This window comes from Labeo rohita, chromosome 10 (genome assembly GCF_022985175.1).
Source record: "Labeo rohita strain BAU-BD-2019 chromosome 10, IGBB_LRoh.1.0, whole genome shotgun sequence".
NCBI classification, from domain to species: domain Eukaryota; kingdom Metazoa; phylum Chordata; class Actinopteri; order Cypriniformes; family Cyprinidae; genus Labeo; species Labeo rohita.
In genome coordinates this window covers 21,439,668-21,511,756 of record NC_066878.1, presented here as the reverse complement: position 1 = coordinate 21,511,756, position 72,089 = coordinate 21,439,668, and positions in this window count along the sequence as shown.

Genomic DNA, 72,089 nt, shown 5'->3' with positions numbered 1-72,089 from the left:
CACTGACTGATGGCAGAACAACCACTGACGATATGAAAACATACATGTGCTGGAGTTTAGCGAACTCTCCACAGCGATTTCTGCTTACATGAAAGTGTCATACAGCCAATGTTTGTTTTTTCACAAGCCATTTATGTTGCTTGTGTAACCAAATATGCCATAATCAAACTTTCTTCGAGTTTCAATAATAGACCTATTGTGTTTGAGGAGTAAATATTATTATCAGTGTGTATTAACGATCTTTGAGCAAATTTACTGCACTTAGAAAATCTAGAGAATACAGATTACAAAACACTAACCAAAAACCGTGAGTTTTGTATTATCATAGTTGGTTAAATGAAGTTAGTGTATATGTACTCAGTGGAGGCTGGTTAAAGGACAAATGGCATGCTATTGCATTTACCCTTTTGAATAATCGTTATTAATAATCATGATTATAATTTGCATCAAAATAATTGTGATTATCAGTTTAACCCTTATCGTGCAGCCCTATGCTAACAAGCAACAAATTAATAGTGAGAACTGTTCTTTATACTAAAGTGTTATCGTTCTGTTCTAACTAAAGGTTCAAATAAGAGCATTGTATCAAATTCCAATGTTAGTACATCACAAATACACTCAATCAAAGCTCATGTCTTCAAATTTAAGTCAAGGACACTGAATGAACTATGACACCTCACTAAAGAATGTGGCAACTAAACTTTCAGATGAAACTGTCATTTTGACAGCAGTCACTTTCATAGTATGCGCTGTCTGTCAAAGCTCATGTCTATGTCAAGGTGAACGCTTTGAACTTTTCCCTAAAAGGCTTGTGTAATCGCGCAGGGCACATCACACCACATTTCGGTTCACGTTGTCGGCTTGTTATGACAAGAGCATCATTCAGCAAACACTCTTGGCCGTTATCCACAACTTTGATAGAGTGCACCTTAATACGCTCAAACCCTCGCTGGCGTTTCAGCAGTGTTGCATCATCAAAAATCTTCACCACCAGAAAAAACAATAGCTTTTTTGCATGTACTTCAGGAACTTTGCAGAATGGCATGTTAAATACAATATCCACGGAGAGTTCGTCTGGTTTGTCTGGTTCACGGATCTCAAAGTCTAACCCGAGGGCTACTAGTCGTGTGGTGCACTTCATCAATTATGTCAAATGGATTTTGCAGTCATAAATTTTGACTATAAACAGTTATTGATGCATGACAGGCCTTTTAAGAGTTGCAGAACGACTCATACCCAGCATACCGCTCTGCATGTTTAGTGAACTACTGATGCCTGAGATTGTGTTCCTCGAGAACTGCAGGGTAGAGGATAGTGCAGAGCAGCTCATTTGCACAAGTCAACAAGACAAAGCAGATCACAAAAATGTATCTGACCCAACTCTACACAGAATATTCTACTTAAAGTGCTATGGAAGAGGTCAAACATCTCAAACAGTTAGATAGCCTTGGCATTATAAAACAACACTGACGTAGAAAAGACAAGACTGCACAGTGCACTGATATTTACAAGATTATAAATTATTACCGTTACTAGGGCTGGATTAAAATAATAATACTGATAATAATAAAAATACTGATTTCTCAATTTTAATTGATTCTCATTTTTACAAAACAATATTGATTCTTAAATCCCAAGAAAAATTAGTCTAGTCTGTTTCCAGTTAAATAAACGCAACATTGTAGCGTGCCTTCCATTCAATAAATCGCAATAAGCTTTGTGCTTTGTTACTTTTCATATGAAACTTAGTAACATTAAATTTCAAATTCTGTCCATTTTATTACAGCATTCAAACAATAAATGCTGTTTTTTTACGGTTCGCACATGAACTGATTATCTCCTCCAGTTATAGCAGAAAATAAACATGAATGAACATCCGAACATATGTTTAAAATAACACTTTAAAATAACATCTCACGACCAATTTGTACGTATTTTATGACCTCACTCCTACGAATTTGTACAGTTTCAGTGATGGGTAGGTTTAGGGGCGGGGTTAGGTGTAGGTCATCCGCACAAAAATTCATACGTATTGTGCAACTCGTAAAATATGTACGTTTTCACTAAAATCGTATGAATTGGTACAAGTGACGTAATACGAATTTGTACGAATTAGCCACCTCATAAAATATGTATGAATTGTCATGAGATCAGGCTGGTTAAAAGAGTACTACTTACCGAAATCCGTACGCTATCTCATCTAAACGTTCATTCAGTGTTTCAACCATGAAAAGACGCCACTATAACATCTATGTCACGTGACGTCACATTTACTTCTAAAAAAATTCACATTCGATGACTATAAACTCATTAGTCAGCTAGTAAAATCAACTCTGGAGAGGAGCATCAAACCAAAAATGATTCAGACACCAGATATATTTTTAATATTTTTTTACTAGTGGGTGCAGTACACTATAGTTCATTTATGTAAGTGCAGATAGCAAAATGAAGTAAACTATGACATATTATACTTACAAATTCTTCATACATTGGACTACCAGTAAAACTGATACAAATTTAGGACCAAAAATTTGTCAAAATTTATATCCTATCAAAGTTATCTGACATAAGGGCCAGGGCCACAGGTAGACTGTATAAATGCTTTCTATCGTTTATATCATGGTACTATAACAACAATTTAGGACAGTGCATTTCACAAACTCTCATTTTACTGTAATTTTTACATTTGATACACAAACTTCCCGTGCAACTAAAAATGCAGCTCTACTGAGCTGCCTAAGCTAAAGGTTTGATGAAAGATTTTTTTTTTTTTTTTTATGTTTAAAAGAGGGTGATCATAGTTGATTAAATTGCTGTATCGAATATGTTGGCCTATGCGATTTTGTCATATTATTCAATACTCTGCTATCTGTATTTGCTATGAAGTTTTTAGTAGGGTCATTCACACAGAATGTTTTTTTTTTTTGTTTTTTTTTTTTCATTCCACATAGTAAATGTGCTATGGACATCTTTGAATGCTGCTTCTCATGCATGATACATCATTCTAAAACACGGCACTCAAGTTCAAATAGTTCCGCTTTTAAAATCACGTCTCTAGACCTTGCACATTTTTAATTCTCGTGTCACGTCATCGTCACGATCCAAAGCCAGAAACACGTGAACCGTCACCTGACTACTGATCACATGCACCTGTGCACCCAATCACTCACAGTATAAATACTTACCTGTTTGTGTTACTTACCGGCTGGTATCAAACAAGCCTGGCTCCCTTTGTCTGTGGATGTAAGCTTCTCTGTCAGTGTTCCTTCTTCACGAGGTACTCCAGGAGGATTCGGACTGGAACGGCTCTGTGGAGGAAGGGGATTTAAAGACATTTAAAGGGAAGTGACTGTACGATACTTTTGGAATGATTTGTTTACGTATCAAATACTTACCTGAGTTTACCGGCACCGTTGTGAATCACCTGCAAAAAGAAACTGAACTACTTACCTGTTTACACCTTATCGCATTATTCTGCACATTTGTTTTAATAAACAAATCAAACGTTATCTCTGCCTCTGCCCTTCTGTACCAGCGTGACATCTCGCATATTTAACAGCCAAAACACTATGTGTGAACCCAGTGTTTTACTAGCCGTAGTAGTAGTGAGCAGGTTTGTTTACAGTCTAACAAATACATAAACGGGGCCACATAATGTATTTTAGTTAAGATACTTGCTATGTCACCACTCCCCTTTCGTAACTTCAGCCGCCCCCTCATCAGTGCTGCGCTGGTGTCGGCTCTGTCTGACATTATCAGGATGATTTTTTTTCTGACACAGTTCAACTCTTGAGTTCTTGTCATATTACCATTTTCTAAACTATAGCGAATAAACTGTGATAGTTTGAGAAATTTTGCAGGTGTCTGAATAAATTTTGGTTTGACTGTATGCACCATACAGCATATGCATCACAATTTTTAACCTTCAATGTTATAGTAATTTAGTACTAACTGACTCCCATGTATATTTTACAGTGTCAGTTGAGAGATTTATTTTTCCTTGAGAATATTTGCCATGTACTGTACCAGATATCCAAAATAATTGATATTGAACAGAACTGAAATCGGAATTGAATTGAATCGCAAGCTTGTGAAGTATAATCGATACAAATTGTAAAATTTGTGTCAAAACCCAGCTCTAACCGTTACTACAAATTGTCAGGGTTTTGTTTCTTTTTACCAACCCTGATTGGTCAATAGCATTCTTTAGACTTTAGGGACTTAAGTATTATGGTACAACAAGGCTAAAGGCACACTCTAAGAAAAAAAAAAAGTGCTTTTCACTGTGCCCAAAGTGTATGATTGTAGAAAAATATATATGTTTGTATTAAACAATAATGGAGCAACAGATTTTGTGTGGAGAAGAAAAAAAAAAAAAAAAAAAAAAAAAAACAAGAAAAAAAAAATCACAAAGTCATTTATTTTGTTTACAAATCTTATAAATGTATGAGGTGGCATGGGGGTAAAAAGGCACACAGTACTGATACAAATACTTCAGCTAAAATAATGTTCTTTTTAATAATGTGTAACTTATTACTTGTTCAAAACAATCACTTTAGCAAAGTTTGTACTATTTTCTGCTTATTTACAGTAGTAACAGCAAATTATATTTTATTTTATCATATTATATGATTAATAACGTTTTTAAATATGATGGTTTCTTTCTAAACATGGTGATTATCTCTGAGATTGGCATCCAACATAATACATGCTATTTACCATCTGAATCTAACAATGTCATGTCAACAAATAGAAAAGTCAGCCATCTATTAATTATCATGTCAATTATTGTGCATTTTAGCCCCAATAGCAGGGGCGCTTTTTACCCCAAAAACCTACTTTTACATATTATTTCGTTATTTAAAAATTGTTGCTTTAATTATCTTAAAACTGCAAATCATTAAGGAGACCTTCATCTCAAGATACATTCAAGAATTTTAGCGATTATTATTTGCTACTTAAATCTACAACATTAAAAAAAAAAAAAAAAAAAAAAAAAAAAACATCAAATATTAAATCAAGTAAGCACAGAATTGACTTTGCACTGCTGCCCGCCGCAATTGCGTCAATGATCAGCCAAATTTGCATGTGTTTTTCTAATTTTTTTTTTTTTTTTTTCTTTTTCAATCAATCGACAACACTTGTGTGTATATATATATATATATATATATATATACATATATATATATATATATATATATATATATATATATATATATATATATATATATATATATATATATATATATATATATATAGTGGTGTCAATCGATTACAAAAAAAAACAAAAAAACAAACAAACAAACAAAAAAATAATTAATTGCAACTTTTTTTTTTTTTCTGAAATCCCACCTAACATTGCATTTTTGAATACATACTCATAGTTTCATTTGGGTTTGAATATGATACAGCGCTTTAATAGGATACATAGGACAGGAAGTGTTTTTTTTTTTTTTTTTTACAAGTATGCTAGTAACCCGCTTTGGTTACCATTGATTTCCATTGTACATTTCTCAAAACATTATCTTTCATGTTCCACAGGAGAGCCCTTTGTACGGACTGTACATTATCTCTTGTATATTAAATCTAACAAAGGGAACCTGTTTAACTTTTTATTACAACTTTGACTACCAAGGCTGGCTTTATTACTTTTTTATGCAAATGTAACCTAATATGTCAAGAAATTGACACGACATGTAGAAAACAAAACATTTGCATTGTTACAAATATCATATCAGCATATTAGAATGATTTCTGAAGGATCATGTGACAGTGAAGTAATGGTGCTGAAAATGGTTGCATCACAGGGATAAATGAAATTGTAAAAATATTCAAATAGAAACAGTTCTTGCATTAATATTTCACAATATTACTGTTCATACTGTATTTTTGACAAAAAAAAATTGCAGCCTTGGTGAGCATAAGAGACTTCTTTCAAAAACATTAAAAGATTTTAATGGGACAGAGAGTTGAAACCAGGGCTACTGTGTTTCATTAAAGGCCAAGTATAAAATGATTTGTGGATAAAACTTTTATTCAGGAATAAAACGTGACACACGAGAAGTCGTCAAAAGTCTAGGGCAGTTTGAGAACTCTAGTTTAGCTGCTGTGCTAGATATGAGAAAGTCTGGCTGAAGAAAACACAGCAACTCGTTACTCAGCCTTGAATCTGACAGTATGCTGTTCTGTCATAAATGCAGAACAAAGCATACATCGTATATTAAGATAGTGATGATTGATGGGTAATCTCAGCACTGGTGTGGGCAACATTGCTTTCATGCTGAGGGGAAAAACAGCTTTATCTAAATAAAGGGCCGCTTTTGGTGACCTTGGATCGAGATGAAAACTTTTAGATACAACACTATCTACAGAATAAGGCAGTTCATCTTACTTTGAGGCCTGTTTCCCAGACAAAGATTAAACGAGAACTCGGAGCAAAAATGTGTTGAATGGATAGTCACCGATGGCAAGGCATAATTTAGTCACGGATTAGGTTTCATCCATGGACAGGACTTTATCCAACTCCCTCTTTATGTGAGCCATATTATGACCGAAGGGTAGAACAGACTTGCCTGAATATGGCTGGGCACGCGTCCACTTCACCTTGATTCCCTGCACCATCTGGTGACGGCTCAATAACGTCTGCCTATGAATTGAGTGATCATTACAAATTCCAATCTAGTTAAACAGAGCTGGGTACTGGAGCCATTTTTACAGGAAGAATATTATCAAACATCTTATAAATAGCTTTCATGTGCATCAGAACCATCCGAAATGTGTTAGGATTGTCCAGTTTGAGCGCAATAATTTGCTTCATAAACCGCAGGTCCATCTGTGCCATCTGAAAGTTTTAAGGAGATTGTTAGATAACAAGACTTTGTCATTTCCTGAAGAAAATGAGTGGAAATTGACCATGCAAAACACGATTCTAGACTGTTTTATTGTTATGCAGTTGCTAGGCTGTTCCGAGTGGAGTTCAGTTCATTGCTATGCAGTTGCTAGGCTGATTTGGGTGGTTGCTTATTGGCCCAAACATAACAGCACAGAAGTATGTATGATATTCTGTCTCAGGTCCTCAGTGTTTTTGTGCATTTTAGCATCCACTAAATAAGAATTTTATCCCCAGTCATAAAAAAAAAAAGGAATGGTAAAGCTTTTTACATTTAACTAGACAATTGTAGCATTGTTTCAAATGCATGCTAAAATAAAATAAAATAAAATAAAATAAAAAAAAAGGCCTGTTTACACCAAATGTCTTGTCTACATTTGCTACATTTTTATTTATTTATTTATTTATTTATTTATTTATTTATTTATTTATTTATTTATTTATTTATTATTTCTAATATATGACCCTGGACAATCATAAGGGTCTTTTTTTTTTTTTTTTTTTTTTTTTTTTTAATTTATACATCATCTGAAAGCTGAGTAAATAAGCCTACCATGTATGTATGGTTTCATAGGATAGGGCAATATTTGGCCAAGATACAACTATTTATCTGGAATTTGAAATTAAAATATTGAGAAAATTGTCTTTAAAGTTGTCCAAATTAAGTTTTGATATATTTACGGTAGGAAATTTACAAAATACCTGATATGTACTTAATATCCTAAAGATTTTTGGCATAAAATGTTTTTTTTTTACAATTTTGATGTATTTTTGGCTATTGCTTCAAATATACCTGTGCTACTTACGACTGGTTTTGTGGTCCAGGGTCACATATGTTTTTTATTATTATTATTATTATTATTATTATTATTATTATTATTATTATTATTATTATTATTTATTTATTTATTTATTTATTTTTGTTAACGAAGTCTAATACAAGGACTAATATAATACAAGAAAATGATTTCAGAAAAATTTTTTTTTTTTTTTTTTTTTCTTTCTAGTGTATCAGGTTTCACAAAAATATTAAGCAGCACATTTTCAATATTGCTATTAATAAGAACATTTTTGAGCAGCAAATCAGCATATTAGAATAATTTCTGATTATGAAGAATGCTGCTAAAAATTCCTGCAATCAATAAAATGAATGAAAAACTATTTTAAAGACCAAATTGGGTTGGGTTGCTATTAATTACTTTATAGTAACATTTCAAACATTTTAAAATCAGCTTCAGTTACTGTTTCCTTACCTATATTAATAATTAATTTCCCACTGATTACAAGTCAAGATATAACACACTGTCACTCTTGACAGCAGTAGAAGTGGACATTTAACACTTAAACTTTATGATTAAATCATAGGTGTAACACATAATTTACATTCAAAAGCATCTTAACCTTTCGGAACTAGTATAAAAAGCAAACCATTTGAGAAATCTCATTTCCAAACACACCGAATAGCCTGTCTTGGCACCCAAGCGCTCTGTGTGTGACAGACGCTGCTCTTGTTCATTCCAAGGAGAGCTGAGAAACAACAACAATAAATAACAACAAAACCGCACTCATACAATGTCAGACAGAGACAATGATGTTTTACCCAGTGGAAATCACTCAAAATTATGTTTATGCACCATGTCCTTGGATGATGAGAGAGAAAGATTAATGTATGCAAATGTCTTCAGCAAATTTATTGACTTTCTGGCTTGCAGGTAAGAGCGTTTACAACGTGACAGGTCTGACTCCAAATGTTAACCTTTCTATACAGATAAGCACAGTTCATACAAAAGAGAGCAAAATGTCACGATTTAGATATGCGACTTCTTCAGTTGGCTTTCCAGAAACACTGTGTTGAATAAATAATAATAATAATAATAATAATAATAAGTAGAATGTTTTTTTGGTAACACTTTATTTTAAGGTGTCCATAATACAGAGTAATTAAGTACTTAGTAGTAGCTGTTGTACTTATATGAAACAAAATGTACTTACCATGTAACTAAGTTATTGAACAGCCTGTAATTACAGTTTGTAATGATGTAGATGTAATAGGCAGCTACTGTTACACATATGTAACAGGCTGAGTCTGTCACACAGCTACTTGTACACTTAAGTACAATCTTGATACACATTATTTTAAGTAGCTTATGTTTGTGTAATATTATGTAATTGTAATGTAAATAGAAAGGCATTACATGTATTTAAGCTGTGCTCTGGTGAGTTAAATCAAACTAAAGTGCAGCTGAATAAGATGTACAGTATAGATGCACATAAAGTACACTTAGGTACAATCTTGATACACTTTATTTTAAGTGGCTTATGTCTGTGTACTTAATTCTGTTGTATAAAGTGTGCAACACATATATAACAGTCTTTTGGTTACATATGTAGCTGTGTAACAGACTCGGCCTGTTACATATGTGTAATGCTGCCTGTTACATCTGCATAACTACAAACTGTAATTACAGTCTGTTTCATAACTTAGTTACATGGTAAGCACATTTTGTTTCATGTAAGTACAACGGCTACTACTAAGTACTTTAATTAGGTGATTGCTCTGTATTATGACACCTTAAAATAAAGTGTTACCGTTTTTTTTTTTTTTTTTTTTTTTTGGCCAGAGTAGCAATAATAATAATAATGTAATAACTAATTTATTACACATGAATAAATTTCAAGACATACTTTTATTAGATTTGCAGTTAAGTCAGCCTTCAAACTGTTAAAGGGGTCACTGGATGCAAATTTCACTTTTACATGTTGTTTGAACATTAATGTGTGTTGTCAGTGTATGTACAAATCTACCCTATAATGATAAAAATCCATGCAGTGGTTTTTAATTAATATGTAAAAATAATATCCCCTTTTTTCAAATTGAGCCATTCTCAGTTGCCTGTCAGTGTGGTGTCACACACACAGAGGCCGCTCCCACGACAGTTGATTGACATAAGTGTCTTACCTCAGATCAGCTGTAACAGTCCAACCTCCATTGTTTTGATGCCGAAGCAGGGATGTAAGTTAGACAAGAATATCTCCGATTGAGGTGTTGTGTTGCTGGATGTAATAATGAACATAGTGGTCGTCATTTACTCCAGACATCTGAGCCGCTGAAGATGCAGTGGATTACATTAGTTTGTGAAGGGAATGCGCCTCCCGATCTACATAAATGCGTCTATGTCTGCGCAAATCATTCGTGATCCAGCTTCACTAACAGCAGAAGTGAACTTTTTTTTTTTTTTTTTTTTTATGAATCTCTGCAATCACCTTTTCTAATAACGTGCTTAGCAAGTTTCACGGCTAAATGTGCTAAATGCGGCTAAAGTAAATAGGCTCGTCACTCCACAGAGAGAAGAGAGGGGCGGGGCGAGCAGAGCTCATTTGCATTTAACGGAACAATCCCTCAGAATGGGATGATTTTTGCAGAGCTCATTTTGACACATTTTAGTAAAAAGGGTGTTGTTTTATACAACCATTGAGAATTTTTAACCAAAGTATATTATATACTTTTCATTAAGACCCTAAAGAATCATATCAAGTTGTGGAAAATGGGCATCCGATGACCCCTTTAAGATTAAATCATGAGATTCCTATGTCATGTCTAAAAACTGCTCCATGACACCAAGACCAGCCGAACGGTATCTGAACTATACTTCACTGTATGTGCTGTAGTCCAGTGATATGGTGCAATAAAGCACAATGTCGCTTTGGGGCGGCTGACCTTCGGTGCTAATGGTGTAGCTTTTGCGGAAATTCAACTCTTCAGATCTACTGTTTGAATGTACTAGCTGTGAGCTAGGTGCTGAACATGGAATTAATCACTGAAAATTTCAACCTTGAAATTGTTGAAAACGGAATCATAATTGTCATTGAGCTTCTTGCGGAGTTTTCAAAGCCTGTAATTCAAGAAGAAATGAAAGAGCATGAAAGAGAAGCCAGCATCTTCTGTGAGAGACGACCATTTGGCCAGATTCAGAGAAGAGGTCAGAAGGACAGAAACTCAGTCTGCTAGAATCTCAAAAGTGCCTAGATGAGGTTTTTGAAAATATAAAGACGACCATCAGAGTCGAGCAAATGAAGCAATCTCAGCTAATTAAAATTAGACCAAACCAACAAGACTTTAACACTTGCTAAGTGTCAACTTTATATAAAAAAAGTGCTGCAGTGATGACACATTTCCTTAACAAATAGAATTTTAGCTTTGGCTTGGATGTTGGCAGAAAATAAGCTCTGTGACCACCAAAAGATGTTGATTCTTACACATTTTGTTCAAGATAATCTTCATAAATTAACAACTTTTATGAATACTGAAACTTAAATACAATTTCTGTCAACCCTCGGAGGGATTGGTATGGTAATGTATATGTCAATGTAAATGCTGCTGCTGCTGCCGAATCTTAGTTTCCGAGACTTGCTACTACCAATACATCCACAACATGCTGCTGTGAGCATGTAAGAAATACTGCTGCTGCACATGTAACACATATGAATAACCCCCATACAGGATACATGAATCACCCAGTAGCAGATCTATACAGGTGGAGCTGGGGAAGGTGGAGGGTTTCTGAAGTGCGCTGAAAACTGCTACAAAAGCAAAAGCCAGGTATTTAATTATATAGAGCAGTGAGCTCATTGGCTACTGATACAGGAGAGAACCAATCAGCTGTGCCATGTGATAATGATGTCATTAGGTCAGATTGTGTTAGACCTATCGGACTGCGCCATCTAGAGTTTTATGCCAGAACTCTGTATTTTTGAAGTCTAAATACAAAGTAAAAAGCTAAATTGAAGCTATAAAAAATACCCCATGGTCACATGATTTCAACAACAAAACCTAAGCTTCAGACAGCTCATTCAGTCTTTATTTGAAAACTACAAGTTGGAAAGTTAGAATAGCTTGCAGGAGTATGAGTGTAAACACAATGAGGCTGTGAAAGTCACAAACGAGTAGATGAATTTTCTTATTCACTGTGATGGCATCTAATATCCCCAACAACCTCTGTAGTCCCATTTAGCCACTTATTAGTAACCTCATTTGCAAAATTTCTAAAGGTTCTGGAAAGTCTCTTTCCACCTTTTTGAAGCCCCCATTTTGTTTTAGGATTAAATGTAAATTCTGAGCTTGTGTTCACCACAGACCTTATTTCAGGCACTTAACCAAAAGCCCATTCAAAAAAACTTTGGGAGAATGAAACCAGGAGTGCATAAACTCATTTCCTAGCTTTTAAGACTAAACAAGTGTCTTAAAATGAAAGAGAAGTTCTGATATGAGTCAGGACAATTTGAGCAATGGAGAGAGTAATAAATCATATTTTTTTTTTAAGTGATCACTCCATTCATTCATGACCTACACTTGTCTACTGTCTTTCCAACCTGTCCACGAGAGATGCTAACCTTAAAAAAAAAAAAAAAAAAATCCTGTGAAATCCTGATGAACTGATTCTTTACATGACAAAATGGTTCTTGTCTGTCGATTCGTACACATTTTGTTTTAAAGATAATCTTCATAAATTAACAACTTTTATGAATACTGAAAATTAAATACAATTTCTAAAGTTTAAATACAAAGTAAAACGCTAAATTGAAGCTATGAACAAACCATACCATGGTCACATGATTTCGACAACACAACCTCTAAGCTTCTGACAGCTATTTCAGTCTTCATTTGAAACGTACAAGTTGTAAACTTATAATAGCTTGCAGCAGCACGAGTATAAACCTAATGAGGCTATTAAAGTCACAAATGAGTAGATGAGTTTTCTTGTTCGCCGTGGCGTCTAATATACAGAAATTTTTCACCTTTTTTTCATCTATCTATCTATCTATCTATCTATCTATCTATATGTGACCCTGAACCACAAAACTAGTCATAAGTCACTGGGGTATATTTGCAGCAATAGCCAAAAATACACTGTATGGGTCAGAATTATTGATTTTTCTTTTATGCCAAAAAAATCATTAGGATATTAAGTAAAGATCATGTTCCATGAAGATATTTTGTAAACTTCCTTTGATAAGTAATATGCAATGCTAAGAACTTCATTTGGACAACTTCAAAAGTGATTTTCTAAATATTTAGATTTTTTTGTGTTCAGCTTACAGATTTTCAAACAGTTGTATTTCGGCCAAATATTGTCCTATCCTAACAAACCGTACATCAATGGAAAGCTTATGTATACAGTCCCCTACACTGTAATAAAAATAATAATAATAATAATAATAATAATAATAATAATTTGTATCCTGACTGCCTTAAAATTTTAAGTTCAGTCAACTCAAAAAAAGTTTAACTTGAAATGTTAAATTATACTAAGTGACAACTTAGATATTTTAGTTGAATCAACTTAAAATTTTAAGGCAGCTGGGTTACTTACCCATCTGTTAAGTTTAGCAAACACAAATATCTAATTTGTTACTTAGTACAACTGAACATTTCAAGTTGACTAAACTTATTTTAGTTGACTGAACTTAAAATTGTAAGGCAGCAGGGTAACAAATTATTTTAAGATGACTCAACAAATTGTATTTTTTATTTTTTACAGTGTACTTTCATATGCTGATCTTGCATTAGCTCTGTGATGTGCATACTCATCTTCATGCATTGCATAGTCATGTTGGAAAGGTCACACAAGGTTAGTTCTTTGTCTGCGTATTTCAGTTCAAAAAGGTAGGGTGGGGCAAAAGCTCCATCTCATTTTCTCAAATATCTTGGATGACATGGGGATGAGATTATCAGGAACTTTTTATTCTGGAAGTGAACTAATCCTTTCATTTAAGTCAGACAACATGTGAAAAGATCACTGAAGAACCACCAAGTGTGGAAGTTACGCAATCAAATGGAGTTGTGCATGAGACAAATGGAGGCATTTAATGATGAGATCATACAGTGAAGAAACTATGGAAGAACACAAAATATGTCAAGAGTCTCTTTATGATATCTACATGACATGTAGGTCTGACTCAACATCAAAGATTTACCCAAATGAGCTGCATTTGAACACCTTAGGTGGATTTCTAGATAAAACAACCACTTATGGTAAGCGCATAAATGGTAAGCACAACCAGACCAAGGGTTAGCGATGAAACTTCAGACAGAGTAATCACTTGTTTCAGGGTTAGTTGACACTTTAAGTGCATTTCAAACCAGTCACAGGACACAAAGGGTGGCCTACATACACATATGGTAGGGCAGCATGGTCTGTTTTCCATATGTGCTGCATGTACTGTATGCTTTTATAATCTGCAAATCATTTACATGAATGTACGGACACATTATGAAACACCACACCACTTTTGACGTGATAGATCAGTCTAAGGCCTTTGAAGAAATTTTCAGAGAATTTCTTTCTTGATATATGTCTGAACGTGGCGATATCTTTCTCTTGATCTGCTTTAGCGGTTGCTCTCATTTCACTGATAATATTCGGCTGCGGTTGCGATGGGAAATAATCAAGTTTTGTGGAGTATTTTTAATAGCGCAGAGCCCATCTCGAGAAGCTGCTGTAAAAGATTAAATTCTTGTTAACACTGAATATGAAATAAATCTTTGTCAGGGGCTGACACCGAACAGAATTGCTTTCAGACGAACTTCTGTATGTGTCTGCTAAGGCAATTAATTCCCTCTCATGGCTAATCCTTTGTCAATTAAGTTTCCAATTAGAATGGGGAAAAATAATTAACTATATTTGCTGACATTCATTAACGGAGGTAAAAAAAAAAAAAAAAAAAGTAACTGTCCCACAACTTTCACAAGGTATTGTTTAAGGTTTTCGTTAATTGCACAGACATTTTGTCACAAATCCAAATAACAGCAATTGCAACAGATCAAACAGATTTGGTGCTTGCTGGCGAAAAATGACAAGGTTTTTTGAGGTAATTCTTGTGGTTGCTAGAGTTTTCTGACAGATTGCTTTCTGGGGAAATGCAACACAGTTGCTAAGGTGTTCTGGGTAGTTTAGAGGGTGCTGGTAATGTGTGTTTAGATGGTTACTAGATTGTTCTGGTCGATTGACAGGGTGTAGACGGATCTTCTGGGTAATTGCTAGAATTTACAAAGTGGTTGTTAAGGTATTGCTTGGTGTTTTGCAAAAGTGGTCTTTATGGTATCTATGGAGCTGTTATGGTATTCAGGTGGTTGCCTGTGTTTTGTTTGGTGGTCGCTAGGTTTTTCTGGGGAGCTGCAGGGTGGTACAAGGCCAGGGGTGTCCAATCCCGTTTTATATCCAACCCCAAGTGACCATATGCATGGAGCGTTCTTTAAAACTTCCATATAATGATAAGCCAGCTCGTAAACTTCCGGTGTAGCTCATTTTATATGTGCCATATATATAGGTGGAGACTCAAGACTCCTCTCCTGCCTCATTCTTATCAGAAACCGTGAAAAATAGTAATGGCAACATCATAAATAATGATAGCTGTTACGAGGTTGCTGCGCGCTGGATGGAACGAGACGAGAGACGAGATAACAAGCAACAATATATTTAATATAAACTTCTGGTAGCATAAGCTGGAACAGGCAGGAACACAGAGCGATAATCCACACACGTAGAACAAACAAACGTTATTCAACAATAAAGACCGACAAGACACAAAGAACAGAGACTGACTTATAAAGGGTGTGCTGATTACAAAGACAGGTGAATGGGATGACGTTAACAAGGACTAAACCAAAATAGACAGATCAATGGGGGGAGACAATAGGAGAAACCAAGTACACAAACAGACAGAACTGTAACATTACGCCCCCCTCCGAATAGGCGCGTCCTCGCGCCGTAGAAAACAAAACAAAACAGACTAGGAGGCGAAAAAAAACAGAAAAACCAGAGTCCATGGGGGAGGAGGCTTCGGCGGAGGACGGAACCCCGGAAGGGGGACAAAAACCAGAGTCAACAGAGTCCAAGGGGGCGACGAAGGTGGGAGGAGCCAGGGAGGAAACAGGAGGGACCCGGAGCAGGAGAAGCAGAGGGAGACCCAGACCGCAGCCATGATGACCCACGGTGGAGCCGATGGAGGGAGGAGCCATGGTGGCGGAAGGGCTGACGACTCCAGGGGGCCGACCGACAGAGGCGGAGCAGCTGGCGGAGGAGCCCGAGGCGGAGACGGAGAGCCGAAGATCCTGGGCGACACCGAGGTTCCGGAGGGCCAAGGCGGAACCAGAGGCTCTGGCAACCGAGGCGTAGGCGGAGATCCAGAGGTCCGCGGCGGAGCCGGAGCGACAGAGGATGAAGGCTGTGCCAGAGGGAGGGAGGAGGTCCACAGAGCCGGTGGGACGGAGTGACGAGGCGCAGCCGTAGGAACAGAGTCCTGAGGTGATGAAGGGCCGACGACCGACCAGGGCGGAGCCGGAAAGACGAGGGAGCCCGGTGGAGCTGGTGGACCGATGTGCGACGATGGAGACGAGGGCGCTGAGAGCCGTGGTGGAGCCGCAGGGTCGGAGGGCCGAGGCGGAGTTCTGGACTCTGAGGCTGGAGGCGGAGATGAGGGATCCTCCAGCCCTGACGCCGATGGAAGCTGGCAGACCCGCGGCGAGCCCACTGCACAGGTAGTGGGCTGAGGGTGAGCAGAGGGGCTGTCAGGGGACAGCGGTGACCAGACAGACAGAAGAGGGGGGGTGGGTGGGAATTCCATACCGACAGGTAGATCATGACAGGTAGGTATATCCGTAGAAAAGTCTATTAAATCTCCAGAGTTAGTTTCCAGAACTTCAGTAAAGAAGTCAATCAAGTCCCCAGAGTTCAGTTCAAGCTCACCCCCAGCGGTGGTGCAGTGGGCAGGGCTCTCCATAGCCCTCTCTTGCTCCACGCAGCACTCCACCGTTACGGTAGTTGTAGCCGGCTCTCGCACCTGGTCGGACGTGTTGGGCTCTGGCTCTGTGGCGATCCTTTGCTCTGTCGCTCGTGGCTCTGGCTCGTCATCCGCGGTGGGCTCGGGCTCAAACTCCGTGTGTCGGGGTGATGGTTGGCTGGGTTCTGGGTCTTGAGTGAGGCTGACGTCCTTCTCGACGATGTCGACAGTCCATAACGATCCACAGGACGCCAGCACCCACTCGATGTAATCGGCGATGCTTTCTCGAGGACCCTCCCCGGACAGCTGCGCCTTGATGGTGGGGTTCAATCCCACCCGATAGAACGTGCACAAGCAGCTGTCCGGGTAGTGTGTGTGTGGCACGAGGTGCACAAAGTCTCTGGTGTGGTCCTCGAGAGAGCGATTCCCCTGCTCCAGGATGATGATTTGAACGGCGGGATCCATGAAGAAAAATCAAAACAAACACTGAGAAAAACGGAAAATAAAGCAGGGAAAAACGCCGAAAAACTGTTTTGGTCGGTCTTTCTGTTACGAGGTTGCTGCGCGCTGGATGGAACGAGACGAGAGACGAGATAACAAGCAACAATATATTTAATATAAACTTCTGGTAGCATAAGCTGGAACAGGCAGGAACACAGAGCGATAATCCACACACGTAGAACAAACAAACGTTATTCAACAATAAAGACCGACAAGACACAAAGAACAGAGACTGACTTATAAAGGGTGTGCTGATTACAAAGACAGGTGAATGGGATGACGTTAACAAGGACTAAACCAAAATAGACAGATCAATGGGGGGAGACAATAGGAGAAACCAAGTACACAAACAGACAGAACTGTAACAATAGCGGCATGAACATTCAGTTTCATATTATTTAACAACATGTAATTTAAATGCCAAGCCTGGTAGTCCCAGGAGAGTACCTAGACATGTAGTTGTACATTTAAATGCTGACAACTAAACACTATAATAACTGTTAGGCAAACATTAGCAAGCTATGCTTCTCTTCAGTAACATCTTAATAGTATTCTTGATAATCAATAACTTGCCTTCACCTGAACAAATTTTTAAATGCTTGTAATATTTTAAAGACTTTATTGTTTTTCAACTCTACACCTGTGCAGTAAAATTCACTTCAAAGATTCACTTTTCATTCATAAAGATGGAACACATTGACTTTTTAAGATGAAAATTACATTATAACCAGAAGATGGCAGCAGAGGATCACTCATTGGCAGCAGCTGCCATTTCAACTCCCTAGTTTTTTCAAGTCTTGCTTTTCGATTTATTATAAAAATACTACAAATTTTAGTAGTTTTACTGCACTGAAGTATATAGTATAGCAAGTGCAGAAAGTCATTAAAATAAATAAATACGCTCGGACAAAAACAGCCTATAAGGGTGAATTATTTAAATACTTATATACACTGTAGTTCACTACAAATTAAATAAGTTAAATATTAATGGTGTAAGAATAAAATAATGCATTCAGTATGAACCAGTATGAATTTGAAATATGTTAGATTTAATTTAATAATTACATCTTTTAAGTTTTATCTTGAACTATAAAAACTGTTAAATAGCCTATATTCAACCAACACAAACTTATCACTGCTGTAGTTTTCTTACTCTGAATTCAGTCTGAATCATTTAATGCACAACTCTATTTTTGACATCGGGTTGTCAGATATTTTGTTCTGTTATTACTGTCAATCATAGCAATGACTCACGCATATTTTACAGATTTACTCGTAATTTTTTACACTCGCATTTGTCATTCTTGAAATGGTATACTTGGACGTTTGGTCCTCTTAAACAAACAGAACTTTTTTTTTTTTTTTTTTTTTTTTTCGAATTGTGAATAGAGTATGAGAAAATGAGCACAGTACAGTTGACCAAAAATGACTAAGCTGGCTTGTTTAAAACAGGGGTGCCCAACCCTGTTCCTGGAGATCGACTTCCCTGAAGAGTTTAGTTCTAACCCTAATCAAACACACCTGTCTGTAATTTTAGAGTGCTCCTTGAGATCCTAATTAGCTGGTTCAGGTGTGTTTGGTCAGGGTTGGAGCTGAACTCTGCAGGAAAGTCGATCTCCAGGACCAGGGCTGAGCAGCCCTAGTTTAAAACAAGGAAGTAATCTGTATATATGATCAATTAAATACATGTGAACCACAAACATCTTCTTAAGAAAGATATAAGACATTTCTTATGATAAATTACAAGAAGCTCGTAACAATGGTCTGAAGTGTAACTCTTGATAAGTTCTTAAATATGTTCTTAAGAACATCTTTTTTTTTTCTTAAGAAGAAAATGTCAGTCTAAGAATAAATGGCAGCTTTTGCTGAAAAAAAACACTTCAAGGGTTGTCTTTTTTTTTTTTTGCACTGCCTGCAGGATAATCATAATAAGTGACCACACTATTTTCATCACAACCAGCTTGAGTGGTATTCAGCTTCACGTTTTCAATGCGTTGTGTTTTTGAATAGTTTCTTTTAAAAAGCCTGTCTCAACATGGATCAATCTCAGGTGCATTTGTGTGGTCTTTTGCAGTCTCTCTTCAGTGAGTGAGTAATATATATGTTTGTGTGCGCTGCTACAGTAAACATGTCATGTTTAAGGATGTGCTCATATATATATATATATATATATATATATATATATATATATATATATATATTTTTTTTTTTTTTTTATTTTTTTTTTTTTTTTTTTTTTAGAAAGTTACATATTGTTTTGCTAGATAAAACCCTTATTCCTGAGCTGGGATCGAGTAGGGCATTTCAAAAACCTTTTTTTTTTTTTTTTTTTTTTTTTTTTTTTAAGAAAAACCTTTCTTAAAAAACCTTAATTTCTTTTTTGACTGAAGAAAGAAAGATATGAGCATCTTGGATGACATAGGTAAGTTATCAGGATTTTTTTATTCTGGAAGTGAACTAATCCTTTAATAGTCCTACATGTAGCTTGTGCAATGCTTAATTACTACTATACTTTGAAATAACCCAGAGAATTAATTAAACCATTCTGACCTTTAAGGATAAGTCTGAGGCTATTGCAACTTTTAAGATTCTTCTCAAGAATTTAAATTATTCTTAAATTTTGTTTTGAGAACAATTGTTAAAAAGAGAACAATAAAAGAAGAATTTTGAAATACTAAAGTTGCTAGTGTGTTAGTAGGATAGTTGGTCATTAGGGTGTTGAGGAAGGTGGCTGGGGTGTTGCTAAGATTTTAATCACTAGGTTGTCTGGGATGATTGCTAGTGCTTAGCTCAAAATTAGTAGCTATTTTTATGGCCTGCTCTATGTAATCCAGCCGCCATATTGGAATGGTCAAAGCAGATCCATGAACACTTGAGAGCAAGTTGACTGTGCATATGTAACACTAACAGTGGTGCTGCCAGAGTGTTTGGTTGTTGTTTATTCTTTTATAAAGTACACTCTGAAAATTGCATTACGTTGTTCCTGCTCCGTACGATTCCGAAGGTCATCACACCCCGGAAGGTGTCTGCTCACTAATTGGTTTTCTCCTTTGTTTTAATTGCCTGACTTCATCTCAGACAGCCAAAAAGGGACAATTTTCAGACCTATTTGCTGTCACTGTGATAAAAGAACACAACTTCACGCTTGGCTGTTTGAAATAAATGGAATACATTAGCTGGAACTGTTCCTCTATTGGTGACACACTAACCGGGCCGCATCACTTTTCCCCGGGATGAACTAGGATCTCGGAGGGTCACGCGTTACATGCAAACAATGAAGAAAGATCAGAAGCGGATGTGGACGGAATTTGTCTTTGAAGAGGCACCGTGGAATACAAACGTATACACTTGAAGTCTGCAACTGCTGAACTTCACACATTCTGTGGCGTGCGTCTGCTGAAAGCTAGACGGCTAAGGAAGAGAGTTGTGTCTGAAAATATTTAAAGTTTGGTCCGAGATAAAACGCAGGCCTAACCTCAACAGAAGAGCAGGGGGCGGACAGGCGAGAGAGATAAATGCATACAAACTGCTCTTGAAGATCAGATCTACCAAGGACTTGAGCCACATTTTTTCATTAGCAGACTGACTTCCCTTCCTGCAGCTCGCAAAGCATATGAATCCAATCTCAGAGTTCTTTGACTTGAATTTGTCTTATGAATGTCAATATTTGGGTAGCTACGACTCCATACGGCGAGGTTGTTTTGAAGCAGGGTTGTGCGTCTCTGAGAACTGAATTGAGATTGCGTTCTACATTTCAGTTCAGCACCAGATTTTAGTTCAGCGAAGATGCGACGAAACTTTGGTTGCGGGTGGCAAGGACGGGGTCAAGATCCTACACATGCACATCTTAAGTGTCACACCAAACCCTCAATAAGAGTCATGCACTAGTCATGTTTTACGAGCAAAACCATGTGCACGGCAGTGGTCGTACAAAGGGAGCTCGTGGGGAAGAACATTATTTGAACGCAATTGAAAAAAACAGGACTGCTCTCTAATTTTTCAATTAAACTAAGTGTAGGGTTAGAGGCCGTTATGAGCATTTTTGGCTGGGAAAGTAAGGTCGGTCTCTTGCCAGGTTTATCTGTGGCCACTTCTACTGTATGTGCTCTGGAATTAATTGAAATGTAGCGTTTTGTGGGTTTTGGCACCTCAAAACACGACGACTGACAGAGTAAATCTATCTTAATACATATAAACGGCATGATTAGTTAATTAAAATGCTCTGTGGATATAGTCAAAAAGCAAAGTCATTCACTCGAGTTGCTTTTCTCTTTCACATCAATGGATATTGAGGTCAGAGATTTATAAACCCCATTTTTTAAAGGAAGAAAAGACATCCCATCTGGATGCTATTTATTTACAAAGAATGGGAAAGCGTTCAATTGAGCTAAAGTGAAATTTCGCTCTATATTCGGGCTTAAGTGCAGACAGTTGGCACCTCAAATCTTTTTAAACACCATTCCATGGCCTAGAAAGTACTCTGTTGTAAGACTGCCATGAACTCATTTTCGGTTTAATTCAAGGGAAACGCTTTAAGAGATAAGAGGATGCAGAAATATAAGAAGATTGATTAAATTTGAAAGCGGTCATACATCTTCCTTCTCTGTGGCTCTGTAACAAACAATGCCCTTGGGTTTCAACTTTTATCTGTTTTCAATAACTTGAAGACGCATGGAAAAAGTGAATGAAGACCTATAAGAATGCTCTTTTTTTCTTAAATGAAAACTTCATAGTACAGACTCTGTTAAGATGCACAGCCACCTGTATTTGAATGAGATATATAACCTTGAACAACTCTACACGCCGACTACAGTTTAATATCATACGTGCACCGTTTATGGAATTGGTGTCACATTACACACATGCTTTGTAGTAACAAATAACCATGTGTTCTAGACAGGGCAACAGTGAGTTAATACAGAATGACAGAGCGTGTAAATGCACGTTTTATTCTTGGTACGGTCACATTAATCTGCACACTGCTACTTGACTGCTACTCCCTTTTATCTGAACAAAACGTAATCAATTGTTTTGTTATTTTTTTTATTATTTTACAAAAGACTCATTGTGTACAGAATGCATTTTACATTTCGTGCATGTGATTGTAATCAGCTGAATGATTCCTATAATCAAATGAACTGATGGCAGTTGTTTACTAAAGTTTAAAATAAAATGTGACACTTGTGGCGAAATGTGAGCTTACATGATCCGTAGCATGATATTTCAGCTGTGAAACTTGTAAAAATATGCATACAACATGCATATTGTTTTTATTATTGCAAGGTTAAACTATGGTTCACATTATGTTCTAAAAATAAAGCATTTTGCCCTTTGTGGAAAAAAGTGGAAAATGGAAAGTGCTGCTACAGTATATGGTCAAACAAAAGCTAAATAAATGTGACCCTGGCCCACAAAACCAGTCATAAGCGGCAAGGGGAAAATTTGTAACAACAGCCAACAATACACAGTATGGGTCAAAATGATCATTTTTTTTTATTTTATTTTATTTATTTTTTTTATGCCAAAAATCATTAGGATATTAAGTAAAGATCATGTTACATAAAGATATTTTTTTAATGATTATTATTTTCTTTTTTTCAATTTCTAAGAACTTCATTTGGATAACTTTAAAGACGATTTTCTCAATATTTGGATTTTACTTATTTTTTTTATTTTTTTTTTTTCAAATAGTAGTACCTCAGCCAAATATTATTGCAACGAACCATACATCAATGGAAAGCTTATCTATTCAGTTTTCAGATGATGTATAAGGTGCTTTCACAGCTGTAGATCGACTGCTTTGTTCCGAAACAGGGACTAAAATTATTACAATGTTGCCTTTTATTCTTAGTGCAGTTCACTTTCACACAGCAAAGTTTCTAAAAGGACCAAATGTGTTAAAGGGGTCACTGGATGCTAAGTTCATTTTTACATGTTGTTTGAACATTAATGTGTGTCGTCAGTGTATGTACAAATCTACCCTATAATAATAAAAATCCATACAGTGGTTTTTGGTAATTAATCTGTAAAAATAATACTCCCTTTTTCAAATCGAGCCATTCTCAAATGCCTGTCGTTGTGGCGTCACACCGACAGAGGCTGCTCCCACGATAGCTGACATGAGCGTCTTATCTCAGATCAGCTGTAACAGTCCAACCTTGATGCCGGAGCAGGGATGTAAAGAATTGAGCAACTGAGGTGTTGTGTTGCTGGATGTAATAATGAATGTAGTGGTCGTCATTTACTCCCGACATCTGAGCCGCTGAAGATGCAGTAGATTTCATTTTTTTGTGAAGGGAATGCACCTCCTGATCTACATATATCCGTCTATGTTCGCGCAAATCATTCGTGATTAAGTTTCACTTACAGCAGAAGTGAGTGTAAGGTTTTTTTTATGAAACTTTGCAATCGCCTATCCTAATAATGTGCTAGTTAAACAGGCTTGTCACTCCACAGAGAGAAGAGAGGGGCGGGGCGAGCAGAGCTCATTTGCATTTAAAGCAGCCTTGACCAGAATGGGATGATTTTTGCAGAGCTGATTTTGGTAAGGTAAAAAGGGTGTTGTTTTACACCACCATTGAGAATTTTTAAGTCACGTGCAAGTAAACTGTCCTCTCATTGGTCTACTACTACATCCGTCAGGATGGAACAACAACAGCTTTGTGGGCTTATCGTCGCATTTTTTGTAGCCGTCATTATATTAATTTATAATTTTGAACAGGAGTCCAGGATTTGTTGGGAAAACATTTTTAAAATACACCTACTACAAAGAAAATAATAAGACGGCATTGTATTTTGAATGGAGAAGAAGTGCCCACACACAGACATTCACAGGTTCATTTTATGCGGTATTAGCATCGGATAGCTTTCTCACTACAACAGAACTGCTCCAGAGTTCATTTTTAATCGAGCTGAGACCACCTCCTTCAGGCCTTCTCGGACCGATTGTATTGGCGTGGATCCGAGCACGATTGCCGTGTTCACATATGCCCGAACGAACCGAGCTAAGGGGGGAATCGTGCCAGGTTCTGAAACAAAGTGCCAGGTGTGATAACACCCTAAATTTCAATTTTCGTTTTTTTCCCCTTTCAATAATAAATTCCAGTGTAAACTAAAAACAGCAAAAAAACAGTTGGAATAGGCCTAATGTAGAAAATCAATTTCATGGAGCTCATCTCACTTAAAATCTTTTGCTTTGTCTAATTTTAATAAAAAAAAAAAAACATATAAAAACCTCTTTTGGGAGGTATTTTCAGTTTCATTTCTCCTGTTATTTTCACATTTTTACACTGTCTCGCTGCTAAAGAACAGCAGCACGCAGGAAAAGTACACATTGTCAGAGTAAGAACAGAACAGAGTGAAACAACTGAAGAGGTAAAGGTACATACTGACCATCTCCAGCATGACACCAGTGCATTTCTTTGATGGATAAAGGCATGTAAGCTCTTTTGGCCTTCATAGAGCTCCTTAGTAACTTCATTCTCCACGGGGAATGTTGCTTTTCTCAGCAGGTTGGGTGGCACTTTCTGGGTTTTGAGCCTATTGGCTGGTAATTTCAGTCTAAAAAAAATGTGCCTTTTTAGACCTAGGTGGGTGCTCTCTTGTAATAAAGTTTGTACTTGTCATGTTCAACTTGACTTTGGTCCACTTCACAGAACATTAAACAATGAAGTACTGTTTGACAGTTTGCATTACACAACTTAAAACACATGAATCTCTCTCCAGGTTAGTTCTTCTTCTACTGGTATTGTTACATTTTTATAATTTCTGCATCAGCCTGGTAATGCTAACAACGCTACCCCAAACCCTAGCTAGATTCTCAGAAGGTTATTAAAATATCCTTTTTTCCACTTTCTTCATTACAGCATAAGCTTCGAACAGCTCTATCTTCAGACGAATCTTAAATCTTCAAATATTAATGACTATTCCTGCATACTCAAATAGCATAGCCTAACAAAATAAATGTCAAGGAGCAGCTCCACATATTTCGCTGTGAGTATTATTGGTTTGTCATTCAGCAACCACTAGAGATGAAAACACTACTATCTGAGAAAAGCTGGTCTACATTCATCGGCTGTTCTGCATGGCAGAAAGCTACATTTTGCCTTGGGCGTTCACACATGTGCATAATTGCCTTCAGGAGCAACGCACATTTTTGTGTGCATGTTAAGGATTAGGCAGTCATATGAGGCGCCTTTTCGTAGTGCCTGCTTATAATGCTGGCCTCTCTTGGCCTTTGGAGAGCACAGCCCACTGTGCTTAAAATCACATTTTTGACTTTTTAACATTCAGATGGGCTGCTGTGAGGAAGCACAACCAATCATTATGCCAAGGATTTTTTTTTTTTTTTTTTTTTTTTTGAAATACAATTAACCGAAGATTATTCATTTTCTAAAAATATAACCATGCTCTATAGTTGTTTCAATTTCGTTGAAGCCATTTTTCAGTGCTTAAGACTGAGCAAATTACCAGTGTGGCCCAGTGTTAGGAACAATTATAAATCAACTTGTTATCTCCTTCCAAATTAATTTACATTTGTTTTCACTCATATGAAGTTAGCAAATATCTTGGAAACCTCTTCCAAGCTGTTCTGGGGCACCGTTAAATCACTGCAGTTTTCTTTGTGCAGAGACCTCCATGTTTGCAGTGTAAAGATAATAAAATAGTTCCTCTTGAGATGTCGAATAGGCTTTAGATTTTAAGAGGCCAACAGGTTTAGTGTGCAGTTATGAATAATAAATTACAGCAACTTTATGTTCGCGCTGAGGAACAGCGTTACTTGCAAGAAACAGATGTGCGTGTTATCAAAATATTTCAAATAAATAACAACACTAATTTAGCCTCGAGAATGAAACAATGGGTGTCTAGAGGCATCTCTGGGAGAGAGTGCAAAAATTCAGGGAAGCACTGTAAATATTTACATACTACTTATTTCCTGTTTAACTCCACATGGAAATAAACAGAAAACTTTTTGTCACACTTATTGAACTCTGGCAGTGCAATTATGTAGCACAACCAGCTGATCAAATGTCACAGATCCATCAGCTTAAAATTCTTGAATACTTTGGACCAAAAATGTATTTTTCTCTTCTTGTTCAGTTGGTCAAGTTGAGTACATGAAAAGTTGAATGGCTGCCATCTCAGTTTACTATTGTCCAACATTCATCAAAATGTCAGCACTCAATGGGTTCCACTTGGAGAACCAAGCAGTGATAAACCTGGATGTGAATCTGGATCTGCTACCAAAGAAGAAATAAAAAAGCTGCTCAGAAGATCAAGTGTGGGAAAACACCTGGCAGCAAACATCATGGTGGAATTGCTGCAAGAGTCACAGGAGAAGGAGGAACGGAATGAAATATTAGATACATGCAGTGGTGGACAGAAATAAGCATTCTTATTTGTTACTGTACTCAAGTACAAATTTCAAGAATCTATACTTTACAGGAGTATTGTTTGTTTTGGTAAACTTTTACTTCATTACATTCCAAATTACAATATTGTATTTTTTACTCCACTACATTTTATGAAAAAACATGTCGCTCCTTGTTATTTTGAACTGGAGAAATCGTCATGCACTTTGAGACATGATGTTGCGGTGTTCAATTTACGAGCGAGCTGATTCTTTTCAATGAGGCTGTTAAATTGGGTTAACAAATCATACTGTATGAGTCATTCGCGAGTTGGATTGAAAGGATTGCATCTGTTCTCGAGTTAGCAACTCACTGATTCAATTCATCTGGTCAGAGAAAGTCTTAATTTAACCATTCAGTGTTTCAAATGATCCACTCAGAGCAAGTGTCCAGCAACTCACTGATTCAAATGATTGGTCAGAGCAAGTCTCAAGTTAACAACTCATTGATTCAAATAATCCATTCAGAGTGAATCTTCAGTTAAAAACTCACTGATTCAAATGATCCGTTCAGAGCAAGTCTCTAGTTACTGATTCAAATAATCCGGTTAGAGAAAGTCTCCAGTAAACAACTCACTGATTCAAATAATCTGGTCATGGCGAGTCTTCAGTAAATGACTCACTGATTCAAATGATTCAGTCAGAGCAAATCTCCAGTTTACAATTCACTAATTCAAATGATTCGGTCAGAGCAAGTCTCCAGTTAACTCACTGATTCAAATAATCCTGTCAGAGCAAGTCTTCAGTAAACAACTCACTGATTCAAAGGATCCACTCAAAGCGAGTGTCCAGTTAACAACTCACTGATTTAAATGGTTTGGTCAGAGCGAGAATCTAGTTAAACAACTCATTGATTCAAATAATCTAGTCATGGCGAGTCTTCAGTAAACAACTCACCGATCAAATGATCCGGTCAGAGCAAGTCTCCAGCAATTCACTGATTCAAATGGTTGATCAAAACAAGTCTCCTGTTAACAATTCACTAATTCAAATGATCCATTCAGAGTGGGTCTCCAGTTAATAATTCACTGATTAAAATAATCCAGTCAGAGCAAGTCTCCTGTAAACAACTAACTGATTCAAAAGATCTGGTCAGAGTGAGTCTCCAGTTAACAACTCACTGATTCAAATGATCCAATCAGAGCAAGTCTCTTGTTAACAACTCACTGATTCAGATGATCTGCTCAGAACGAGTCTTCAGTTAAAAACTCACTGATTCAAATGATCCAGTCAGAGTGAGTCTCCAGTTAACAAATCACTGATTCAAATTATCTAACAAGGGATGCATTTCCCAAAAGCATCATTAGCTAACTTTGGTCACTAGTTCCAATGAACTCTATTTTTTAACGACGGAACTTGCGACCATAGTTGCTTTTTCGGAAACGCACCCCAGAGCGAGTATCTAGTTAACAACTCTGTGTTCATGAAATGCTTGAATGTAGACATGTCCATATTTGTGTTTAACCATCTGAACGGGGTAGGTTTTATTAAAAAAAAAAAAAAACTAAACATAATGCTAAAATAATGCAAATTACTGCCCATCCATCTATCGTGTTGCCATAGCACTTTCAAATGATGTTTGCATAACATTTTACTTAAAATGCCAACACATTTTGCCCAATTTGACCTGTTTTTATATTGTTTATTTATATTTGGCAATGCACACTTTGCTTTTCCTTATTTCTATATACTATATAATAAATTTTGTAATTTTCACTTGTTTGCACACTTGAATTATTTTTTTTTTTAAAAACAGTCATCAAAGTCTTGTCAGTATTACATTTGAATAACTTACTCAGACAAAGAGTCTTTGCTGATTCACTGTGCACAGTCTATAAAAGTAAAAGCTTACTAGTATAGCTTCCTTGTATATTAGTGACTGTTAGAACTGGAGAAAAATCTAGCTCCTGTTCCTGGAGACGAGCAGCAGCAGGATTCTGTGCCGGAAGGTCATACCCAGAACAGAAAGTGACTCTACATCATTGAGCAGTGAATAGAGTGGCAGTCACCATTGTACATCTGCTTTATAGACATCAAAAAGGCTAGTAAAATAGTAGATAGGACAACAATCTGAAAAATTCTGAGAAACTACGCAGTGCATCAGAAGTTAATCAATGTTATCTGAAGCTTCTGCATGGATATCTCATGCAGGGTCATCCACAATGCGGACTTGTCTGCATCATTTGCAGTCAAGACAGGAGTTATGCGAGGGTCATCCAGTCGTTGATAATTTTCTCTTTGTGATTGACAATAATGAAGACAACCACGAAAGAACCAAAGGGAATACAGTGGACCCTCACCCAGAAGCTGAAAGATTATGGGTGTTCTGCGCCATGGATTGCAATCACATGCATAACGACAAATACAAAACATCAGTATTACATTAAACATAATAAATAATAATAATAAAGTTGTCTAAAAAGCAACCTCTTCCTATTATAATTGCATGGTACAAATGAGCATTTCATTCTATTCATCTTAGCTAAAGGGACTCTGTACAAGGACCCTGAAGGCAACATTTGGAATGCGTTATGAAGAGAATGAGATTAATCAGATATAATTTGACTGCTTTTCTAAGTACCTGAATGGTAAATATGTCTGACAGCCCAGGGAATTTCTCTCCTAGCACTTTGCTGCAGTTATTAACAACTTTTACAAATGCATTTTTTTTTTTTGTACTTTTAGAGAAGCAAACCAACAAATGAATGAACAGATTCCATGTAAGCCTTTTGAAAAGCAGCATTAAAGTCTTGTCAATATTACATTTAACTAACTTAGACAAAGAGTTTTTGCTGATTCATTGTACACAGTCTATATTCATTTTGTAATTTAACCCAACAATTATTCAAACTAAATACATTTTAACTAATTTAGTAGTTTGGCTGTCTGCCATTTTAGGGCCCTTCTCAATTGTGAAATCTACAATGTTGTACATTGACATTGTTTGCAATCCTGTCATCGGAAATTGAGTAATCACTGTCCCAATGTGCAGTGAGCCAGGGTACTTACCAGTGACCGAATACTGATTCACAAGATCAGGAGCTAGAGAGCTGATTACTATGTTTTTAAGATACTGAGAAAAAACACAACTGTCAGGCCATGTCAAAACTTCTCCAGGGCCCCAAAACACCTTCAGACCCCAGAGGGTTAAGACACAACCTATATGATTATGCCAGAAATCAATACACATATTATTTAGTATCACCCTGCTGTCTTACCGCCACAAACATATCCAGACAAAGAAGGCAAGACTTCAAAAGGTCACCAAGTCTGCAGCACTGAGAGTCTGTGGGTTAAGACTAATCAGAAAGCTTCCATCACCAAAGGTGGCCGGGCAAACGCAGATGTCAACCAGTTCATTTACCCTAGTAGCATCACCACTAAAAAAGGGTAACAGAATAACAGGTGTGGTCCATACTTGCTTAAGCTGGCTACGCCTTCAACATCCTGAAGCCAGTGTGGAGGAAAAAGAATCTCTGTGCCACACCAAAATGAGACCTGAAGCCTGCACCACAAGCTGCAAATCTTCAACAACACTTGCTTACAACAAATCCTACATGTTAGATGGCCAGAGTGTATTTAAAATCATGCACTCCAGCCAGAAGCACAGTGTAAACACCACCAAGTGGACTGGGCAACCCGTATTGCATGCCATTCCAGGGCTCAACAATAAGGACTGCCCGATGGCCCGGAGCCAGCGTGAACGATGCTCGGGCCTGTTGACAGATCTGTCACTTGCCCGTTTGGGCCAGTGTACATCGTACGAGTGTGTGATATATTGTCTACAATAATATTGTAACTCTTGTTTTAACAATCTGACATTATCAACTATGCCCCCCCACCTTACGAAAAGCAAACAAAAACACACCCATTGAGAGCATGCATACACTATGTGATGAAGTAGTAGTTTGTGCACATTTAGAGCAGATGCATTCACTGCGTGATGTAGTTTGTTAAAATGCATTTACAGTACCCCCAAAACTCAAAATCGGGGCAAAAATGCCCTTGTTTGTCTTTTTTATGTATATTTAAATTACATAACCAAAATCGCAAGAAGAGTACTGTTTTTATCCAAATATCAGCAAGATCACAAATGTGGTATTGATTTTATACAACAGTTCAATAAACAAGAAGTTAATATTAAGCGACTTACGTTTTAGATGCCATATTGTCCATTTTTGTTCTATTTCGACAACGACAATAACTCCAAACAAAGATAAAGGCATGTTTTGCATCTCTGAGCAACACGTGACACTGTTTCCTACTGAATGAATCAGCTTTTTGAATCAGTTTGTTTACTGAATAGGTTGAATCAACTTACTTAAGTCAGTCAAATGCTTCACTCCTAAATGGATCATCTGTTTGACTGAAAAATTATGGCAGGGCAAGTAATAATTTGAACCACTGGCCCAACCGGGCGAGTTGAAAAAATCCTTAGCATTAAGCCCTGCATTGTTTGGAATGGAACTCTAAGAGAAAAAGAGGAGAGAAGTTTAAATATATCAAATAACTTGGATGCCCCCAATATTAAATAAATTTAATGTTAAATAAATGAAATTTAAAAGAAATTAATTAAATTTTTAGTTTACTCACTAGACTAATATAAAACATTAATATTTAATATTTATACTATGCTTTAATATTAATACTATGCTAGCACTGGCATTAAATTTTACTAATTATTACTTTAGTAATTAGAATAACCATGTATGAATGCATATTTGTCATGCTGACTGAACTTAAGACTGGTGGTGGTGCTTAAAGGAGAACTCCACTTCCAGAACAACAATTTACAAGTAATTTACTCACCCTTTTGTCATCCAAGATGTTTATGTCTTTCTGTCTTCAGTCGTGAAGAAATTATGTTTTTTGAGGAAAACATTTTTGCATTTTTTTCCATATAATGGACTTCATTCGTACCCGGTTTTTGATCTTCCAAAATGCAGTTTAAATTGCAGCTTCAAAGGGCTCTAAATGATCCCAGCCGAGGAAGAAGGGTCTTACCTAGCGAAACAAGAAGTAATTATTTTCGAAAAATAAAAAAAAATTGTATACTTTTTAAGCACAAAAGCTTGTGTAGCACAGGCTCACGTCTAAGTTCATCGTCTGTGTACTCCGGCTAAAAAAGGTAGAGTATGGCGAAAAACTTCATCTCATTTTCTCCTACAACTTCAGAATTGTCCGACATTGTTGTACCTTTTTGTTTGTAAACAGCGTTTGCACTTGCACTTCCTTAGTCTTTGCACGTTCGCTTTGTAAACACTGGGTCTGTAGTTCCGCCAACGTTCTGCGTGACCTTTCGACGTGATTTCTATAGTACATGAATTTAACCTAAATTTTGGAAGTTCAAAATCGGGACGCTAATGAAGTCCATTACATGGAGAAAAATCCTGAAATGCTTTCCTCAAAAAACATAATATCTTCACGACTGAAGACAGAAAGACATGAACATCTTGGATAACAAGGGGGTGAGTAAATTATTTGTAAATTGTTGTTCTGGAAGTGGACTTCTCCTTTAAGGTATTGTTTGCAATTTAGTGTTTCTATAAAAAAGGAAAACAAAAGAAAAAAAAAAAAAAGGTATATATATATATATATATATATTGATAAGACAACGAAACTACTATGAATTCTACTATTACTAACAATATAAAACGCACTAAGGATTAATAAGCTGCTGGGTTCATGAATATTAATCACGATGTCTGCGTTTACTCTAACAATTTTGCTGAACAGAATCAGAACAGGGATTATAATAGATGAATGCCAGCCAATGAGATTGCCGTTTGCATATTAGTTCCGCCTACCACCGGACAAAACTGGCAGTTCTTAAAAGCTGAAGAACTCCAAAGGAACTCTGTTATTGTCACGGGGAGAACGAGACGAGAGACGAGCGGATCCATTTGCAAACCTTTATTAGGGCTAGACAGACACATAGAAAAGCAGGCAGGGTCGAGACGGGAGCAGACAGGTGCATAAGGGCTAGGCAGAGAGTAATCCATAATCCGGGCGTGGGTCGAACAGCGGCGAACGTTATCCAGGGGGCGAGGCAGGAGAATAGTCAGGCAGGCGAAAGTTCCGAAAGACAGATTAAACAAAACAACAAGGCAAAACCAGGAAACAAGACACGGGGAAACGGGGGAAACGGGGAAACACGGAGAAACGCTTTGCATGAACGATAGATACAATTCAATACTCGGCGAGGGGTGACAGGAAGACCAGGGTATTTATACTGTCCGTGATTGGTGCAAATGGTAAGAGCAGTGGCTGATGGGAAATGGAGCCCGGGGTGTAGTGCAATAGTCAATGTGTGAGAACGAGGTGAGAGCGACGTCTGGTGGTGAGCGGAGAACAGGACACCGACCAGATTTGTGACATAGCCCGCCCCCCCAAGGAGCGGCTTCCAGACGCTCCAACAGGAACAACAGTCCAGGGGAGCGGTGGGGGGGCCAGGGGACTGAGGCAGAACCGGCTGGGCAAGGGTCCTCCAGAGCGGAGCATGAGGCACAGGCGTACTCCAGGGCGGAGCCGGAGGCGGAGCAGGACTCCTCCAGGGCGGAACTGGAGGCGGAGCAGGAGTCCTCCAGGGCGGAACTAGAGGCGGAGCAGGACTCCTCCAGGGCGGAACTGGAGGCGGAGCAGGAGGCACAGGAGTCCTCCAGGGCGGAGCCGGAGGAGGAGCAGGAGGCGCAGGACTCCTCCAGGGCGGAACTGGAGGTGGAGCAGTCCTCCGGGGCAGAGCAGGAGGCGGAGCGGCCCTCCGGGGAAAAACAGGAACCCGCGTTACGGTCTGGGATCTGGGGAGAACAGGGACAGAGGAGACAGACAGGAAGGGGAGAAGCAGAGAGTATTGAGGTGAACGCCCTCTCCATAAGAGGTTCCACAGCTGACGCTGACACCTCTGGAGGCATTGGCGCAGCTTCTCCTACGGGGAAGGCCTTGGGGGCGGACTTGAGGTCAGACGGGACCTCTGGAGCAGACTTGGGACCAGACGGGACCTCTGGAGCAGACTTGGGACCAGACGGGACCTCTGGAGCAGACTTGGGACCAGACGGGACCTCTGGAGCAGACTTGGGACCAGGCGGGACCTCTGGAGCAGGAAACCGCTTTATGGCCTGGGACCTAGGAACAGTAGAGACAGAGGAGGCAGACAGAATAAGGGGAGAAGCAGAGAGTTTGAGGCAGAACGCCGCCTCCCTAGGAGGACCTACAGCCGAAGCTGACACCTCAGGAGGCATTGGCGCGGCTTCTCCAACTGGTGAGGCCTCTGGGTCTGTCTCGTGGTCAGACAGGGCCTCCGGAGCAAACTTGAGATCAGACGGGAGCTCTGGAGTAGGCTTGAGATCAGACGGGAGCTCTGGAGTTGGCTGGCGAACAGATGAGACCTCTGGAGCTGAGTGTGCAGCCCACACACTGAGAATGGCGATCTCCAGCACGCTAGAAGACATGGCTCAGGGAGGTCAGACGAGACCTCTGGCACAGACTTGACGACGGGTGGGACTTCTGGAGTCGTCGTCAAGATCTCTGGAGCGTAGCTTGCGGCCCAGATGCTGAGGATGGCGGTTGCCATCACACTGGCAGACATGATGTGACAAAGCTCTGGGCGGTCAAACGAAACGCGACTTGACTCTGGGCGCTCAGACGAGACGTGACTGGACTCCGGGCCGTCAGGCGGGACGTGACTGGACTCTGGGACTCTGAAACAACAGTAATACCTTGACTTGGCTCAGTGAGTGCTGCTGTGACTTGACCAGATTCGTGAAGATCAGTAGTGAACTGACTTGACTCTTGGAGATCAGCGGTGACTTGATTTGATACTTGCTTGACTCAGGAACCACGGCTGTGACTTTGCTTGACTCGGGAGCCACGGCTGTGACCTTGCTTGGCTTGGTTTGAACGGCTGTGATGTGAGAGGTTATTTTGAGAGGAAAATACAACAAAGGATATCGTTTACATGTAGCGTGTCAATTCTGCATGGTACAAGACTCTGTCGCTCTGTATCTTCCTTTGTGTGTGTCCGAAAAAAGCAACAGTTAGTTGTGTGCCTTCACACTAAGAGTTTACGGTTTGTCAAATACAGGTACGCTGCACATCCATTCAGATGAACTGAAAAATAAAATTATAATAATAATGTAATAAAACTACAGTAACGCCACATTTTATTGTCTGTAATGGTAACGGCGTTGTAACGGGGGAAACAGTAATTAGTTTGATTACTCGTTACTGAAAAAAATAATGCCGTTTATTTATAACGCCGTTTTCCCCATCACTGTTAATTGCTCACCCTCATGTTGTTCCAAACCATAAGACCTTTGTTCATCATTGAAGCACAAATAAATATAAATTTGATGAAATCTGAGAGATTTCGGACCGTGAGACAGCAACGCAACTACCACCCAGAAAGGTCGATAAAATAGTCCATGTGACATCAGTGGTTCAGCCGTAATGTTATGAAGCTACAAGAATACTTTTGTGCACAAAAAAAAAAAAAAACAACTTTATTCAACAATTTCTTCTCTTTCGTGTCAGTCTTCGATGCGTGTTCACAAGAGTACCATGATGCAATTTTCTCCCTTTATTTTTAGGAACTTTTAACTGTTGTTGTGAACCTGTGAACTTTTAGCACCGTGGTGGGTATGAGTTTTGAGAAAAGCTGCAGATGTCAGACCACATCCTTGACATCACCCAACTTTAGGAGGCACTCATACCATATAAACAGAGCAGGACACAGCCAATGGTAAGCCACGCTTGTCACAAACAGAACCCTAGAGCAATTTACTGTAAAGGTCAAGTGTAATAACAGTCGTTTTGGTCGTGGACCCAAACAATTTGCATACCATGTGGGACACAAGCTGTCTGCTCCTTGCTTACAAACAGATCTGTTCCCATTGCAACGACACTGCCAACATGATGGACAGCTTAAGCCTGTAATTACTTCGCTAGTTATCATTTTGTTGCTTAGAGTGGGGAAAAACGTTAACTTCACATTACAAGAGCAATATTAGATGGCCGCAAAAACTCATAAAACAACAAAAATACAGCAATAAAGCGTTGTTGTCTATGACTTCATAATGACATTTCTATTTGCTTTGACAATATCCTGTTGACAAAATCCACTGTTATTTATATTACACCTCTGTAGACAATAACCCACCATGGCCGTTTTCTTTTCCGGTTTTATTTATATGCTCAAATGTCAGATTTACAGGCAGGCGGAAAATGGAACAACTGAGATTACTGTGTGTAGCTGCTGTTAGTTTGTGCAACTCACCATCTCATCAGCATGCAGGCAAACAGAGGCAGAATGTGCCCCATTGCAATTCAGTGTCTTTGATCCATAATATATTTTTTATTATTTGTATATGACACAAGAGAACAAAAGATTTGTTTAGGACTATATGACAAACCTTCTCTGTTCTCAGCTTGGCTTTTTCGTGAATATTATGATCACCGTTTTACTTTAAAGTCAACATTAAACAAAAATTTGATTTATTAGAGCAAATAAATAAAACCAGTAAAACAACCTTCTATTTCTGATGACATCATCTAGGCCAAGTAGGCAACTGGTTATGCAAAAAGCTAATATGGCAAAGCAAAATGCCATTTCATGCTGATTTTTAAATTGCCAATGTGAATGACAACCTTTTTTGTGGCCTAATACATTTTTTACGTTAATGACACCTAATTAGCTATTCAAATATCTGTAACCAGGCAACATTTTCCAATCATGTACTCACGCTTGATTAGGATGCTGAAAAACGTTCAAAAAATAAACAAAAAATAATGTTCCAATGAGCTCAGAACTGACCCTTGATGAAAATGTCCAAGCGATTCTGTAAATAATTGACTGGTGAAATGTCCACACATGAATTCTGTTAATTACTGATAAATGAAGCATGAAGACTAAAGCACCACTTCAGGTCTGCAGTGTGAATTGACTTTGATGGAGTGCCATCATCCCAAAATATCAACCATTAGCATTAATATTGGCGCTCATCAGCAGCTCTTCTGGGAGGCCCGTCGAGCTGCGACTTAACTCCAAATGTTAATGCTTGTTTTTCTATGCATGTGGGCAACTTATTTATTCTCAGAGGAATGCGAGTCCTAAATTTAGAGCCTAGTTTGCCTCTACGGCTGTCGATTTCAAACAACTTTTAAAGGTTAAACACAAATGCGAATGTGTTTTATTTTCTTTTGCTCAGTCTGACATGCTGCAAAACTGTAGATTTGCAACACTATAAACTTTCTTAAATGACAAAACTTCCTTTCTCTGGAAACTCAACAGATAAAAATGTGTCAGGCTTTGCAGCAAGTCTCAAAAACAGATGACAGCTTTCACCCATATTCTTCAAATCCTCTGAACTCAGAATCAATGTTTGCAGGGCAGTCTCACAAGGAAACCTCGCTGCAGTGACTTTCATCCTGGACCACCAAAATGTTGAAATGACATTCTCACCTCAGTTCTGAAGAGTCTGTCAAAGCTTCTGCTTTAGATTTTCATATATCATCTCATGACATGACTGAATTGAGTTTATACTACTGTACTAGACTAAACACGTATTTTTGAGAACCAACATCCAACCCCAAGCATTGCACAAAAATATAAAACCATAAGAGTACCATAAAAGGAATCCAAACGAACTGTGCATTACAAAATATTCTCAAGCCACGGAATAGCTTTGCTTTGACATTCGCTAAAAATACACCATGGATTTCAAAACTCATTAAAAATCTAACTATGTACTACATTTATAAAACCTTTGTGCAGCTTTAATTATTTTTTGGAGTTAAAGATTTGAACAAAATTGAATGTGTTAACTGTAATATTACACCGACACAAAAAGTAAGTCATCAGTTAGCTAATCAAAAGATGCATTACTGTTTTCATGCAGTAGTATAGAGTCATTCCATGTCATTTCAACCAGAGGTGTCCAGCTCATTATACTGTAATTTTTTATTTATTTATTTATTTATTTATTTATTATTTTATACGTTTTTTTTTTTTTTTTTTTTTTTTTTTTTTCTGTAGAAAAACAAACATATATGGGTAATTCTATAATTACAGATTCATTTAGAATGTAAAGAAAAAAGCACACACCCAAATGTCATGATAACTTAATCTAACTGAAGGCAAAACTATGAAATTAATTTATATTTGAGGTAATCTGCATGCTTAAATTCAGAGTAGAATGAGCAACTTTACAAAATTGGACACCTGAATACCAGGGCTGTATGTGATATGAACATCATTTTTGAACAAAAATTGATTGGAAAAAAAATATATATAATTGTGTACTAGAAAATTAAGCATCAGGGATTTATATTGATAAAAATATATTAAATATCTACTTCCCGGACCTGAGATGTACCCACAATTATAGAATGACCCATAGAGTGATCAAAGCCAAAATATTAAATGTCACAGATGTATATTTAATGAGTAATCCACTATTTTGTAGAGGCGGTCAAAATTACAAGTTTTACATGAGATTTGGAGTCAAATTAGAGGGGTTTAAAAATGACTTTAGAAAGCTGGCAGCAACATTATTTTATTTTCACAAAGCGATTGGTAGGCATATTAGTAAAATATGTTGACTTTAGCAATCTTTGTTGCATTGCATGCCAATAGTAGCAGTTAATGGCAAAAAGCTCTTTTGCCTTAAGTTTGTCTGTAACTCAAGAAGTATTACAGGTTTTTTAACATCTTTTCAGACTCTGGTTCTTAACAAACTTTCCTTTTGGTATCTTCATTTTAAAGCCCCTCGATAGTTCATTCCCAGAGATATGGAAATTTTAATGTGGCTCCATGAGTAAAATGGTAAATTGTTCACATATTCAGTGGTCAAAAACCAAATGTGGGTCATTTTACATTTAGCTGACTATTCTATTTTTAAGAGGAATATCTGAAGAACAAATAATGTTGAAACTAGAAATGTATCTATCTATCTACCACATACAGCAGCAAATAAATAAATAGTGATAGTGGAAATAGCGAAAGAGGCTTTTTAGACTAAGTGCAAACAGCAATAGATGCTATTTACACTAAGTGCAAATAACAATGGGTTCTATTTACACTATGGTAAAATAGCAGGATTTTCTGCTATTTATAATACTTATTGCAAATAGACACAATTATCTGCACCTCAGTGTTGTAGTATATTAAAGCAATATTTATGTACTGAGTGTAAATTATAGTTTTAATACAATTTATTAAATGGATGTTGCCTTATTGGGACAATAAACCCTCGCTAAACCTACCCTAACTGATACTTTATTTTCATCTTTGCAATTCCTTCATTTTTATTGAAAATAAATGCCTTTCTGATATTGTTGTGTTGAAAAAGGGGAAAAAAAGTTTGCCAGAAGGCAGATTCGAACCTGGGTCGATCGCATCGAAAAGAGTAGAGCATGCGGTGTATCTTCTGATTAGCTATAGCTGTCTTTTGTAGTGTTGACTAGCCCAATCACACATTGGTGGGCGGAGTTAGTGTAAATAGCCTCTGCCAACAAGGCGGGCTATTTGCACTTAGTGTAATTAGACACTCAGTTTTTGTTTCTATCAGCTCGATTGCATAGAACATACCTGTCGGAGTGCCATGTATATATATATATATATATATATATATATATACACTGCCCTCCAAAAGTTTGGAAATGCCCAAGAAAAGTGGGGTTTTGGACAATATTGGCATGAATCCTTTTTAATTTTGCACTGATAAGGGACAACACAAACTACGAAAACATATTTTATTACATAAACAGTTTATACATAGAAAAAAAAATACATTTTTGATTCATCAAAATATCCACCATTAGCAGCTATTATAGCTCTGCATAATCTGGGCCTAAATTCATTGTGTTCTAAACTTAATTGGCAATCAATTGTTGAAGCTATTAAGGTGTGTTGACCCATAAATCTTTTAAAAACCTGGGCCAAGTTTAAACCAGTAACCAGGCATCACAGCTGACAAAGGGGCATGTCTGACTGTGACATGTATATATTGCCACTATTATGTCATCAAAATGAGAATTATTATTGCTGGTCTTCAGTGATAATGTCAAGTTACTTTAATGTATTTGCACCAAAAAAATGATAAGGATTTATACTGATATCATCCAAAACCTCACTTCGCCAGGGGTGTTTCCAAACTTTTGGAGGGCAGTGTATATAAGCACGTTTACCTTTTTTGGTTATCATATTAATTAATCTTACTTACTTACTTATATATACTTACATATATATATATATATATATATATATATATATATTCTTTTTTTTTTTTTTCTTCTAAACACAAGAGGTGCTTTTTGGCATTTTTGAACTCTCACCGTTGGCACATAATGCAATAATGCAACAAATCTTGCTAAAGAGATTTTACTAATAAACTTAAATTTTAATCTTTGTGTAAAAATAAAATAACAATGGCTCCAAATCTCAGGTGAAAACTGTTATTTAAATACAAAATAGTGGATTACTCAGTAAATATACATCTATGATATATAATATTAAATTAACAAAATCAAAAATTTGACCTGGGGAAGTTTCAGAATTTTGGTTGACTTGATGATTTGATGATCCTACAACATTAAATATTCATTTTTCATTAACATTCATAGATGGAGGCGCAAACAACAAGCAAACTGCATGTAATTGGCTCTCTATTTCAGTGCAGCTCTTTTTCTTCCTTTTTAATGCTGCAAAAGTTCTTGAACCGAACTCATACATCTCTGTAATGGGTGTGTTTGCTGTTTGCCTGTCTGAAAAAAATCGTGCTTAACAGATGTTTAACTTTGGATGGCCTCCTATTGCCGGAATAACACAGGTTGGAACAGCATGTATTCATCACTGTCAAAGCATCTTTATTTCAGAATAAATCTGTTTTCTGAAAGTATCCAGGAAAATCTAAAGTTTAAGCAACTTCATATTTGTTTTCTGTGAGATTTGGTTGCTTGCAGCATAATGTGACCTGATTGTTAATGCATAAAGTGCTATTTACTGTTCTTTTTGACTCATTTGCATTAAGCATACAGCACCAGCCCTTTGCTGTCCTAGAGGCAAAATTAATTTGCCATACTTGCGTTATTTTAGTTAATTAGTCCATCCCTGCAGAAGAATAGATGCACAAGATCTGCTTTAATTTTGGGGAAGTTGCTAAACTTGTGCAAACAGTGAAGCACATTCACCTTTTTGATTATCATATTAATTAATCTTGCTTACTTACTCGTGTAATTTAAACATTTGAAGCTTCCACCCAGAAAGGCAGTCATCTGATTTAATTAAGTTGGAAGTCAGATGTAGAAAGCTTATCTGGCGGACGCTTTAGCAAGGCAGGACATCTTGGTCGATCATTGCGGCTTCATTAGTTTTATTTGTACAAAAGAGATTGCGGTCGTTAATGCGATATAGTATGATTAGGTCAAAGAGAAAGCAGCTACAACAACGTGGAGTGAGCAAATATCAATCATGCCAACTGTTTCTTCCAGATGGTACTGAAATTTACAATTTGCAAAGTCAAAATCGAGCTGGTTCTTAATCGGCTAATCGAAGGCTAATCCAGCTTTGACATTCAGTAATCGGATCAACTTCCACTGTACGTTTTAAAGGAAACCTATATGATTACTTTTTTACCATGAAACACAAAAGTTTATGGCATGTTTATGGTGCTTGGCATCTACTCTTGTCATCCACTGGAAAAGAGCAGCATGAACATTCTTCAGAATTCTCCTTTTGCATTGTACTGAAGAAGTCATAACATTTTTGCATCGACACAGGTTGTGCAAAAGATGAAAATGAATAATTCCTCCGACTTTGTATATCTAAAGGCTGTGCTGTCAAAACAAGAAGCACTAAATATAACCCTAAGCTCTCTTTAGAAATTAGCAATGTCACATTTACATTCACCATGAGACCCGCAACACGGCAGCAGGGCTTCTTACCTCTCAAACGTGAGCTACAACTCTCTCTGGATGTGGCGGAAGGCCAACGCAGAACCTGTACAAACATTCTTTGACATGTAAATTCCAGCTCCCGTGTCAACAGATCATCTTTGCAGCGTGAGTCGCAGAGAGTCAGCTCTCTGAATTATGCATCACCTTGTATGATTAGCTCTCCCAGCTGCTCTCCAGGTAATTGAAAAAAATTCAGCCTTTTGTTTATGGGAACAAAATTGATTAATTGTTTGGTTTGGCAATGAGGCAGAGTAACAGGTTCAAGAGGAAGTTTAGGGCCTATAGTCGCTTAGCGAGAAAATGGTATATAATGATATTTGCTTTACCTTCAAAAAGTGCTGATCAACAAAATCAAGAGGTACAACTACACTGGCCTCCAAAAGTTTGAAAACAGCCCTGTGGTTTTGGATGATATCAGCATAAATCCTTATCATTTATTGGTGCAAATACATTAAAGTAACTTGACATTATCATTGAAGACCAGCAATAATAATTTTCATTTTGATGACATAATAATGGCAATATATACATGTCACAGTCAGACATGCCCCTTTGCCAGCTGTGATGCCTGGTTACTCGTTTAAACTTGGCCCAGGTTTTTAAAAGATTTTTGGGTCAACACACCTTAATAGCTTCAACAATTGATTGCCAATTAAGTTTAGAATACAATGAATTTAGATGCAGATTATGCAGAGCTGTAATAGCTGCTAATGCTGGATGTTTAGATGAATAGAAAATTTAAGTTTTTTTCTATGTATAAACTGTTTATGTAATAAAATATGTTTTTGTAGTTTGTGTTGTCCCTTATGACAAATTAAAAAGGATTCATGCCAATATTGTCCCAAACCCCACTTTTCTAGGGCATTTCTAAACTTTTGGAGGGCAATGTATGTATAATATATAGTTTTTTAGAATTTTGCAATTTTTGCAACTCTGGTGCCACATTTAGAACAGTTGATACAGTTTGTATACAGTTTAGTGCATTGCAGAAATGTTCAAGAAATATTTCTGATTATTATCAATGTTGAAAATGGTTGTTCTGCCCAATATTTTATTTTATTTTATTTGCAACGTGTATATATTTACTGACATTCTGATGCATCCTTGATGAGGAAAAGAAAAACAAATATAAATTGTATTTAAAAAATAAATAAATAAATAAATAAATAAACCTTATTGACCCCAAACTTTTGAAAGGTAGTGAATATATATATTTAACAGGGGCAAATTGAATTAGGTTTAAATATTTGTTTGTAGTTATTGATAAATCTATTATATAATAATTTTTGGGAACACTTTAGAATAAGGGTTCATTAGTTACTGTTAGTTAATGAATTAACTAATGTTAACAAACACATTTTTGTATTTTAATAATGCATTAGTAAATGCTGAAATGAACATTAAGATTAATAAATGCTGTAGAAGTACTGTTCATTTTTAGCTCATGTTAACTAATGTTAATTAATGAACCTTATTGTAAAGTGTTATCAATGTTTCTTACAAAAACTTGTTTTGTTAAATGTTCAAGTTCAACATGTATAGTCAAAACAACAACCAATGTATAAACATAAACTATATCACAATTATTGTATTCCCATAATGCTGTAGAAAGGATTTGATTGATGTCACTTCATGTCACAAAATAAAATGTTACATTTTTGAGAAGACAACATGTGGCACCAGAGTTGCTTAGAAAAACTGGGACACGGGTAAATATGTATTTCATTTTTACAATACGTTTTTTTTTTTTTTTTTTTTTTTTTTTTTTACAACAGTTTGAAAATAATTTCAACAGATAAAGTCAAAATTAGCTTCCATTATTTGTAACTGCATGGAAAGAATGATTGCATTCTTTAAAACACCTTATTTTTATGTTTAGGGAACAGAAAGAAGTTGTAAGAGCTTGTATTGACATATGGGCAAGTACGTGATTTTTCATTTTTGGGTGAGCTATTACTTTAAATAAGCACTTGTTGGACAGAATAAGCTGCACAGTGGACCAGACAATGCTGACAGTCACAAGTCTGGAGGGTTTCTGGAGGATTACAGAATGCATTCAATTAATCTTTATAGAAGAATAAACACAAAACTGATGAATCACAAAGGTAGTCATTATAATACAATTCTAATATTTACTATGTGATATAAATAAATATTTATGTCTTGCGTCTTGGTAATTTGATTGGGGTGACCCTTACATATTTCCAGCCAATTATAGGGGCTGTCTCCTCCCGTAATAAGGCTGTGAGCGAAGCAGCAGAGCTGAACTTGTGTCTTTGACTGAAGGTTACAGTCATTCATCACTGCGCTCATCTGAGATCACAGATCACACCAGCCGTGTCACGTCATTATTTCCCAACATGCTCTAATCACAAGTGTGCTGACAGGACAAATGAGGTGCTCTCCCAGGTAATTTAAGCATGTTTACGGTCTTCAGTGTTGGTCAAAGAAGTCTTAAAGCAGTTTATTCACAAACCTCCATGGTTACACTGTAAAAAGTGAATATGTTCTGTGTTTAAGTGCTATAATTGGGTCCCCACTGCATCTACCAACCCAGAAAACGTGAAAAAGGACAACACAGTTACTTTGTTTTGGTAAACCTTTTTCTGCAAACATGTGAAAAAAAATGAGCACGTCAGATTTTTGCTCCCCCTGTGATGTGATAAGGGGATCTTATTATAATATAACTGCCCCTTAATCTGCGCGTTTTGATTAAATAAATTTTTTTATTGACCGATTTATTGACTGTATATTACGTTGCAGCCACAGAGATCTAATATAAACATGTGAGTTCTTTCCCAGCTGTTTACCTTCACAGACTTAACTGATAGTGTTTGTAACTCGTGTGTTTTTAACACAGACTTGTGTGTATTTGACAGTTTAAGCGCAATAAGACATGAAAGAGAACTAAATTTAGTACTTACATGCTGCGTGACAGCCGCTTTCTGTGCGCATGCTTCAGCTGTGTGCACTCAGAAAACCATATATCAGAAATGTGGTTGAAAACGCATGATTTCAGCAACCATACCAAACAGATGTTTTCTGGAAGCTCTTTTCTGAAAAAGGGGGCGGGGAGCTGCAACTCATTTGCATTTAAAGAGACATGCACAAAAAGAGTGGGTCTCTGCTTCTACTCAAAATATGCATTTTAAAAATGATATAATAAATGATATGTGGGATATTTTGAGCTGGAATTTCACAGATACATTCTGGGGACACCTAAGACTTATATAATATCTTGTAAAAAGGAGCATAATATGTCTCCTTTAAAGGAGAAGTCCACGTCCAGAGCAAAAATTTACAGATAATGTACTCACCCCCTTGTCATCCAAGATGTTCATGTCTTTCTTTCTTCAGTCGTAAGAAATTATGTTTTTTGAGGAAAACATTTCAGCATTTTTCTCCATATAATGGACTGCTATGGTGCCCCGAGTTTGAACTTCCAAAATGCAGTTTAAATGCAGCTTCAAGCAACCTCAAATGCCATTGTAAATGATCACAGCCAAGGAAGAAGGGTCTTATCTAGCGAAACAATCAGTTATTTTCATTAAAAAAATGCAATTTAAATCTCAAACGCTCATCTTGTCTTGCTCTGCCTGAACTCTGTGTATTCTTGCTCAAGACAGTTAGGGTATGTCGAAAAACTCCAATCGTATTTTCTCCCTCAACTTCAAAAATCATCCTACATCACTGCAGAAGTACTGACACAGTCTTTACAAAGTGAACATGCAAAGAAGATCAAACACCCTTAACAAAAAAGGTAAAACATCAATATAGGATGATTTTAAAGTTGAGTGAGAACATGAGATGGGAGTTTTTCGACATACACTAACTGTCATGAGCTGGAAAAAAACAGAGTCCAGGCAAAGTAAGACAAGACGAGCGTTTGACATTAAAAAGTATATAAATTGTATTATTTTAATGAAAATAACAATCATTTCGCTAGATAAGACCCTTCTTCCTCAGCTGGGATCGTTTACAACTGCATTTGTGATCGTTTGAAGCCGCATTTAAACTGCATTTTGAAAGTTCAAAATCGGGACCCCATATCAGTCCATTATATGGAGAAAAATGCTGAAATGTTTTCCTCAAAAAACATAATTTCTTTACGACTGAAGAAAGAAAGACATGAACATCTTGGATGACAAGGGGGTGAGTACATTATCTGTGGGTGCTTCTCAATATTCCTCCTCGTCTCCTCGCTCCTCCGTCCTTCATCCTATGACCCGGAAACCGATCAAGCTCAGCCATCTTGTAGGACATCTCAATTCTCTAAATGCACCTTGAGGAGGTTAGGAGCGAGGAGTGAGGAGGCTTCCTGAGGAGTCATGAGCGAAGATACACAGGTGTATCCTTTGCAGGAGTGTTTTATCGACTAAACATGACGCACGTATAAATGTTCCTCCCCCTTCACATCTGTTGTAATACCTCACATTTATATTTTATCTTTGCAGTTTAAGTAATGTCATGTATTTAAACAGGGCATCTTGCTTTATTAATATTTATTATGAACGTCTTAAATAACGAACTTTAACAACATATGGGCAGATCCCTTTAGCGCAACTGATGACGCTTTGATGCTTGAATGGTCAAGAATATTCCAACATTCATCCTTTGATTCCTCCGTTCTTGCATCTTTTCCTTGCGTCCTTCCCTCGCATCCTGAAGGGGTGGAGCTAAGACACGAGAAAAAGGAAGCAAGAAAAGCAAACAAGGATGCACAAATAAGAAATGAGAAGCACCCTGTAAAACTTTGTTCTGGAACAGAGAGTGGACTTCTCCTTTAAGGACCCCATGTCAGTCACAAAATTCTACTTAAAGGAGAAGTCCACTTCCAAAACAACAATTTACAAATAATTTACTCACCCCCTTGTCATCCAAGATGTTCATGTCTTTCTGTCTTCAGTCGTAAAGAAATAGTGGTTTTTGAGGAAAACATTTCACGATTTTTCTTCATATAATGGACTTCAATTGTGCCCCCGATTTTGAACTTCCAAAATGTAGTTTAAATGCAGCTTCAAAGGGCTCTAAATGATCCCAGACGAGGAAGAAGGGTCTTATCTAGAGAAACGATTGGTAATTTTTTTCGAAAAATAAAAATTTGTATACTTTTTAAGCACAAAAGCTTGTGTAGCACAGGCTCTCGGATGCGCGTCCACGGGTCGTTCTTGAACGATTCGTTCATTTTTAATGAATCTTTAATGCGACTCGCGAAGAACGAATCATCTCGGGGAGTGATTCGTTCAATCGCTCATGCGCAACATCCTATTAGGTTCTGTAGTCATTCGTTCATCTTATGGGGCTGTCACGTGATGCTGATTTTGCTAAAATTAACGGAATGGCTCGAAAAAAGATTTGTCATTTTGCTGAACGAGACTCAAAGGTCTGAGTCGGTAAAATGATCCAAACTGCCCATCACTACTACGAATCACGTCTACGTTCATTGTCTGTGTACTCCGGCTCAAAAAGGTAGAGTATGGCAAAAAAATCCATCTTATTTTCTCCTACAACTTCAGAATCGTCCGACATGTTCTACCTTTTTGTTTATAAACAGCGTTTGACTTGCACTTTCTTAGTCTTTGCACGTTCGCTTTGTAAACACTGGGTCTGTAGTTCCACCTGCATTCAGCGTGACCTCTGACGTGATTCAATAGTACATTGTGAACGCACATGCCAGAACCTGTGCTACACAAGCTTTTGTGCTCAAAAAGTATACACATTTTTATTTTCATAAAAAAAAAATGACAGATCGTTTCGCTAGATAAGACCCTTCTTCCTCGTCTGGGATCATTTAGAGCCCTTTGAAGCTTCATTTAAACTACATTTTGGAAGTTTAAAATCGGGGGCACAATTGAAGTCCATTATATGAAGAAAAATCCTGATATGCTTTCCTCAAAAACCATCATTTCTTTACGACTGAAGACAGAAAGCATGAACATCTTGGATGACAACTACCATTATGTTACTGAATGTTTAAACTTGTTTATTTTTTATTCAGTTTGCACCTAGGGAATATGTGTATACAAAATTTTGAAGTGTGGTCCACTTTAGAAAAGTAGAAATACAACCATTTTCAGAAACAAGGTCCAAGGATAAACATGTCTTCAGAGAATCCTTTGAACCATATAAATATGCTAGCAGAGTGTTATATTAGTGATATGTGTGTGTAACCTGTGGGTAGCTGATTCTTCCTAAAAGATATGCATTATTATTACAGCAGTTTAGATGTAGATAAAAGGGGTATTGTGAAATACACCACAAAGAAAAAACAATTCACAAACAGTTTGTTTAAACTGATTTGATTATATAAGACATGCTTTTAAATGATTCTAAAAGGAAACACAAAGGAAAACTACTCTGAGGGAAAAGAAGAACATGACGACAACAAAAAAATACTCAAATATGAGTGTTCTTATATGATTTTTAAGATCTTAAATGTTCCAATTTGTTCTTTAGCTGGAACAAAAAATTGCACTCCATTTAAATCCAAATGATCACAAATTGCTGTCAAAAAGGAATTCAAGCAATCTCATGAGCATTGACTAAACGATCTCATGAACACACAGGCCTAACTGGAACAATGCCGTTCTCACAAGTTAAATCAGCATTATTAATAACAACTTTAAAGGCTTTGAACAGATGTTCACAGGCAGATGCTGTATTCATATAGACTTGTCTTTGCGGAAAACTACACTTTGCACTTTATAAGTACAATAAGTACAACTTATAGTAGAATTGTCAGTTTTGTTTTGTGCTTTTTTGTGCTTTTCCCATTACTGGTAGTACAGACTGCTGACTCAATATGATATTGACATATGGCTGTTTTCAAATGCAACCTGCATTTCTGCATGCACGGTCTGTGGTGAATGGTCTACTGCATACCTTCTTTTAAAGTCTTATACCTGCCATTAGGTACTGAAATATTACTTTGTGATGTCACTAGGGGTAGGGCATTTCTATTTTTAGCTCATATAAATGAAGTCCTCCCTGGACTATGCAGTGGTCCAGTCAAGGTGCCTTTGTTTTGCAGCCCTGTCTGGTTTGCATTTACCCCCAAAGTGGCCTCGCCACTGCACAAGATTATTTTGATTTATGATGTTCCAGACATATATTACTATGGAAAGTCTGACATTTATTTTTGCAGAGGAAAGTCTGACCACGTTGCATTTATTAGGGTCTTTCCAGACCTTCACTTACACTTGACTTATTTAAAGTTGAGGAAATTGGAAAAAGAATTGCATTTTTCAAATGGTTTCTTTAGGTCTGTAAGTTTTATAAGATCAAAGGCTGCTATAGGTTAAATCAGCACAAAGATGAAGGCGACTGCTATAGGTACCTAGACAATATTTTCGGGCATCATAGGTGCATTGGGACACAGTGTGTATTAAACATGTTCTCATATTGTGAATTAATAAACATCTAAGCCTTTTTCAAGAACATCCATAATGAACCAATGAGCAACATTATTTAAAACAAATCATCAACATTTTAGACAGAATAACTGACTTTATTTTAAAGTATCCTTGTTATACAAGTTACGTGTATTTTTATAGTAATAACAGTAATTTACTTAGAATTACAAGCTGCTTGCATATAGTAAGTACATGGTAATTATTAATATTATTCAGTACTTGCATTACTGACACTGTAAAAATGACATTTCTATGGAATGACACTAAATTCTGATGTTTTTTTTTTTTTCTCATAATTGCAACATATAAATTCAGAATTCTGACTTTTTCTCAGAATTGCAGAATATAAATGCAATTCTGACTTTTTTCTCAGAATTGCAGGATATAAATTTAGAATTCCAACTTTTTTCTCTGAACTGTGGAATATAAACTTGGAATTCTGAATTTTTTTCTCAGAATTGCAGGATGTAAACTCAGAATTCTGACTTTTTTTCTTAGAATTGTGGGATATAAACTCAGAATTCCTACTTTTTTCTCAGAATTGTGGGATATAAACTTGGAATTCCGACTTTTTTTCTCAGAATTGTGGGATATAAACTCAAAATTCTGACTTTTTCTCAGAATTGTGGGATATAAACTAGGAACTCTGAGTTCTGACTTTTTCTCAGAATTGAGGGATATAAACTCGGAACTCCGACTTATTTTCTCAGAATTGTGGGATATAAACTCGGAATTCCAACTTTTTTCCCAGAATTGTGGGATATAAACTAGGAGTTCTGACTTTTTTCTCAGAATTGTGGGATATAAACTCAGAATTCCGACTTTTTCTGAGAATTGCGGGATATAAACTAGGAGCTCTGAGTTCTGACTTTTTCTCAGAATTGAGGGATCTAAACTCAGAATTCCTACTTTTTCTCAGAATTGTGGGATACAAACTTGCAATTCTGACTTTTTTTTTCTCAGAATTGTGGGATATAACTTGCAACTGCGAGTTAAAAGGTCAGAACTGCAAGATAAGCAAGCAATTCTGAGAAAAAACATTTGCGAGTTTATTTATTTCTCCATTTGCGAGAAATAAAAGTCAGAATTGTGAGATGTACACTCGCAATGGTGAGGATAAAAAGTCAGACTTGCAAGTTTGTATCACGTAATTCTGAGGGAAAAAAAGTCCGAATTGTGAGATAAGTTGCAATTACCTTTTTTATTTTTTTTATTCAGTGGCTTTCATGGATTTTTCAGTATCTAGGCCAATTGGTTCTTTGCAAATAATTTTAATGCAGGTTGTCAAAAAAAGTTTTAATTAATTGCAAGATATACAGATAATCAAGCTATTGCAATTGATCACATATAAGTGCACCGTATTCTTTGAAAGTATCCTACTAATACATGGGCCAATACACAACGACACACAGCATGAATTTAGAAGCACAAAACCTGGATATCTTCACTATAAGGCAAAGTAATTTTGATGTGGTTTGATGTGTCATCTTTCGCTTTATTTCTAGCATCCAGATTGGTTTACGTTTGAAAGCCGCAGAATTCCTTCAGCCGATGTCTGTTGTAGGTTTTTAATCATGGTGGGCAATCTGTAATGGTACTGGCAGTCACCTCATGGGACTCATTACGTCCGACGTTTGTTTTGCACAGTTGCAAGACGCCCTGAGGAATATCAGGCTGTTCTACAGGACCACGACTGCAAACGCCGTTCTCCTTTGATGTTTCAATATCCCATAAACACTACTAAACAAGTCTAAATGCTTCAAGGAAACCAAAATAGAGTGACAAACCTTTACTTAAAAAAATGAAAGCTATTTCATTTAGTCTGCATTTATTCATTTTCTTTGTAAAACTGTAGAAATGTGTAGTATACTTTTATAATGTCAAGCGTTCAACAGAATCAACAACAGTGCAAAATGGTCAAACAACGCGACAATGTTAATTTTGCGTCTTTGTATGCAGGGACTTGGGTGAATGGGACTGAATTTTACCTACATTTTCTGAAGTAACAGCATTAATCCAACTCACTTGATAAGCTTGTTTGTTTGCCATTGGCAAGTAAATATATATGAATGAATTGTAATGACTGGGTCAGTCAAGGATTATATATATAAGGATTATATATATATATGTATATATATATATATATACACACACACACACACAGACACATCTGTTCACTCAAAATCTAAACGCTAGCCAATGGGATTGCCACTTACACATTATTCCCACCAATAACCCAAATTGTGCTAAATTTAGTATTACTGCTAACTCAACTTGAGTGAAATCTAACAATTTCTTACCCAGTTGCTAACAACAGACATTATTTAGTCACATAGAACTATATTTAGTCAAAAATGTGACTAAACTGCTTTAAAACCTATTTTGACCATGGTACATTTTAACATTTTTAAGCATTCACATGCTACACATTAGAATGTGTATACATCGTATTTATTGCCACATGCTCCAGGCTGGAACAGCCTTCCTGGAACAATCCAGGAGTAAATTGCCTTACTCAAGAGAATAATATTGTCAGCTCTAACATCTAACCTGCAATCTGTCCGGAACCAGCACAGATCTTTAACCACTACTCCTACAGTAGTAATGTCAGATTTACTGCTTTAGTAATTTAGCATGTGTGATTGTGTGTAGTAACAGTACACACTACATCACTAACGTCTTTAGCACAAACATTATGTACAGACTTTAAATGACTCACCAAGTGTTGTAGAATCATTTAATCTCAGAATAATAATGAGTGGAGGTCACTGACATGTTCTTTTCAGTGATCACATCACCAAATATCACCAAATGCAGATGTGATGCATGCAAGTTCAAATAATCACACATTTTTAGAGAGGTTTTCTGCATGACTGCACGAAAATACCAGACGTCGGGATGATAGACATTCAGAAAGACAATTTACAAATCATCTGAAATGGCCTTAGACAAGCACAGCTGGTAGCCAATTCATTCTTGGCTTTTGAATATTTAACAAATAATCACATTTGCAAACATGAACACATTTGCTGACATTAACACATTCAGGCATGAGAGGGTTTTCAAATGCAATATGGTGTTTTAACTAATAGAGAGCACTAGACTATTATTATAGTAATACATCTAAATATGCAAGTGATGAAAGTGTTGTCATAGTGCAAACATGCACGGGAGACAAAACGACCAATAGATATTTTACAAACCAATTTCACTTTCAATCCACACAGAAATCAAATGTTAAAAAATGTATTGTATAAATACACATTGAGTTATTAATATGATAATTATCAATCCTGGAATTACTAGAAATCTATAGTTGGGGGGATGCGAGCTATTAAAACTGATTTAGCCAAAAGCTACATTTGCATTATCTAAAAATAAATAAATAAATAAAAAAAGCTTTTTTTTTTTTTTTTTTTTTTTTTTTTTTTTTTTACAGATGAGAGAGGAAATGGATATATTTGAAAAACTAAAACTTACACAAGTACTTCACAAGCTTTAAATAGTTTAAATTCTGTGCTGTAGAGCGTCTCGTCCTTAAACTGCTGTTGCCGTTCCAGAGGAATATAGAGATCTGTTATTTTGGTAACCCAGCACAAATACCAACATCTAATTATTTTTACATCTCTTTGCTTCGTTGAACAGGAATGAAAACAGAACTCCATACATGTCTCAACCTGTCTCATGTCGCATTCTTATCCAGGACACAGAATAAATACATTTTTTTATAACATTTTTATTTAATTTATTTTTAATTGCCCAGAGCAATTATAATTATATTTATATTATATACAATTATAATATTTAATTTAATTTAATTTATTTTTTTATTAAGAATTAAAATTTCCTGATAATTACTCATGTCATTCAAGATGTTCATGTCTTTCTTTCATCAAATGTAGGGTTTTGAGGAAAACATTCTAGGTGTCACAAATCCACCAGCCTCATTATCAAGTCTGTCACAAGACCAGTCACCTTTCCACACTACATTTCCCAGCATTTGCTCACAATCCACAATCACCACACCTGTTTACCGTCAGCTACAACACTGGTTCATTATAAGCCCGCACTAAGCTCTCACGCATGGTCTGGTCTTGTCTTCATGCACTACTTTTTGTTTAGCTTGTGAAATCCTGAATAAGTCACTGTTTAGCTGATTTACCTGCTCTTGATTGTCCTTGAGTCTGTGACAGAAGGATTTTTCTCCATACAGTGTACTTTAATGGTTGAAGGTCCAAACTGCAGTTTCAATGCAGCTTCCAAGGGCTCTACACAATCCCAACAGAGGAATAATAGTCTTGTCTAGCAAAACGATTGGTTATTTTCATATATATATGGGCTGTCAAACAATCAATCGCGATTAACCGCATACAAAATAAAAGGTTGGGTTTGCCTAATATATATGTGTGTAATTATTATCTCTATATAAATATAAACAAATTCATGTATATATTTAAAAAATACTTACAAGTATACATATTTGTTATAATTTTATATAATTTATATTATATATAAATGAAACTACTTCGTACATAAATAACATATTTCTGTTAAATATATATTAATTAGTGTGTATTAATACATTATACATCATAATTACACACTGTACACACATGTATATTAATGCAAGCTCAAATTTGCATTTTGTATGCGATTAATTGTTTGACAGCCCTAATATATATATATATATATATATATATATACATACATACACAGACCAAAATTATAAACACAACACTTTTGTTTTTGCCCCCATTTTTCATGAGTTGAACTTAAAGATCTAAGACTTTTTCTATGTACACAAAATGCCTATTTCTCTCAAATATTGTTCACAAATCTGTCTAAATCTGTGTTAGTGAGCACTTCTCCTTTGCCGAGATAATCCATCCACCTCACAGGTGTAGCATATCAAGATGCTGATTAGACAGCATGATCATTGCACAGGTGTGCCTTAGGCTGGCCACAATAAAAGGCCACTCTAAAATGTGCAGTTTTATCACACAGCACAATGCTACAGATGTCACAAGTTTTGAGGGAGCCTGCAATTGGCATGCTGACTGCAGGAATGTCTACCAGAGCTGTTGCCCGTGAATTGAATGTTCATTTCTCTACCATAAGCCGTCTCTAAAGGCGTTTCAAAGAATTTGGCAGTACATCCAACTGGCCTCACAGCCGCAGACCACGTGTAACCACACCAGCCCAGGACCTCCACATCCAGCATCTTCAGCTGAAAGATCGTCTGAGACCAGCCACCCGGACAGCTGCTGCAACAATCGGTTTGCATAACCAAAGAATTTCTGCACAAACTGTCAGAAACCGTCTCAGGATAAGCTCATCTGCATGCTTGTCATCCTCATCGGGGTCTTGACCTGACTGCAGTTTGTCATCGTAACTGACTTGAGTGGGCAAATGCTCACATTCGATGGTGTCTGGCACTTTGGAGGTGTTCTCTTCACGGATGTATCCCGGTTTTTGCACTGTACTGGGCAGATGGCAGACAGCATGTATGGCGTCGTGTGGGTGAGCGGTTTGCTGATGTCAATGTTGGATCGAGTGGCCCATGGTGGCAGTGGGGTTATGGTATAGGCAGGCGTATGTTATGTACAACGAACACAGGTGCATCAGGTGCATGTTGCAGCATGATAATGCAAGGCCCCATGTTGCAAGGATCTGTACACAGTTCCTGGAAGCTGAAAACATCCCAGTTCTTTCATGGCCAGCATACTCACCAGACATGTCACCCATTGAGCAAGGTCACGTGTGACATAGGCGGAAGTACTTACCCAGTGTTTACAAAGCAAACCTGCAAAGTCAAACCTCCTTTACAAAAAAAGGTAAAACAACGAGGTGGAGGCATCCTTGCCTGGGATGTTGTAGAGCCCTTTGAAGCTGCATTGAAACTGCAATTTGGACCTTCAACCCATTGGCCACCACTGAAGTCCACTATATGGGGGAAAATCCTGGAATGTTTTCTTCAAAAACCTTTTTTTCAACTGAGGAAAGAAAGACATCTTGGATGAAATGGGAGTGAGAAAATTTTCAAAAAATTTATTCTGGAAGTGAACTAATCTTTTAAAAACAGCAGAGCTGTAGGTGCTACACATACCCACAAAACTCCACAGTTTGACATACTTTGCCACACGTTCCTCTTATTATCAATTCTTCAGATGTTTAGGAAAAATACATTGACTTACTATTTTATTGTTAGTTTCTATTACTATACTATTCTGAAAAAGATATCTTTGAAGTGTAAACGTAAGCGTTCATGTACTGATGTTTTAATCTGTGTGATGTCAAAGAGAAGCAGAAGTTCAGAGAGAGTCAATTTGCAGCTTAGTTTTAGTAAATTCTTATTCTGAACTGGTAAAGAAGGTTTGAGTTATAAATGTTACAGCATTTTTTTTTAAAGTACATCACAGCATTCTTTTATCTCAAAAGATCAAGGGCAAATTTATTCCATGTGGCATGGATGCTATAAGAGATATCACCTACATGTTATATTTACGAAACCGCACGGAAAAGAAAATGATCAAAATGAGGGGAATAGCCCATTATTGAACCCACACTTAATTAATAGGAATGGCACCACTCCCATTTATTTCCAGAGTCAGATATGTGCCGCCTTTGTTTGTGTCTAAATAACAGCGGAAAAGGTCACCGAGCCTATAATTGCAGACTGAAAAAGCCTTCAGCTGTAAACTGCCACTCAGCTTGGATTATGCATTATTGTGTCAATGCCATTCGAACAGATACGAGAGCCTGAGGGAAAGATAGAGCTCTAATGCTTTGATAGTGCAGCAGAATCAGCAATGCAAGTTTGAGACAGAAATAATAGTCAAAAAATAGTGCTCATTTTGTCATAATAAGACTTCAAATTAGGGCTGCTGGTTGAAAAAAAGGAAATCAAATTAATTACATAATATGCTTAAAAAATAATCAGAGCTACTCGTATATATCAGTAACAGCTGGAAAAAAACTCCAATGAAGACATCGTGTGTACATCTAATGTGAACAGCTCACAAGTGTGGTGACATGTTGCTAAATAATGTATTTCTTAAAAGATGTAGGAACGTGGAATGCATTTCATTTGGTTTTTAGATATAGCAGTTATATCTGCTGTCCATGGTACTGAAAACTGTAGAATTAAATATTTGTCTGCAACTGCATCTCAGTAACAGATACATGAGCGCTCTGACAGTTCACAGACAAGAGATAAAACTACACAGCACTTTCACACCAGTAAAAATCAACCGAACACAGCAAGTAAACAATATTGGGTTTTCCACAAGAACCGGCTGTGCTTACGTTTGGAAACTCTTTGAAACAATCCAAATGTGAAAATAGGGAGATTCCCTACAGCTCTGTGCGAAAGAAGGTATTATTTATTGCATTATTTATACACTGATTCCCAACCAGGTGTACGTGTACCTCAGGGGGCATTTAAGCAGATTTGAGATTTGGCTAGGTTAAACCTGTAAAACAGAAATTATGACTTTAAAAGAAAAACATTGTGGCTGTAAAAAGACATTTAACAGATTACCATGTTTAGTTACTTTTAGGGAACATCTGGCAGTTCATGTGTAGAACACAAAGTGCATTTGTGCATACACGCAGGTCAGTAAAAAATAAATAAATAAAATAACAATAATAATAAAATAAAATAAATCTTATTCAGCAAGGTTACCATAAATTAATTAAAAATGTCAATAAAGACATTTATAATGTTACAAAAAAAATCAATTTTAAATAAAAGCTGTTATTTTGAATGTTATAATCATCAAAAAAAAAAACTGTTTTCATCAAATCAGCACATTAGAATTATTTCTGAAGGATCAAATGACACTGAATCTTGGAGTAATGATGCTCAAATCACCTTTGATCACAGGAATAAATTACATTTTAAAATACGTTAAATAGATCACAGTTATTTAAAATTGCAATGATTTTATTACTAAAAATACAGTTTTACTGCATTTTAGATCAAATTCAGACTTGTGAATATAAAAAAAATATGCATGTAGTACATAGTAATCTCATATTTTCATCCTGTTTTCTCAAACACCCAATCAAATCACTATCAAACTAAAAAAAAAACAAACATGACCCACAACCTTTTTAAACTTGCATTGCCTAAAATGATCACCACAGCTCAAAATGGTCAAACTAACGGTTTGTACTAACGGGCCATGCCTTCAGTCAGCGTAAGAAATACTGATTTAAAAATATGTATTTAACCCCCGAGTACAGCATCATTACCTCTTGGCTGAAATTCTTCCAGTACAACTATTAACATCCGAGAAGACATTAACCGAATGTAGCAAAATCCATTTGGTCTTAATCAACATGGGTGAGTGTAAGGTTGACTTTGAAAGCTAACACAGACACCCCAAACTCATTTAACATTAGCTGTTGATAATTAGCTGCTGCGGTAAAGTGGTGTGTTTGCTGGGTAAATAAACTGTGCCATTTACATTAGCCGCCTCTCCCTCTGTCAAAGTCATTTAGCAGGTCAGCTAAGCAGTTAATGGTTTGCAAACATTTATATAAACGTCCCGGTTTCGCACTGCTGGGAGTCAAAGTGGATTAATTTGAACTTGGCATATTAGTGAAAAGATCAAGTCTGCAAATATGTTTGGGTTTCACTTAATGTTTTGAAAAAAAGATGCTGATAGAAGGAAAGATCATTCTGCTAATGGCTGGGCATGCCAAAACATTCACATCATTTTAGATAATTAGTTGTAAAAATTCATCAAAAAATGTAATTATACATTTATTATAATATTATTATAATTTATTCACCCATTATTTACTTGTCATTCCAAGTAAATTCACTGAATGGAACAGAGCTGCATGACAATTCTTCAAAACTATGCCTTTGTGTGAAACAGAAGAAGCAGAACCAAACTGAGCAGATGCTGATATTTAACAAATTCTCATAAAGTGATGCATAGAAATATATAAATATATATCTCCCAACAATATATCTACTAATACGTGTTTATTTGGATCCCTATTTGCACTACCAAGTTAGTGGCTATTCTTCATGTAGAAGCCTGTTTCCGCCACTATAAAAAAAAGAAAAAAAGGTAACTGTGACTTTTTATATAAAGATATAAACTTGCAATTGCAGGTTATGAAGTGGAGTCAATGAACTCGCAGTTCTGACTTCTTTCTCAGAAATGCGTGATATAAACTTGCAACTGCAAGAAATTAAGTTAAAATTTAGTTGTTGTTTTTTTTCTCGCAAATGCGAGTTTGTATCTTACAGTTTTGACTTTTGTCTCACAAATGTGAGTTTGTATCTCACAATTCAGACTTTTTCTCACAAAATCAGACTTTTTTTTCATGCAGATTGGTTTGTATCTCACAATTCTTTTTTTGTCAATTCTGACTTCTTTTTCTCGCAAATACAAGCTTGTTTCTTACAATTCAGTCTTTTTTTCCTCACAGATTCTGAATTTTCTCGCAAATGCAAGTTTGTATCTCACAAATTCAGACTTATTTTCTCACAAATGTGAGGTTGTATCTCACAATTCTGACTTTTTTTTTCTTTCTCGCAAATTCTGAATTTTCTCCCAACTGCGAGTTTTTTATCTCACAATTCTGACTTTTTTCTTGCAAATTCTGAATTTTCTCGCAAATGTGATTTTGCATCTCACAGTCCTGACTTTTTTTCTAGCAATTCTGACTTTTTCTCTTAAATACAAGTTTGTATCTCACAATTCAGGCTTTTTCTCACAAAATCTGAATTTTCTCGCAAGTGCGAGTTTGTGTCTTACAGTTTTTACTTTTGTCTCACAAATGTGAGTTTGTATCTCACAATTCAGACTTTTTCTCACAAAATCAGACTTTTTTTCATACAAATTGGTTTGTATCTCACAATTATTTTTTCTGCCAATTCTGACTTTTTTTTCTCGCAAATACACATTTATATCTCACAGTTCAGGCTTTTTTATCTCACAGATTCTGAATTTTCTTGCAAATGTGAGTTTGTATTTCACAATTCTGACTATTTTTCTTGCAAATGCGAGTTTGTATCTCACAATTATGACTTTTTTCTTTGCAAATGTGAGTTTGTATTTTACAGTTTTGATTTTCGTCTCACAAATGCGAGTTTGTATCTCACAATTCAGAATTTGTTCTCCCAAATTCTGAATTGTCTCGCAAATGCCAGTTTGTCTCAAAATTCTCAATCAAAATTCTCGCAAATTCAAAATTTAGTTGTATCTCAAAATTATTATTTTTGTTCTCAGAAATTCTGACTTTTTTCTCACAAATGCAAGTTTATATTTTTTTTCCTTGCAAATGCGAGTTTGCATTTTACAGTTTTGATTTTGGTCTCAACAAATGCAAGTTTGTATCTCACAATTCAAGTTTTGTTTTGTTTTTTTGTTGTTTTTCTCAGAAATTCTGACTTTTTTTCACAAATGCGAGTTTATATCTCACAATATTGACTTTTTTCCTCACCAATGCGAGTTTGTATCTCACAATTCAGACTTTTTTTCTCAAAAATTAAAAATTTTCCTCGCAAATACGAGTTTGTATGTCACATTTCTTACTTTTCTCTCAAATTCTGAATTTTCTTGCAAATGCGAGGTTGTGTCTCACAGTTCAGATTTTTTTCTCTGACTTTTTATCGCAAGTGCGAGTTTGTATCTCAGTTTTTACTTGTGTCTTGCAAAAGTGAGTTTGTATCAGAATTAAGAAATATAAAATTGCAGTTGATTCTGTGATTCTGTGTTGATTCGCAGATCTGAGTGGAAAAAAAAGACTGATCTGTTCTCAGAATTGTGAGTTTGTAAACATATTATCTCACAATTCTGACTTAATTACTCGCAATTGCGAGTTATTAACTTTCTGAGACTTTCTTCCTTAGAACTGAATTTAATTCTTGCAATTCTGAGGCTTTTTTTTGTTGTTGTTGTTCAGAATTATTAGATAAAAGCTCATCTTTTACATGTTACTCAGTGGCAGAAACAGGCTTCCATATATTCCTGGGGTCCCAACAAGTTAAACATACAAAATTACATTAATTCACAACAAGAAAAGTCAAGTCAATAAAATATACAAAACCTCAAAATCAACAATTTACTATATGCTGTGCCATTAAATATTTAAATGCCTAGTTTGATGATCAAAACATATAATGTAATGCAATGCAGTGATTATTGAGAAAAGTATAAGTACACATTCCTCAAGACATATTTTAGCATGGTTTTTCTTAAAAATTATATAGCTTCAGTCAATCAAGTGTTCATCTTGAAATTCTTCCAATATTAAAGTTTATTCCTTTATAAATTCCTTTATAAAAATCATTAAAGATTTCACAGCAAAAAGACGTGCAAGCATTTTTACAATTATACTACAAGGTTTTTTACTTGCTAATGAGGTATGAACTATGAGTCAGACGACAGAAGGCATGTAGTGCATGTACAAGAGGTTTTTCAGTAAAGTTTTGATCATGATGATCATTTAGAGGCCTTAGAAATTAGCGTACCAAATACGATACAGTGGGGTTAATCATTTTTGGGTGAACTAATCCTTTAACAATTTTGTCTGATTTACACACAGTCTAATTTTTGTTCCATTAATATCCCATTTCTCCAGTGTCACGGCATATCAAATTACTTTTAACATATTAGCTTTTAATTTATCTAATTATATTAAGACTAAAAATATCAGCACCTCGAACCCCTTTGGTCTCTTTTCAGACGAGATAAATTAACGTCTTCTGAATTGTTTCATTAATTGGCGTGCAGGTGAGCCGTGCTGTTTCTCTTGACTATAGGAGGCCTGTTCAACGCTCCCCTTAACTCTGACAGCTAAATTACATTTAATGAGATTTTCAAAAAGGTACCTGAATCTTGTTAAGTTCAAATAACTCCCATTTCAAAGTAACAAAGTTCTAAACACTTTGAAATTGAAGGGAAAATTGTAAATCTATTCTTAGAGCGCTTAAGGCCCTTTCCTGTGACTCGCGTCAAAGCTTCAATGCACCTTTCAACACGAGCGTCATTCACCACTTTGACCTCCACATAAAAAGCAATGCAGATAGCGTCATGGAGAGATGATTGTGCAAGGTAGAAAGGGAAGGGGATGGAGGTGTGAATTTCTAGGTATGATTCAGATGCAATACATGATTCAAATCCAAAATGATCCACAAAGGACGTGAAGACGAATAGAGCTGTGATTCTTTGGGTTTATCACAAAACTATTTGATTATTATTATATTATATGTTTGTTTGTTCATGCATGCATTAGAACTATTAGATTTTATTTAAATAAAAAAAGAAAGCATCATAATATGAGTTAATACTTCTACTGTGTAATGATGGAAATAAAGAAAATAAGATATTTATAAGATACATACAAGTATGTCCCTTCCATGCCATTTTTAAAGCATTGCACACCACTTGGCACTTTATTCTGCACTTTATACCTTAGAATTTCTCAATAAGCAATAATTGTGTAATTAATTAATTAATTAATTAATTAATTTATTTATTTTTTATTTTTTTGCTCAATCCAGAGTCATTTAAAAAATTAAATTAAATTAAATTAAATTAAATTAAATTAAATTAAATTAAATTAAATTAAATTATGATCTGTGAACCACTTTAAAGGATCTATTAAAAATGTTGTTAAACTACTATATACGAGTATATGTACAAACATTTTTATTCAAGTACATTATGAAGCTCATTTGGGGAAGAAAAAAAAAAAACTGAATTTGAATGCAAGCCACATGGTGCAATCATTGATTTGTCTAATTTGTTTAAGAATTCTCAGCCTTCACATTCAATAAGCATCACCATATGTTCAAGCTACAGCAATGCCTCTCTCTTTCTGACTCACAAACTCTCATACATTCTGATTAAAAGAAAAAATAGCATGCAGAAATACAAAGCACGTACAACTACGACTAGAAGAGATTATAAAGAGGGGATTCTGAAAGCATATTTTATTATTTCTGAACACAAGTGTGTCTAGAAACTTTTGACTTCATCTACATCTCTGAAACTTTTGATGATTTTACATTTTTGATGGAGGTGTGAATTTTTAGGTATGCATGCATGAATTAGAACTATTTGATTTTATTTAAATTAAAAAAAAAAAAACATCATAATATGAGTTCAATATTTCTATCGTGTAATGATGAAAATAAAGAAAATATAAGATATTTATAAGATACATATAAGTATGTCCCTTCCATGCCTTTTTTAAAGCATTGCACACCACTTATCACTTTATTCTGCACTTTATACCTTAGAATTTCTCAATAAGCTAAGAGGAAAAAAGGGGGAAAAGTTTTTTTTTTTTTTTTTTTTTTTGGCTCAATTCAGAATCTTTTAGGACAGCAGTGTCTCTCTCTTTCTGACTCACAAACTCTCATACATTCTGATTAAAAGAAAAAATAGCATGCAGAAATACAAAGCATGTACGACTATGACTAGAAGAGATGATATGGAAGAGATTCTGAAGGCATATTTTATTATTTCTGAACACAAGTGTGTCTAGAAACCGTCGACTTCAATAGTTTTGACATTTTTAAGCTTGTTCGTGGTACTTAAAAGAAGGAAGTGAGCCATTTCTGATGACCAAGATGTGGGGCCTTTGACTTGGGCCATTACGTAACTACCTAGCAATCATCCAGTAAATCATAGCGCCTATCAAGAAATGCCTTAAAGGAATAGTTTACTTCCAGAATACAAATGTCCTGATAATTTACTAACCCCTTGTCATCCAAGATGTAATGTCTTTCTTTCTGCAGCTGAAAAGAAATTATGGTTTTTGAGGAAAACATTCAAGGATTTTTCTTCATATAGTGGACTTCAATGGGACCCATTGGGTTGAAGGTCCAAATTGCAGTTTCAGCGCCGCTTTAAAAGGCTCTACACGACCCCAGCAGAGGAATAAGGGTCTTATCTAGCGAAACAATGTGTCATTTTCTAAAATAAATAAATAAATAAAAACTACATATTTTTTAACCACAAAACTAATTCTTTAACAGCCACATTACAACATTCAGCCAACTACCCACCACCCCCAAACTTCTCAGAAGCCTTTTTCAATGGCAAAAAAAAGTTGAGACTGTCTTTATTTTTTAAATTCTTCATATAGAATGCTAATGAGTTCTCAAGTGTTGTAGGTAACAAAATTCATCTGATGCTTTTTTCACACGTCTTGCATAAAGGTACTTAAACTTGAATGACTGAAGGTTAATGAGATTGTTGCTCCTGCATATATTCACACACATTGAACAAAAGTTCTGACTCAATAATATGGAAGTGTGCTAGAGCCAATTAAAACTTCCTCTTGTTTGTGGTTCTGCATACAGAAAATGCCTTGTCTGTTGACAGAGTGAGAAATCTACACAGAATGTGTTTTATATAACCAACTGTATTTGCCGTGCCCAAACACGTACGTACGCACACACACACACACACACACACACACACACACACACACTTCCTCAAAGTAAATGGCTGATCTCAGTATGTGGTCCACCATCAAACCTACAAATCACTCCAAACCTCTGAATGTGGTCCAAAACCCTTTCCGCAGTCTTTGCTAAACCCAAGGGCATTCTAAAGATGTCATAGACCAAAATCAGCACAAGTGCTCGTCTATGTGTGTGCCAAAGCACCACCACAGTAATTATGGTTGAGGATTGTTTATAAATACGTCACCTCCATCCCATAATTCTTCATTATTCACCCAGCCTCTGTGTGCAATTAAAACCAAAATTTTCTTTGTAAAAAAACATTTTTTGACATCATAGTTACATGTCAATGAAGTTGTTGGCACAGTGCATAAAAAAACGTATTAGTTTATTCCATTTTTCAAACTAATAATGTTCCCCTATAAAAATGCATTTTTACTTTACCACAAATTCTGTGCTGTCTTAATTCTGTTTTGTGAATTAATACAAATGTATTATCAACAACTGTTAATCTAATAAAACTTCAACAATTTAATTATCTTTTTATTTTTAATTAAAGGATTTTTAATTAAAGGAAAAGTGCACTTCCAGAACAAAAATGTACAGATAATGTACTCACCCCCTTGTCATCCAAGATGTTCATGTCTTTCTTTCTTCAGTTGTAAAAAAATAATGTTTTTTTGAGGAAAACATTTCAGGATTTTTCTCCATATAATGGACTTCATTGGTGCCCCGAGTTTGAACTTCCAAAATGTAGTTTAAATGCGGCTTCAAACGATCCCAAATGCGGTTGTAAATGATCCCAGCCGAGGAAGAAGGGTCTTATCTAGTGTAACGATCGGTTATTTCATAAAAAAAATAATACAGTTTATATCATTTTTAATGTCAAATGCTTGTCTTGTTTTACTCTCCCTGAACTCTGTTTTGGTTCATGACAGTTAGTGTATGTCGAAAAACTCCCATCTCATGTTCTCCCTCAACATCAAAATCGTCCTATATCACTGCTTTACCTTTTTTTGTTACGGGTGTTTGATCATCTTTGCATGTTCACTTTGCATAGACTGGGTCGGTACGTCTGCTGTGATATAGGATGATTTTGAAATCATTTTTGAAGTTGAGGGAGAAAATACGTTTGGAGTTTTTTCACATACTCTAACTGTCTTGAGCCAGAATACACAAAGTTCAGGGAGAGCAAGACAAGACAAGCGTTTGAGATTAAAAAGTATTTAAACTGTATTTTTTATATCAAAAAATAACAGATTGTTTCGCTAGATAAGACCCTTCTTCCTCGGCTGGGATCATTTACAACCGCATTTGGGATCGTTTGAAGACGCATTTAAACTACATTTTGGAAGTTCAGAGTCGAGGTACCATAGAAGTCCATTATATGAAGAAAAATCCTGAAATGTTTAACTTAAAAAACACAACTTCTTTACGTCTGAAGAAAGATATGAACGTCTTGGATGACAAGGGGGTGAGTTTATTTTGTTCTGGAAGTGGACTTCTCATTTAAAAAGTGCCTCACAGAAATCAAAGGGCCTTAAATGAGTGACTATATTAATGATACAGCATAATGCCAAACACCATATTGCCATTAACAGAGCAAAACAAAACAAATCCACTTTCATTAAGACCATAAATAAATCATTGACAACTGAGATGACAAGGAAAAATGACTAAATCCTAAAAGTGTATTTGGATATATGAAATGTTAGCTATGGAATTTAAAAAACAACAACAAAAAAAAGGACCATTTTAATTTCATTTTAAAAAAGATTTGAAATGCAATTTAAACTTGGGCTATTTTCATTTCAATAGAAAAAAATATGAAAAAAAAAAAACAAAAAAGACTGAAATCCTCTACAAAGCATGTGCATTAACTGCTAGAAATTATTAGTAGACAAAATTGAATAAACTAACCAAAAAAAAAAAAAAAAAAAAAAAAAAAAAACAAGTGTATTCAAGTCATTGTCTGCAAATTGCATAAATTGCATTTAGTTTTAGTTTTTGTAGCTGTTGAATAGCAGTGTATGCCATTTTCACCTCTTTTTAACAGAGAATTATGTAAGCTGAAGGAAGTGGAGTTAGAGATGACACGTCAAATTTCATTACATTTCAACAACTTGTTTTTGCCAAGGAAGTAATTATGGAGGGGGAAAAAAAGTAATGCTGGGCACATTCTGACGGAATGAGTTACGCTGAGTTTAGACCTTGGGTTGTGTTACCTTTCTCATAAATAAACAACATGTCCAACTTTTCATACGCATATGCATCAATTATGTTTTTCTCGACAGGGTGGAAAACACATGTCTGCATTCAAGAAATACATTCCTGTTTAGTTACTTTCCAGATACAGTATGAAACACAGCAGCAAAGGTACTGTAATAAACATTGTCATTATGCTGGAGTTATGAAATGAGCATGATATGCAAAAGAGTGTATCCACTGTTTCTGTAACCGAAGCATTTGTACGAGTTATTTCTTGTTCTTTCTTTCTTTTCTCCATTTTTGTTTTGTTTACTTTCCAATGGCATTATGCCTTGTAACTTTCTTAAAATATAAAAAAAATATATCCTCGAAATCCTGACATATGCATTGTGTTTTTTTTTGTTTGTTTTGTTTTTTGTTTTTTTGTTTTTTTCATGGAAATGTAGATATTTAAATTAAATATAAATGAACAAAATGTAAAATACTAAATCCTAAAAGTGTATTTGGATATATGAAAATGTTAGCTATGGAATTTGAAAAAAAAGACCATGTTAATTTCATTAAAATAAATATTTGAAATGTAATTTAAACTAGGGTTATTTTCATTTCAAAATAGTTTGATATGAAAAAAAGACAGAAATTCTCTACAAAGCATGTGCATTAACTGCTAGAAATTATTAGTAGACAAAATTGAATAAACTAACGAGGGTGAAAAGTGTGTGATGTAGCAAGTTTATCCAGATGGTTGAATGTGCCCATCGTTGAGGAAAGAACACCCTAATATTTATATAGAGACTCACTGATAAATTTCGACATGATTTATCACAGAGAGCTTTAAGGTCCTTGAACCCTCTTCAACAAACACGAGAGCAACATCATTGAAATGCTGTGTTGATTATCCTGTTAAATCACAGCAGGATGAGCAAAATAATGATGGAAAGCATGTTATTATAATATAAGCCATTATGTTCATGTAGTCTTAATAGCACATGCATGGACGGTTCACAGACCACTTGATGTATATTACACAGAAAAATGCCAAGACCTATCAGAACTCACCAGATCCAATGCGATTCTGATTAGCTCAACTCTACACTACTTCCTTCAGGATATACAGGTGTTTATCAGTTTTAAAAAACCTGTTTACAAGGTAAAATGGTCCAGTGGTCCAATGTCAAATTTAGATATATCCAGAATATCACAGAAGTGTGTGGGTGACTCTTTTGACAACCCAGACCACCCTAGAAACTACCCTTCAATGCTCCACTAAACTATAAGCGCCCTAGTACCCGAACACTGTGTACAAAGTGCTGCTATAAACCATATAAATGCTTTAGACATCAAAGGCTCATTGGAAAAATGTGCTTCTACCTTCACTTTTGCAAAACTCATGCAGTTTCCAGCTGAAATGAACAGTAGTGGTAGCAAAAAGCCAACAATTTTCATTTCTTTTACAAAAAAATTTAATTTCAAGGGCAAACTACCAATTTATATTTTTTATGTGGTTTCTTGCACAATAATGTATTATGACACCAAAGCATTTTAGCATAGTGCATAGATTTGTAAACCAACGCATTTTCATGTTTGCACCACATAGCTCCATATGTTTGACTTTTTGCTTACACTTTTTAAATTGATAGTCCACTTCAGACCCTGTACTGAGGAGAGTTTTACTCTTTTCCCAGATGACCTGAAGTCCCAGTCAAGCCAAGTGGTTGAGAATCACATCCCTGAGAACCTTGTGAGTGCAAGGGCAGCCTCCGTGACCTTCTGTCAAGGTGCGGGGCAACAGGCATAGGCTGCAGGAAGAACCTTGTACTGATGGGCCTGACCTCGAAGACGTCAGAAGTCTTGGAAGGACCAAGGCATGACAGTACGCGTCCTTGGTGCAACGCCACAAACCAATCTTGAACCCTTGACACATGCAGGAATATGTGTTTGAGGGTTAATATTTTGAACGGGAGCTTGAAAAGGACCCGACTCAAAAAACCTCAGATGTAAGATTGGTGTGAGTCCACCACCCTTCCTGGTACAATGAAGTAGGGGCTGACACACCCCCTTTTCATTTTGGCTGAGGGGATAGGCTCCATCGCACCCTTTCCCAGGAGGGATACGATTTCCACTTAAGAATCACAGCATTCTTGCTCAGAACCGATATGTAAGAAAATGCCATAGACCTTGGCGGATGCCTCGCAACCTGAGCCGCCTAGCTAAGTCAGGTAGTCCTGAGAAGCCAACGGGAGGGATTGGGCCCCGAACATCTCGGGACTCTGCTAGCATACACAATGTACCTGGAGTGGGGATGTCATGGCTGAATAGAGCAAAGAGGGTGGTGCTTGGAGATGAAGCCCCAAGGAACACGGGATGTCTTTGCCAACATGCAGAGAACCCAGGTGAGTGCCCAACACATCCTGGTCTGCAGATTCAGCATCTGGTCGTCTCATGGAGGGCCATAGCGCTGTAAGATAACCAAGAGGGGGGATACTCTTACTGACCAGGCAGTGACTGTCTGTGGAAGGACAGATAGTCAGAATGGGGCTAGATCCATCTCTTATCCCCGGGTCGAGAATGGAGCTGGGTAGGTCAGTTAATCCGCCTCCTCTGGGTTGCTTGTCTGAGGAAAAACTAGAAACCTAACAAGGGTTCTAGAAAACCTACTGACGAGCTGATGTTGCCACCTTCCTGCAAGAACTTTGACCATTGGGCGGGTCTGGCCGGAGGCTCGGCTGTTGCAGGGCCTCAGGAGTTCTGCAGGGGGCCGTCCGTGGCGACGAACAGACGGGTCTGCTTTTTATTTTTTTATTACCGTGAAGAGCTGGCATGCAAATTCTATCACGGTGTCACCAAAAGGACTGACCGGGGAAATGGGGTTTCAAGAAGCGGACTTCTAACTTCCCGCATTTCTGACAGGTTAAGCCACAGGTGGCGCTCCTGGACCAACAAAGTGGACATCGCCCTTCCTAAAGCCTCCGCCACAACTTTCATCGCTCAGAGAGCGTAATCTGTCATCATACGCAGTTCCTGTAGCTCTAGGTTGGAACCGCCCTCGTACAGATCTCATAGCGCCTTGGCCTGGATGCTCACAGGATGGCCATGGCGTGCAGGGTGGACGCAGCTTGTCCAGAAGCCATGTAAGCATTTGCCCGAAGAGAACTTACAGGCCCTGGATGGGAGCCTTGGGAGGATACCGTCAAGCGGCAGCATTTTGCGGGGAGTGCACCGCAATCGACTGTCCACCTGAGGAACCTCTGTAAACTCCCTCACTGGAACCCCATCGAGGGTGGTGAAGGAGGAGGAGTTGGTATATCACATTCTGGCCAAAAACCGAATCTTCTGCGATTTTGTCAACTTCTCGTGCACTTCCGGGAAACAGGCACTGGAAACGAGCGTAAAGGTTGTTGCCCAGATGTCTATTATTCAGCCCCTCCTTGGCTGCCCGTTTAAGCACGGCCACCATTTTAGCGTCTGCCTCAAGCTGAGAATCAGGCCCCGGCAGAGGCTTGCTCAGTTGAAACTTCAGCTTCAAATGGCTCACGCCCTCCTAACGATGCTGCTGCTATAACCATTCCGCCGGTTTAGGAGCTCTGAATAAGACAGTCAGCTGTACTGAGACAGACTAACAAACTCATCCGGAAGCTCAACCGAGGGGCGCGGGGAGCGAGAGATTTGCGGGGTTTCACCCGACGGAACCTTCTTGTTTCCTATTGCTCCCCATCAACGCACATCGCAGCGGTCTCGTACCCGGAAGTAGAAGGACCGGAACGGAAAGCAGTCGAGGTGAGTCGCGACTTCATGTTAAAGCACACAGCTCAAGAGCAAAGCGCGCCCACGATCACGTTTTCTCCAGCATAACATGAAATAACAACAAGCGCTGCATCAGCGTGAGCATAGCCCAACACTGAACACAACGATCATGTCGATCATCTTGGGGGGTAAGCCGCAACCAGAAGGACACGGAAGAAGGCATGTTTACTAACACACAATCCCAACCGAGCCAGCTCTTTTAGAGAAATTACTCTTTTAGGGAGAAAGATTGCTCTTCCAGATCGCCGTTGAAGCACCCAGGGAATCTCTCACAACACTTATCTGAAAGCAGGGAGAGTGAATGGTGCACCATTCTCAACAGAGAGATGAATGGTGCAGTTTCTCACAGAGAGATGCTGCATTCGGCTGAAGAAAAGAACTAGTGAGCAGATCCCATGCTGCCCTATTTATACCCGGATGCTCGGGGCATGGCCAGCTATGCAAAATCTGCACACCCAATTTCACTGGCCTTTTCTCAAAGTTGTCGGAGATGTTTGGGCTCCCAAGAATGACCTCTCACATTTGTTTTGCGGCATGAAGAATGACCTAAATTTCAGATGATTCTGAACTGCCCACTTAGAAAGATACCACCTGGCCAGAGGTTTTCTTAATATGTGTAATTTAGGGTGAACTAAAGGGATAGTTCTAATGCAGTTAACACATTGTTATGTTTGCACCACATAACCAGCTCCATATGTTTGGCTTTTCTGACGTGGTAAACTTGCTCGGTAGCACACCCGGTACAGCATTGCCCTTGGAAGGAAAAGTGGTACGAGTCATTATAAAGACACGTAGAAGCAAATGTAAGCATTTTTCTCACACATTTGCTTTTGTTAACAGTTAGGTTTAAAAAGATAAATATCTACTGCCAGTTTCACATTCATCAGTTTGGATAAAACTGAAAACACTTTTAGTGACACCCACAAGACATTTTACTTTGAATGTGCAAGAGAAACATACAATAAGCAATGCAATATCATGCAATATCATTTTATCATTTTATTTGTCGCTTTAGAACCATACAAATTTTAAAAAGTACATGTCTTAAAATTGAAAAGCAAACAGGATATCTTAGAGGAAAATTACATATTCCACTTTATTTTCAGAGTCAGCATGATATAATCAATATTACTCTGGATGGTCTGACATTGACCACAATGTCTACACACATATGGATGTACAGAAATTCTGACCACAAAGTCCACACAGATGTTATCTACAGACTGCAGCACTATTATTTAAATGGGTTGACAATTTTATGCATGCTGGTCCATTATTGTGATATGATTAATTTTAGATCTATAAAGAAGCTCTATAATAAAGCTATTTGTCTGATTTCTGCCAGCTGTGCTCACACTGGACCGCAGAACCTTTTTTAAGCAATCACTTAAGCCACACTAGACTTTGAGCAAGAGACATTTCTTCAGACTCACTGGCGTCTTTTTAAAAACAAACAAACAAACAAACAAAAATTCAACATATAACAAATAATAAATACAAAATGTTAAAGAATATACAATGTAACTTACTTCTCTGCAGACTTGCAGCTTTAAGATTTGTGTTCTTTTAATTCAGCCAAGAGGTCATGCTGTGTCGAATCAATTTTCTGTTGATCACAAGTCTTCACATGATACAAATTCACAGCTCAGAGTTCACCAAACTTGAACTACAGAACACAGCAAAACACAGAACCTCATTGCAAGAACTTGCGTTTCCAGTCTCCCGTATTTGCATAAGTATGAATGGCAGTCAGTGGAGCGAAAATGCCATCATGCAATGTCAATGGCACCACAAGAACATGCACAGTCCTAAGCACTTCACTAGCAAACTGTGACGTCAAAGGCAGCAAACTCTTTCATTTTTATAAGCCTTTCAAAAAAAGAATAAGGCATTTACTGTACTATAATAAAATATTAGCGATATTGGTCAATGCCATGATGCTGGAAATTTCATCCTGATAATTCATTCAAAAATACATCTATGCACACATTATCTTGAATACACATCTTCTATGATAAACAAGTTTTAATTTATGAATTAAAATACATTTTGATATTTGGAGGCATGACGTCAAAATTGTCAGGGAGCTATGGGTGCTGTATCCTAATAATAATAATAATAATAATAATAATAATAATAATAATAATAATAATAAAGTCTCATTAATAGAACAAAATTCTTGAAAAGAAAATTATTAGGTAGTTTGACCCCTTTGGATTTATACACTCCTAAAAGTCACATTACAAAGCAAGTGGGACTGGTTGCTGCATGCCAGCAAGTTCTTCCTAAGTGAGAAGCAAAATTAAAATTTGACCAGAAGTCAAAAACTTGCAAAATTTGCAAATTTCCTGTTGCCGGAAACTTGTTCAGGACATGAAAAATCTGGTCAAGACAGAATTTCTTGTTTATGAAGTGGTAGCTCATGAATAAAATGTCAGTCAATTTCACTTCTAGAAGTAAAAGAATGTCTTTGTTCTGTCTTCTTGTTTATTTAAGCATCTCTCAATCCTTTGTGATGCATCAGCTTCTCCAGTATCTCCATTGTTAGAAGCATGTTTCGGACATGCTTGGGTACAGCGAGTTCTTGGTGTCTCTTTGATCTTCCATACACTTAAATATTCTTCTGAAGAGGAAAAACTGAGTAAATGTGAAAGAGAAATTTTCTCTCTCATTCTCACCGTCTTTATTCTTTCT